This window comes from Capricornis sumatraensis, chromosome 13 (genome assembly GCF_032405125.1).
Source record: "Capricornis sumatraensis isolate serow.1 chromosome 13, serow.2, whole genome shotgun sequence".
NCBI classification, from domain to species: Eukaryota; Metazoa; Chordata; class Mammalia; order Artiodactyla; family Bovidae; genus Capricornis; species Capricornis sumatraensis.
Genome location: NC_091081.1, coordinates 45,455,451 through 45,527,539, shown reverse-complemented (window position 1 = coordinate 45,527,539; position 72,089 = coordinate 45,455,451).

The window sequence follows — 72,089 nt, the reverse complement described above, 5'->3', positions numbered from 1 at the left end:
GATTCTTTACCACTAAGTCATGTGGAAGGTAAAAGTGCTTAATTTGCCAAAAATCTCTCGATGAAAATACAAGAAAATAAAGGCAATCAACCAAATGAGAGAGATAGACAGAAAGAGACCTGCTTGAAAAACAGAGTGAAACACCTTTTTCTCATCTTAGTAACTTCTGTCTAGGGCTAAATCCCTTATAAATTGCAGTTGTACTATAATTGATTTCATTCTTAACAAAACATCAAATCCTCTTGGGAAAAAACAAAGGAAAGTGAGATTAGCTAAGGAAACAGAAAAAAAAAAAAAAAGACTACTTCAATGATTAAAATTTATGCCTCAGGAATTAAGCAGGCTTGATGCTTTCCTGGATTTACAGCATTTCATTTGTTACTGCCATTAGCTTTAACTGCTTTGGGAAAATTTAACAACAGAGCCATAGCATGGCTTACAATCATCATGAGCTTCAAAGATTCAAGAGCATGCGACACGTTTTCCTTGCAAACACTGCTTTAATAGGATTACATGGATAACGTCTTTGAATATTTATTCTCTCTACAAATCAGGTAGAATGCATTTTAATGACATATTTAACGTTGTCATCTTACAATTGAAGACAATGACACCTAGAAATGTATACATTTCTAAAAGCAGTGAATCACAAGCTTCAAAATTTTTTTTGAAAATAAGAAGCTAATTTCAGGATGCATGGTGTCATCTTCATTGAACAAATTGAAAAGCAGAATTTATGAAATAGTAGTACTGCCTATCAGGTAGGCAGTGAATTGGGAAAAATGATATTAAACACAATCATAGAAACATAAAACTAAAATGGGACCCTTAATCTTTCGCTATATTTGCTACTGGACATTTTTTGCTTCTGAAAGGACAATTATGATATGCAGTTGGATCAGTATCTCTCTCTCAGTTCTCATGCATAAAAAATAAACTGCCAATACATAATTAATGCAAATAATGAAACTGGAAACAAAATCTGAGGCCTTGTTCAGATAATGCCAGTTGCTTGACTTGCACACATCCCTGTCATTTATATTAAATTTTGACTAGATTTCCTTAATATCTTCCTGTTTAAATATTTTTTAAACCAAAAACTATGATATATTTTGAATTTAGGTATGCTGCATTTCTGTGTATGATTTTAATATCAGAAAACTTGCCTGAATCGTCTACAATCAGCCTAGAGGTGACTTGAATAAAGTTGTTAACTAATGAACAAAGTCATTTTTAATATTAATCTGCATGTGCTCATCATTCTCCTGAAGGACATTTATTCAACTTTGAGTTGCAAAGCTAATTGGAAGTCATGGTAGGTTGATAAATATTGGAAATAAGGCTAATATTGTCATAACATTTATTCATATTTCATTAATTTTGTAATGAAGAAATATCTGAATGCTTTCTCTCTGTAAATAGTACATTTCTCATTACATGACTGAACCACAATATTTATAGAAATTGGCCACTATTTGAACAGCATCCCTCTTTCTTTATAATTAAAATTCTTCTCATAATTAGAAATGGAAGAACCATTCTTCAGAAGTTATAAAGTAAAGAAAGAATTATTAGGACTGCATAGAATAAATAAAATATTTAAAAAAAACAATAGTTAATAATATGTTATGTTTTTCTTTTTCCTATTATTAAATCATACTTTTAAAAGAAGTATCTACTCATTTATTTAACCATTACTTGAATCTACACTTGTATTAGTTAGCTTTGTTTCCAAAGAATCAACCCATATTATTTTACGAGATTAGTCCTTACCGCTTAAGCAATGGAGATTGCAGGTTATCTATGACTTCTGTGACTCAACTTCATTTAGCATGACTCTTCTCAAGAAATCTCCTGTAAGATCAAGGCTGAAAGAAAGGACACTATTTACAGCATACCCGTTCTTTTGACAGGGAATTAGCAAGAGACTAAGACAAGCCCCAGAACTTCCCTGGGTGGCTCAGTGGTAGAGAATCCATGTGTCAATGCAGGAAATGTAGGTTCAGTCCTTGGGTCAGGAAGATACCTTGGAGAAGGAAATGGAAACCTGCTCCAGTATTCATCCCTGGGAAATCCCACAGACAGAGGAACCTGGCAGGCTACAGTCCATGGGGTTGCAAAGAGTTGGACATGACTTAGTGACTAAATAAGAGTAACAAGACAAACTTACAATCATATCTAAACTTCTACCTAGTTATAGTGTATTTCAAATCCACTTATATTGTGTTAATCAAAACATGTCACTAATTAGCTTACTATTAATGGGATAGAAGGTGGACACCAAGGGTGAAGTGGACAAAGGTATGGGAATGAATATGTACCTACCACACCAGTAGGCTCTGTCACCTGGCTATTACAATCAGGAGGATTTCACTATAGAATAAGTAGTTTGCAAATAAAGCAGATTTGTATTATTTAATACCTTTCTCTATGTTCATCCTATCACACTATTTGTATTCTGGACATGTTTCTTTAAGAAAAAATTAAGTCTTATTTCAATCTGGAATTTCATTTAAGTTATATACTATCAGTTCCTCATTGCAAACACTTTCTCTTGCTGATTTAGATTGCATTTTCATAAATTATTTTAATTCTATACATGGGAGACAGCCCAAATTTAGAGTCTCTACCAGAAAAAAATTAAAGTTGATTTATAAGTGAAGACTTGTATGTTGTCACAACAGTAGGAGGAAGCTGAGAGACATGAGATTACTTTTCATTCTGAGTCTCTTTCTTGCTGCTTCTGGTTGAAATATTTTACTGCCTCCAGGCTAGATACAACTTTCTACCTCATCTACATCAGCTAGAATCAATGACCAATGACCAGTAGTCAGTACCGTGCACCTTCCCAGGTTTCTTTTTGGGACTAGTAGTGGTTAAATTAATTAATTGGTATGTGTGTTGGCATCTAGGTGAAATGATAAATAATAGTATTTTGTCTAAGTCCATTTTTTAAAAGTTTTATGTATATGTGTGTGTTCAGTTGGGTCCAACTCTTTGCAATCCCATGGACTGTAGCCTGCCAGGCTCCTCCCCATGGAATTTTCCAGACAAGAATACTGGAGAGTGTTGCCATTTCCTCCTCCAAGAGATCTTCCTGACCCAGGGATTGAACCCAACTCTCTTGTGTCTCCTGCATTGGCAAGGGGATTCTCTACCACTGAGCCACCTGGGAAGCTCTTCTGTAATGTTTACTGATGGCTTTATAATGCAATAAGCCATTCCCTATTCCTTAGAGGCTACTACTGCTATTTTCCACTTGGAAATGAGAAACTAGAAATTCACAAGAGCTTCCATATCCAATATGGGTCCAAATCTAGTGCTATCCAACTACAGCATATATGCTCTGCTTTGGTCTTCCTTGATGAGTTAATGCCTCTGCACTGATAAAGAAAATTTTTATTTTCTTTATTCTATTCAAATTATCAAGATTGCACTCATGTTTCTTGCTTTATTTATGTCAAATAAATTAGCAAAATTGTAAATGTAATTGCAAGAAATATAGTCTATAAAATCTGATAAGCATCAATTGAATAATAAAAAGAATATTTTAACCCTGTTATCTGGCTCACAAACCTTAACCAACAACAACCATCCTTTATTTTGTTTTGTGTAAAGGACTTGATAGTGGTCACTCACTCACTGATGTAAGGGATTCTCCCACTACCTTTTTAGAGTTGGTAGGGCTGGTCCTCACACACCAGGAGTGAGTGATGGAAGGGTTGTTCACTGAGTTCTACATGCAGAAGTTCTAATGATGCCAAATAGACTTGCCAGAGTCTCACAGATTACCAAAAACCTCAGAGCTACCAAGGTACTGATGGTCATTCCTTCAAATTCATTTTATTATTTTTTAAATTATGCTTCTTTTGCCTTATAGATTGTAAGACAAAAATATTTTGGCATAACCTGTCTCTCTCCCTTTCTGTACATTATAAACATATTTGCACATTTATACACACTTCACTTTTCACAATGTAGAATTGGTCACCAGGTTTTATGGATACAATTTAATCTCATGATATTGACTTTTTTATTTAGTAAGAATAAAAGGTCATATTCAGGAATTTATTTGCAAATGTTTCATTTTGTTTTCATTTTTTATATGATGTCTTCATAAAGAGTTTAAATGATTTTATAAAATTGTTTAATACTTGGGCAAAAATCTTAAAAATAAAAGGAAAATATAAAAGCCTCAATAGATTTTCTAGATAGAAGAATTAACTTTAAATGCATTTCTTCTATTTAATTATCAAAGAAAAGCCAATTCAAACAATCAAGCGATTAATTTTGCCTACCAATTGATAAAGTATATAAGTACTTGGTGTTAATGATGACACTATAAAATGTGCATTACTGGTCCGTTATATGATTTTAATACCATCTTTCCTAAAAGCAATTTGGCCACACATATTTAAAGTTTGAAAATGCTTCTACATTTTGTCCAAGTAAATCTCCTTTGATATACTAAAGCAAGTAAATTATTTATGCACATCTACTTGACTATAGAGGGAATTTTAAATTAACAAAGAAAGATCCAAAAATATGGATTTATAAGTAGATGTGAGTTTCTCTATGAAACTAGAGATCACATCATTATTTGTGTATTCAAAATTAAACTCATCCAGCTGACTAGACGAAAAGTCTGAGATCAGAATTTTTTGAGTTCCTTCTCCTTGCCTTGCATCAGATCATTTAGAAATATGTTAAAACATTAAACATTCTTACTATATTAAAAGGAAATTAAAGTTACTGTTTCAAAAATTATTTTAGTTCTATGAAATTCAAAAGGGAAACATTGAAGGCAAAAGCAAATTTTAAAATGTATGCAATTTGAGATAATTTTCATGAACACATAAAGCTAGCATTCAGGACAATACTGATTTTAATACTCCAAGCTATATAAATCATACATTAGATGATACAAATTTGTATCATAGATGATACAAATATTCAGTTTTTGTTTTACTATATTTTATTTTTCACTCTTTATTTCTTTCTCTTGCTCTTTAGAATCAGGTTTTAGAAACATGGAAGGAAATAACTAACAGTAAAAGACAAATTGAATTTTCATAGAATTCACTAAATGAGTTGTACAATCTTATAACTAATGTGTCAGATTTACTTTAATAAAAGTAGAGTGTTCCATTGATGGGAAAACAGATAAAGAATCAAAGACTAATTCTCTACTCCTAAGTAGAGACAGCATTGAACCCCTGAAGCAGAAGCTTAGTTAGTTTTCTGTAATCATTTATAAATTGAAAATAGATAAATTTCAGGAAATTATAAGATCAAATATTTCTCCCTGAAGGATAGACAGGTTTATAGAAACCTGGCATGCCCAGAATTGTTTCCAGGAATGGAAGTATAGTCAGTCAGCACTCTAGACACTAAAACATGGTACAATCTAGAAATACAAAGTAAATTTAAGAAAAGTGGTTAAATGAGTGTCCAAAGTTGAATAATGAGAATGTCAAGTCAGGAAGGACCAAAGAAGAAACTACTAAAGGGATGTGAGAAGAGAGAAACAGATAACTTATTTCAAACGAATGTGGGTTTATCCTAACTATGCATAATTTATGAAGGGGATGTTATGATTGAACCTAATTATTATTAAATGAACTAATATATAGATTTCTAAAGTTTTAGAAATGGACTTGAGGTTCTTCTTCCAATAACGTCTTTCTTACATAGTAAAAGTTACTGATACTGTGACTATCTCCTGTCACTTGGCATTGAGAAGAAACTTTTTGTCAGTGCCATGGACTTACAGCCACTTCATCAACTCTGTAACAAAAAAATGATCAAAAGTTTGTTTATTATGGAGGTGGTATTCATTCAAGATCGTCTCTGAATTTTCTTTACCTTGAATCTCATTTGTAATTCCCCAATGTTATAAATGGAGAACATTCATCACTTTTTTTAAAAAAAATTGTAAATCTCTTCTGTCATAGGAAAATGAAATATACAGTATAGGGCTTTAGCACATTGGTCCAGGATCAGTTTAGTTTCATTGTTGATTCCTTTTGGATTATTTATTATCTGACTCCCTAGACAAAACTCATATTTTAATCAACAGGTTGAAATCATGTCCTTTAAGCCTGAGCCATTATGTTGGTACCAGGATAGGTATTTTGCCCTGAAAAACCAGCACATATTATTGTGTTTTCTTCTTCCAAAACTCCTAAATATTGTGCTCCAGATGCTTTATGTAAATTCTACTAAATGTTTATTGTTGGAACTTTCTGTCCATATTTCTCATCTAACTGGACCTTTCATATTATTCATTTTACTATCCCTTATCCTGCCTCTGCCGATTTATCTGGACTTCATGTGTCATTCCTTCTGTTCTGATGTAATAGAGACTCAGTTACACATGGAGTGCATCATGGGTATCACAGTGCATCACGGTTTTCTCTGTTCATTCCCTGTCCCCTCCCCAAATTCTATACGAATTTTGGATTCAGGATAGTGATAATGGTTGGAGCAGGTTCACATTGGCTATTAACAGAAACTTAAAAGAAGTACATTGGGCTTCCCTGGTGGCTCAGTTGTAAAGAATCCACCTGCCAATGCAGGAGACATGGGATTGATCCCTGGTCTGGGAAGATCCCACAAGCTGTGGAGCAACTAAGCATGTGAACCACAACTATTGAGCCCGTGCTCCAGAGCCTGGGAGCTGTGACTACTGAGCCTTTCCACTGCAACTACTGAAGCCTGCACACCCTAGGGCCCATGTTCAGCAACAAGAGAAGGCACCTCAATGAGAAGCCACAACTAGAGGGTAGCCCCCACTCACTGCAACTAGAAAAAAGCCCACTCAGCAATGAAGACACAGGACAGCCAATAAAAAAATAAAATAAATAAAATTATTTTAAAAAAGAAGTAGATTTACTAGAGAATATTCTGATCAAGCTCCTTTTAATACCAACAGGTTTCAGAGGTAAAAGTTGGCATAAAGGTTTGAAATAATCTCAGGATGACAAGTGAAAGATGGGGATCTGATGGCATTATACTAAAGTACCCTCCTTGAATTCCAACAATATAATCCCATAGTTCTAACACTGAGTAAAATCCTGAAGTTGGCAGAGTTGTAGTTGGCTTGTTCCTACTGCTCCTTCACCAGTTCTCAGACTTCAAGATACCTGGTGCTCATGAAACACTTATTCTTTGTCTCATTTCTTGACCATAAGACTGTTAAATGCAGGGAATACGAATATTGGTTAAGTAGCATTCTATCACGGAGAAGGCAATGGCACCCCACTCCAGTACTCTTGCCTGGAAAATCCCATGGGCAGAGGAGCCTGGCAAGCTGCAGTCCATGGGGTCTCTAAGAGTCAGACAGGACTGAGCGACTTCACTTTCACTTTTCACTTTCATGCATTGGAGAAGGAAATGGCACCCACTCCAGTGTTCTTGCCTGGAGAATCCCAGGGACTGGAGGGCCTGGTGGGCTGCCGTCTATGGGGTCGCACAGAGTTGGACATGACTGAAGCGACTTAGCAGCAGCAGCAGCAGCAGCAGCAGCAGCAGCCGCAGCATTCTACCATGGCATCATGAGCGGCACCAGAGTGAAGCATGGAGAAACAGTCAAGCCTAATGGGTTAGCTGGCATCCTATACTTCCCCATTGCTCACTCTACCTGTTCTATTGATTGCATCTCTGATGAATGGTCTGTGACAGCAGAATCTGTGTCTATTTTGTTCACTACATTATCACCAGTTCCTTGCATGGCATATGACCTACAGTCTGATATATAAAGAAACGCCATGTCCAAGAAGTCCTTTAGTCCTAGTTGAAGAAATTACATGAAAAAAAAAAAATGATTCCCATAAAGGTGGAGCTTGAGATTTGGGGGGAAAAGAAAAAAAAATATTTAAAAATTCAGCAGCAGTTAGATGTGAGGGGATACAAAAACACATTATTTGATAAAGTGAGTCTTAGCTTCATTGTCAGATGAAATATTTTATTTCAGAGTCACAAACATAGAGAATCTAGAAAATTCCTTATGCATTTAGAAAACAGTTAGAGAATTAGAACATTACTGAACTCTGCAGAATACCAAATGATAACCCTGAGGATATAACTAAATGTGAGTAAACAGTACCTCAGAAAACTTTTACCAGAAAGCAGGAAGCTGTATATTTAATGTGTTTTTAAGAAGCAAATGCATAAATGTGATATGGGTAATTAAAACCAATGTATGTTTGTATGCCACTGTTTAGCAAATTGATAGAATAAATGTAGTGGGAACCTAAGGTAGGGTCTTGTGTGACAACAGAAAATAAAAAATTAGAATGAGATTATGTTTGGAAAACATAAAGTTTTGTTATTGAGGCCCACTCTGAAGTTTATGGGCTGAAGAGATAATATCATCAGATGGATTTGAAACTGTTTGACTCAAGAGACAAATAAAGACCTTAAATTGTTTGTTGTGCTTGGTACTGCCTATGGCTTTGGGAAAGACAGATCAATAAAAGAAGCAAACAACCAGGGAAAGAATCAGTGGGGTTGTTAAGGACTCTAAGTAGAAAGTTAGTGACAGATAAAGTTTATAACACTGTGTAAAAGCAAATAAAATTTCCCCTTCTACATTGACTAAATTCATGAGTGTGTAGGTCTTGCAAATGATGTGGTGCATCATGTGTGCAGTAAATCCAATCTCCTTTCAGGAGAAAATTGATTATAAATGATATGGTAGTAAAAAAAAAAGAAATGTCTTAACTATGATGACTGTAAATCCTGGAAGAAAGAATATCATGCTGGTTCACTAGCATCAAAATCCTTAAAGGAATAATAAACTCAAGATCTCTTCTCCAACTGGCTTCAGCTCTCTCAATGAAACACTGTTCTTGTTACAGCTGGTGGCTGATTGCAAAAGTTTCCCACAAGGAAACTGGTGTACTGTGCCCTGATGGGTTCCCAGAAATGGTGTGTGCCAAGAACATTTTGATTCTATGGAGAGAAGGGAAGGCAAATGGATTGTAAAATATTCTACTATGGTGAACAAAGTCGAATGACTCACCAAATACTCTCACAAACTGTTAATCCAAACCATCCAAATAACCAGGGTCCAAGTAGAGATATGACCATTCTCAGAAGCATGATCAAGAAATATTAAGAAGTAAACTTCTTACCTAGATTCAAGGGAATTTAAACTCTTTTCTGTTTTATTGAAACTAAAAATTGTTTTAGCTTTATGGTGGCCATACACATCATTTCCATGCTTCTACTCGTATTCATTTTGTTCTCAGTGTTACACACACACAAACTGTTGCTACCTAGGTTTTCTCCATGTTACTCCAGAAGCAATTTTAAGTTCTTTTTTTTTTTTTTTTTGGCATAACAGCAGCTGATCACTGACTTTTCAGTTTCATCTTTTTAGCATGTACTTGGGACTGAACACCACAATTTCTTGGTCATCTTCCTTAGCCAGTCACCCTCAAACTCCTTTACTGGCTCAACTCTCTGACTTCAAATGTTAAAGGGCTCCAGAGCTTAGTCTTTGATAAATCATGTCTATGCACATACCTGAGATTATTCCATACAGTAAAATTGTTATCTTTAGATCTCTTCTGTGAACTGCAGGCTTGTATAACCAATTGCTTAATACATATTATGGAGCTTTGCTGGTAGCTCAGTGGTAAAGAATCTGCCTGCCAATCTAGGAGACACGTGTTCAAGTCCTGAGTCAGGAAGATCCCCTAGAGAAAGAAAGAGCAGCATCTTCCAATATTCTTGCATGGGAAATCCCATGGACAGAGGAGCCTAAAGGGCTACAATCCATAGCATTGCAAAGAGTAGGACACGACTTAGTGACTGTACAACAACCCATGCTATGTCTCAAATTGGACACATCTAAATCCGAACCTGAATCCTAATTGCCATGGACTGAAGGTCTGTGTCCTCTCAAAATTCATATGCTGAAGCCAAATTCTCATTATGATTGTATTTGTAGGTGGGGCCTTTGGGAGGTGATTATAGCACATGAATGGAATTGGTGCTCTTATAAAATAATAAGGCCTCAGAGAACACTTTACTCCTTTCGCCATGTGAGAACACAACAAAAAGCAGCTATTTATAAAGCACAAAGAGGGCTTTCACCAGACACTAAATTGTTTGCACCCTGATCTTATACTGCCATCCTCCAAAACTATGAGAAATAAACTTAAAAGTCACACAGCAGATACCAGCCCAAAAGATTAACACACAGTTCCACATACAGTTTTCCCTATTAGTATATTTTTTCATTTTTTAATTGCTAAGTCGTGGTTGACTCTTTTGCTACACCCATGGACTATAGCCTGCTGGGATCCTCTGTCCATGGGATTTCCTAGGGAATAATATCAGAGTGGGTGGCCACTCCCTTCTCCAGGGAATCTTCCTAAACCAGGGATTGAACTCACATCTCCTGCACTGACAGGCAGATTCTTTATGACTGAGCTACCAGGGACGCCCTGTCAGTACATAGCTCCATCTTATCATTGCTCAGGTTACAAACCTTGATGTCATTCTTGATTCCTCTTTTCCTCTCACAACTTATATCCAATTCATCAGGAAAAACCACAAAATGTGCCCAGAATCTGACCACACCTCACCACCTCTATTGTGATAAACTGGTCTGTGTCCCCATCCTTGTTATCTCTGCCTGGTTTACTACAGTAGTCTTCTAACAGGTCTTCTCCCTAACTCTGTCCTTATCTTCCCACAGTTGATTCCCAACACAGTGGTCAGAACGACTTTATTTTTAAACGTTCCATTATGATATCATTTTGATCAAAACCTTCAAGGTTTCTAATTCAGAGGACAATCTGAAGTCCTTATGGTAGAGTTTGGCCTCATATTGTATAGCTCTGTCCTTTGACTTCTCTGTTCTTGAGTCACATAAGCCACCTTATTAATCCCTAAATACTTTCAAGTCAGGACATGCACATCAGCTTGTTTATCTGCCTAAAATAATTTTCCCAAGATCTCTCCATGATCGGGATTCCCTTGTTTCTCAGGCCTTAGTTTATTGAGGTCTTCCCTGATGTTCACATATAAAGTGACACTTCCACTATACTTATGAATGTCTTAGAGATCACAGGGCAATATACACATTTTTTACTATCTCCCTCACTAGAATTAAACTATGAGATGACAAAGGTTTTTCATTTTATTTGTTTGTTTGCTTGTTTTTGTTTCCCTGTTTTGTTCAAATCAAGGACAGTATCTAGCATCTAACATCTAAATGAATGTTTACTTAAAAAAATCTTCTACTAATGCATTCTAAAATTAAAAATTAATATATGATGATATTAATTACTTCTTAAATATGAAGCAAAGAATATATAATGAACAATAAATCAAATACCATTTTGTCTTCTACTCAAATATGTAAAGTATATAATCTCTTTCTGTAAAGTAACTTGCATCTCTCAGATGAATTACATTTTCCTCGCTATACCTGGAATAACTACTATTGTGACTTTGGGCTTATAATTCCTTTGTTTTTCTTTATAATTTAACACATGGATGAGTTGCTAAACAACATATTATCGTTTTCATTTCCCTTTTTTATGTAAATTGAATTATGTGATACACATTTTCTTCAACTTGCTTTATTTCACTTAATCTCCTTTAAAGATTTGTCCAGTTAGCCATTCATTAAATATCTTGTGAGCATCTTCTATATGGCACTAACCATTCTATACCCTGAGGGTATATCAATCACCAAAGCAGACAAAGGTTCTATCAACATGGGGACCACATCATAGCAAAGAAAATTAAATAGTAATAGATGTAAGCAAGTGAAATAAGTTCAATGTGTTTCACATTAAAGGAGAAACATATAGAATAGAGGAAAAATACAGAAAAATACAAAATATATGTAATATGTTGTTTAGCAATTCATCTGTATATGTTAAACTATGACGAAAAAAAAGGAATCATAATCACAGAAGCCAAAATAGTAGTTATGCTGGGTATAGGCAGGAAAACCTAATTCAGGCAAGGGATGCAAGCTACTTCAAAGAGGGAATTTATTTTTTTCTTTTGATTTATTTTTTTATTGAAGGATAATTGCTTTACAGAATTTTGTTGCTTCTGTCAAAACTCAACATGAATCAGCCATGCTGCTAAGTTGCTTCAGTCGTGTCTGACTCTGTCTGATCCCAGAGACGACAGCCCACCAGGCTCTGCTGTCCCCGGGATTCTCCAGGCAAGAACACTGGAGTGGGTTCCATTTCCTTCTCCAATGCATGAAAGTGAAAAGTGAAAATGAAGTCGCTCAGTCATGTCCGACTCTTCCGACCCCATGGACTTCTCCGCCCATGGGATTTTCCAGGCAGGAGTACTGGAGTGGGGTGCCATTGCCTTCTCCGTGAATCAGCCATATGTATACATATATCCCCTCCCTTTTGAACCTCCTTCCCATCTCCCTCTCCATCCCACCCCTCTAGGTTGATACACAGCCCCTGTCTGAGTTTCCTGATCCATACAGCAAATTCCTGTTGACTATCTATTTTACATACGGTAATGTAAGTTTCCATGTTACTCTTTCCATACATCTCACCTTCTCCACATGTACATAAGTCTATTCTCTATGTCTGTTTCTCCATTGCTGCCCTGTAAATAAATGTGTCAGTACCATTTTTCTAGATTCCGTATATATGTATTAGAATACAATATTTATCTTTCACTTTCTGACTCACTTCACTCTGTATAATAGGTTCTACGTTCATCCACCTCATCAGAACTGACTCAAATGTGTTTCTATTTATGGCTGAGTAATATTCCATTGTGTATATGTACCATAACGTATTTATCCACTCATCTGTTGATGGACATCTAGTTTGCTTCCATATTTTAGCTATTGTAAATAGTGTTGCAATGAATAACGGGATACATGTGTCTTTTTCAATTTAGTTTCCTCAGGGTAAATGCCTAGGAGTGGGATTTCTGGGTCATATGGTGGTTTTATTCCTATTTCTTAAAAGAATCTCCATACTATCTTCCATAGTGGCTGTATCAGTTTACATTCCCAACAACAGTGCAACAGCATTCCATTTTTTCCACATCCACTCCAGCATTTATTGTTTGTAGACTTTTTGCTGATGGCCATTCCAACCGGTGTGACGTGACATCTTATTGTGGTTTTGATTAACATTTATTTAATAATGAGCAATGTTGAACATCTTTTCATGTGTTAGTCATCTGAATGTCTTCATTGCAGAAATGTCTGTTTAGGTCTTTTCCCATTTTTTGATTGGGTTGTTTGTTATTCTGGTACAGAGTTGTATGAGCTGCTTGTATATTTTGGAAATTAATCCTTTGTCAGTCGTTTTCATTTGCTATTATTTTCTCCCATTCCAAGGGTTGTCTTTTCTCCTTGCTTATAGTTTCCTTTGCTTTGCAAAAGCTTTTAAGTTTAATCAGGTCTCACTTGTTTCAGTTCAATTCAGTCACTCAGTCATGTCCGACTCTTTGCAACCCCATGAATCGCAGCACGCCAGCCCTCCCTGTCCATCACCAACTCCTGGAGTTCACTCAGACTCACGTTCATCGAGTCCGTGATACCATCCAGCCATCTCATCCTCGGTCGTCCCCTTCTCCTCCTGCCCCCAATCCCTCCCAGCATCACAGTCTTTTCCATTGAGTCAACTCTTCGCATGAGGTGGCCAAAGTACTGGAGTTTCAGCTTTAGCATCATTCCTTCCAAAGACATCCTAGGGCTGATCTCCTTCAGAATGGACTGGTTGGATCTCCCTGCAGTCCAAGGGACTCTCAAGAGTCTTCTCCAACACCACACTTCAAAAGCATCAATTCTTCAGCGCTCAGCCTTCTTCACAGTCCAACTCTCACATTCATACATGACCACAGGAAAAACCATAGCCTTGACTAGATGGACCTTAGTCGGCAAAGTAATGTCTCTGCTTTTGAATTTGCTGTCAAGTTTGGTCATAACTTTTCTTCTAAGAAGTAAGCGTCTTTTAATTTCATGGCTGCAATCACCATCTGCAGTGATTTTGGAGCCCCCCAAATAAAGTCTGACCCTGTTTCCACTGTTTCCCCATCTATTTCCCATGAAGTGATGGGACCAGATGCCATGATCTTCGTTTTCTGAATGTTGAGCTTTAAGCCAACTTTTTCACTCTCCACTTTCACTTTCATCAAGAGGCTTTTTAGTGGGTTATAGAGGATCTTGCTTTGATTTATGTCATCGAGTGTTCTGCCTATGTTTTACTCTAAGAGTTTTACAGTTTCTGATCTTACATTTAGGTGTTTAATCCATTTTGAGTTTATCTTTGTGTATCATCAGAGCACGGGCTGCTGCAATGGCACACGCAGCCAAGAGGAGCTACCCCACATCAGAGATCAGGGGCGGTAGCTGGGAGGAGATACGCCATGTTCAAGGTCAGGGGCGACAGTCAAGAGGAGTTACCCTGCGTCCGAGGTCAGGGGCTGTGCCTGAGAGTGCCAGGCTGGGACAGTGCAGGAGCAGCCGAGAGGAGCTACCCCCACCCGAGGCCAGGGGCTGTGGCCTGGAGGAGCAACCCCATGTCCAATGGGCGATGCTGCATGGGTGCCAGAGGGCCTAGAGGAGCTATTCCATATTCAAGGTCGGGAGGGGTGGCAGTGAGGAGATATCCCTCATCCAAGGTAAGGAGCTGCGGCTGTGCTTTGCTGGAACAGCTGTGAAGAGATACCCCACATCCAAGGTAAGAGAAATCCAAGTAAGATGGTAGGTGTGGCAAGAGGGCATCAGAGGGCAGACACACTGAAATCATAATCACAGAAAACTAGTCAATCTAATCACACTACGACCAGAGCTTTGTCTAACTCAATGAAACTAAGCCATGCCCTATGGGGCCACCCAAGATAGGTGGGCATGGTGGAGAGGTCTGACAGAATGTGGTCCACTGGACAAGGGAATGGCACATCACTTCAGTATTCTTGCCTTGAGAACCCCATGAACAGTATGAAAAGGCAAAAGGATAGGATACTGAAAGAGGAAATCCCCAGGTCAGTAGGTGCCCAATATGCTACTGGAGATCAGTGGAGAAATAACTCCAGAAAGAATGAAGGGATGGAGCCAAAGCAAAAACAATACCCAGCTGTGGATGTGACTGGTGATAGAAGCAAGGTCCGATGCTGTAAAAAGCAATACTGCATAGGAACCTGAAATGTCAGGTCCATGAATCAAGGCAAAATGGAAGTGGTCAAACAGGAGATGTCAAGAGTGAATGAATGTCGACTTTCTAGGAATCAGTGAACTAAAATGGAATGGAACGGGTGAATTTAACTCAGATGACCATTATATCTACTGGGGGCAGGAATTCCCTAGAAGAAATGGAGTAGCCATCATGGTCAACAAAAGAGTCTGAAATGCAGTACTTTGATGCAGTCTCAAAAACGACAGAATGATCTCTGTTCGTTTTCAAGGCAAACCATTCATTATCACAGTAATCCAAGTCTATGCCTTAACTGGTAACACTGAAGAAGCTGAAGATGAACGGTTCTATGAAGACCTACAAGACCTTTGAGAACTAACACCCAGAAAAGATGTCCTTTTCATTATAGGGGACTGGAATGCAAAAGTAGGAAGTCAAGAAATACCTGGAGTAACAGGAAAATTTGGCCTTGGAATGCCGAATGAAGCAGGGCAAAGTAATAGTTTTGCCAAGAAAATGCACTGGTCATAGCAAACACCCTCTTCCAACAACACAAGAGAAGACTCTACACATGGACATCACCAGATGGTCAACACCGAAATCAGATTGATTATATTCTTTGCAGCCAAAGATGGAAAAGCTCTATACAGTCAGCCAAAACAAAACCAGGAGTTGACTGTGGCTCAGATCATGAACTCCTTATTGCCAAATTCAGACTTAAATTGAAGAAAGTAGGGAAAAACACTAGACCATTCAGGTATGATCTAAATCAATCCCTTATGATTATACAGTGAAAGTGAGAAATAGATTTAAGGGACTAGATCTGATAGATAGTGTGCCTGATGAGCTATGGACAGAGGTTTGTGACATTATACAGGAGACAGGGATCAAGTCCATCCCCATGGAAAATAAATGCAAAAAAGCAAAATGGCTGTCTGGGGAGGCCTTACAAATAGCTGTGAAAAAGCAAAGGAGGAAAGGAAAGATATAAGCATCTGAATGCAGAGTCCCAAATAGCAAGAAGAGATAAGAAAGCCTTCCTCGGTGATCAATGCAAAGAAATAGAGGAAAACAACAGAATAGGGAAGACTAGAGATCTCTTTAAGAAAATTAGAGATACCAAGGGAACATTTCATGCAAAGATTGGCTCCATAAAGGACAGAAAAGGTATGGACATAACAGAAGCAGAAGATATTAAGAAGAGGTGGCAAGAACACACAGAATAACTGTACAAAAAGATCTTCATGATCCAGATAATCTAAATGGTGTGATCAGTCACCTAGAGCCAGACATTCTGGCATGTGAAGTCAATGGGCCTTAGTAAGCATCACTACAAACAAAGTTAGTGGAGGTGATGGAATTTCAGTTGAGCTATTTCAAATCCTGGAAGATGATGCTGTGAAAGTGCTGCATTCAATATGCCAGCAATTTTGGAAAACTCAGCCATGGCCATAGGACTAGAAAAGATCAGTTTTCCTTCCAATCCCAAAGAAAGGCAATGCCAAAGAATCCTCAAACTACCACACAATTGCACTCATCTCACATGCTAGTAAAGTAATGCTCAAAATTCTCCAAGCCAGGCTTCAGCAATACATGAACTGTGAATTTCCAGATGTTCCAGCTGGTTTTAGAAAAGGCAGAGGAACCAGAGATCACATTGTCAACATCCGCTGGATCATGGAAAAAGGAAGAGAGTTCCAGAAAAACGTCTATTTCTCCTTTATTGAAAATGCCAAAGCCTTTGACTGTGTGGATCACAATAAACTGTGGGAAATTCTGAAAGAGATGGGACCAGACCACCTGACCTGCCTCTTGAGAAATCTGTATGCAGGTCAGAAAGCAACAATTAGAACTGGACATGGAACAACAGACTGGTTCCAAATAGGAGAAGGAGTACGTCAAGGCTGTATATTGTCACCCTGCTTATTTAACTTATATGCAGAGTACATCATGAGAGACGCTGGGCTAGAAGAAACACAAGCTGCAATCAAGATTGCTGGGAGAAATATCAATAACCTCAGATATGCAGATGACACTACCCTTATGGCAGAAAGTGAAGAGGAACTAAAAAGCCTCTTAATGAAAGTGAAAGTAGAGAGTGAAAAAGGTGGCTTAAAGCTCAACATTCAGAAAACGAAGATCATGGCATACGGTCCAATCACTTCATGGGAAATAGATGGGGAAACAGTGGAAACAGTGTCAGACTTTATTTTTTTGGGCTCCAAAATCACTGCAGATGGTGACTGCAGCCATGAAATTAAGAGACGCTTAATCCTTGGAAGGAAAGTTATTACCAACCTAGATAGCATATTCAAAAGCAGAGACATTACTTTGCCGACTAAGGTCCATCTAGTTAAGGCTATGGTTTTTCCAGTGGTCATGTATGGATGTGAGAGTTGGACTGTGAAGAAGGCTGAGTGCTGAATTGATGCTTTTGAACTGTGGTGTTGGAGAATACTCTTGAGAGTCCCTTGGACTGCAGGGAGATCCAACCAGTCCATTGTGAAGGAGATCAGCCCTGGGATGTCTTTGGAAGGAATGATGCTAAAGCTGAAACTCCAGTACTTTGGCCACCTCATGCGAAGAGTAGACTCAATGGAAAAGACTGTGATGCTGGGAGGGATTGGGCGCAGGAGGAAAAGGGGACAACTGAGGATGAGATGGCTGGATGGTATCATGGACTTGATGGACTTGAGTCTGAGTGAACTCCGGGATTTGGTGATGGACAGGGAGGATGGACTGAGCAACTGAACTGAACTCAACTTGTGTATCATGTTAGGAAGGGTTCTAATTTCATTCTTTTACAACACAGCTTTCCAGTTTTCCCAGCTTGAAGAGGTTGTCTTTGACCCATTGTATATTTTTGTCTCCTTTGTCAAAAATACAGTACTCATAGGTGCATGGGTTTATTTCTGGGCTTACTATCTTCTTCCATTGGTCTATATTTCTATTTTTTGTGCCAGTATCATACTTTCATGATGACACTAGCTTTGTAGTATAATCTGAAGTCAGGAAGGTTGATTCCCCCCAGCTCCATTCTTCTTTCTGAAGACTGCTTTGGCTATTTGTGGTCTTTTGTCTTTTCATATGAATTGTGAAATTTTTTGTTCTAGTTCTGTGAAAAATGCCATTGGTAATTTGATAGGGATCACATTGAAACTATAGGTTGCATTTGCTAGCATAGTCATTTTCACATTATTGATTCTTACTACCCAGAAACATGGAATATCTCTCCATCTGTTTATGTTATCTTTGATTTCTTTTATCAGAGTCTTATTTTTTTTTTTCTTTAAGTCAGGAACAAGACAAGGGTGCCCACTTTCACTGCTACTATTCAACATAGTTCTGGAAGTTTTGGCCACAGCAATCAGAGCAGAAAAAGAAATAAAAGGAATCCAAATTGGAAAAGAAGAAGTAAAACTCTCACTGTTTGCAGATGACGTGATCCTCTACATAGAAAACCCTAAAGACTCCACCAGAAAATTACTAGAGCTCATCAATGAATATAGTAAAGTTGCAGGATATAAAATCAACACCCAGAAATCCCTTGCATTCCTATACACTAATAATGAGAAAGTAGAAAAAGAAATTAAGGAAACAATTCCACTCACCATTGCAACGAAAAGAATAAAATACTTAGGAATATATCTACCTAAAGAAACTAAAGACCTATATATAGAAAACTATAAAACACTCATGAAAGAAATCAAAGAGGACATGAATAGATGGAGAAATATACCATGTTCATGGATCGGAAGAATCAATATAGTGAACATGAGTATACTACCCAAAGCAATTTACAAATTCAATGCAATCCCTATCAAGCTACCAGCCATATTTTTCACAGAACTAGAACAAATAATTTCAAGATTTGTATGGAAATACAAAAAACCTCGAATAGCCAAAGCAATCTTGAGAAAGAAGAATGGAACTGAAGGAATCAACCTGCCTGACTTCAGGCTCTACTACAAAGCCACAGTCATCAAGACAGTATGGTACTGGCAGAAAGACAGAAATATAGATCAATGGAACAAAATAGAAAGCCCAGAGATAAATCCACACACAAATGGACACCTTATCTTTGACAAAGGAGGCAAGAATATGCAATGGAGTAAAGACAATCTCTTTAACAAGTGGTGCTGGAAAAACTGGTCAACCACTTGTAAAAGAATGAAACTAGATCACTTTCTAACACCGCACACAAAAATAAACTCAAAATGGATTAAAGATCTAAATGTAAGACCAGAAACTATAAAACTCCTGGAGGAGAACATAGGCAAAACACTCTCAGACATAAATCACAGCAGGATCCTCTATGATCCACCTCCCAGAATTCTGGAAATAAAAGCAAAAATAAACAAATGGGATCTAATTAAAATTAAAAGCTTCTGCACAACAAAGGAAACTATAAGCAAGGTAAAAAGACAGCCTTCTGAATGGAAGAAAATAATAGCAAATGAAACAACTGACAAACAACTAATCTCAAATATATACAAGCAACTTATGCAGCTCAATTCCAGAAAAGTAAACGACCCAATCAAAAAATGAGCCAAAGAACTAAATAGACATTTCTCCAAAGAAGATATACGGATGGCTTACAAACACATGAAAAGATGCTCAACATCACTCATTATTAGAGAAATGCAAATCAAAACCACAATGAGGTACCACTTCACACCAGTCAGAATGTCTGCAATCCAAAAGTCTGCAAGCAATAAATGCTGGAGAGGGTGTGGAGAAAAGGGAACCCTCCTACACTGTTGGTGGGAATGCAAACTAGTACAGCCACTTTGGAGAACAGTGTGGTGATTCCTTAAAAAAATTGCAAATAGAACTACCTTATGACCCAGCAATCCCACTGCTGGGCATACACACCGAGGAAACCAGATTTGAAAGAGACACATGTACCCCAGTGTTCATTGCAGCACTGTTTATAATAGCCAGGCCATGGAAACAACCTAGATGTCCATCAGCAGATGAATGGATAAGAAAGCAGTGGTACATATACACAATGGAGTATTACTCAGCCATTAAAAATAATACATTTGAATCAGTTCTGATGAGATGGATGAAACTGGAGCCGATTATACAGAGTGAAGTAAGCCAGAAAGAAAAACACCAATACAGTATACTAACACATATTTATGGAATTTAGAAAGATAGCAATGACGACCCCGTATGCAAGACAGCAAAAATGACACAGATGTGTATAACGAACTTTTGGACTCAGAGGGAGAGGGAGAGGGTGGGATGATTTGGGAGAATGGCTTTGTAACATGTATACTAACATGTAAGAATTGAATCGCCAGTCTATGTCCGATGTAGGATACAGCATGCTTGGGGCTGGTGCACGGTGATGACCCAGAGAGATGTTATGGGGAGGGAGGTGGGGGGGGGGGTTCATGTTTGAGAACGCATGTACACCTGTGGCGGATTCATGTCAATGTATGGCAAAACCAATACAGTATTGTAAAGTAAAATAAAGTAAAAAAAAAAAATAAAATTAAATAAAAAAATAAAATATCAGAGTCTTATAATTTTCTGTATAGAGGTCTTTTCTCTCCTTAGGTAAATTTATTCCTAGATATTTCATTCTTTTTGTTGTGATGGTGAATTGGATTGATTCCTTAATTTCTCATTCTGATTTTTCATTGTTATTATATACACATGCAAGTGATTACTGTGTATTGATTTTGTATCCTAAAACTTTGTTAAATTCACTGATTAGCTCTGGAAATTTTCTGATACTATCTTTAGTGTTTTCTATGTACAGAATCATGTCATTTGCAAACAGTGAGAACTTTACTTCATTTCTGATCTGGATTCCTTTCATTTTTTTTTTTTTTTTTCCTTCTCTGATTTGTGTAGCTAGGACATCCAGAACTATGTCGAATCATCGTGGTGAAAGTGGACACCCTTGTCTTGTTCCTGATCTTAGGGGGAATGGTTTCAGTCTTTCACTATTGAGAATAATGTTTGCCATAGGCTTATCATATATGGCCTTTACTATGTTGAGGTAGGTACCTTCTATGCCTATTCTTTCAAGAGTTTTAATCATAAATGGGTGCTGAATTTTGTCAAAGACTTTTTCTACATCTATTGAGATTCAGTTCAGTTCAGTGCAGTTCAGTCACTCAGTCGTGTCTGACTCTTTGTGACCCCATGAATCGCAGCATGCCAGGCCTCCCTGCCCATCACCAACTCCTAGAGTTCACTCAGACTCATGTCCATCGAGTCTGTGATGCCATCCAACCATCTCATCCTCTGTCGTCCCTTTTTCCTCCTGCCCCCAATCCCTCCCAGCATCAGAGTCTTTTCCAATGAATCAACTCTTCGCATGAGGTGGCCAAAATACTGGAGCTTCAGCTTTAGCATCATTCCTTTCAAAGAAATCCCAGGGTTGATCTCTTTCAGAATGGACTAGATTATTATATGTTTTTTATCTTTCAACTTGTTAATATAGTGTATCACTTTGATTGATTAGTGTATATTGAAGAATCCTTGCATCTCTGGAATAAACCCAGCTTGATCATGGTGTATGAACTTTTTGATGTGTTGCTTAATTCTGTTTGCTAAAATTTTGTTGAAGATTTTTGCATCTATGTTTATCAATGATATTGGCCTGTAGTTTTCTTTTTTTGTATTGTCTGTCTGGTTTTGGTATTAGGGTGATTGTGGCATTGTAGAATGAGTTAGGAAGTGTTCCTTCCTCTGCAATTTTTTGGAAGAGTTTGAGAAGGATAGGCATTAGCTTTTCTCTAAATGTTTAATACAATTCTCCTGTGAAGCCATCTGTTCTTGGGCTTTTGCTTTTTTGGGAGATTTTTGATCACAGCTTCAATTTCAGTGCTTGTAATTGGGTTGTTCATAATTTCTATTTCTTTCTGCTTCAGTCTTGGAAGATTGAGCTTATCTAAGAATCTGTCCATTTCTCTAGGTTACCTATTTTACTTCCATATAGTTGTTCACAGTAGTCTCTTATAATCCTTTGTATTTCTGCATTGTCTGTTGCAACCTCTCATTTTTTATTTCTAATTTTGTTGCTCTTTTTTTCTTGCTGAGTCTGGCTAAAGGTTTGTCAATTTTGTTTATCTTCTCAAAGAACCAGCTTTTAGTTTTATTAATCTTTACTGTTATTTCTTTCATTTCTTTTTCATTTATTTCTGCTCAGATCTTTATGATTTCTTTAATTCTACTGATTTGGGGGGGTTTGTTCTTCTTTTTTCAGTTGTTTTAGGTGTAAAGTTAGTTGTCTATTTGATGTTTTTCTTGTTTCTTGTGGGAGGATTCTATTTCTATGAACTTCCCTCTTAGAACTGTCTTTGCTATATCCCATAGGTTTTGAGTTGTGGTGTTTTCATTGTCATTTGTTTCTAGAAATTTTTTTATTTCCTTTCTGATTTCTTCAGTAACCTGTTGGTTATTTAGAATGTGTTGTTTAATCTCCATGTGTTTGTGTTTCTTACAGTTTTTTTCTTGAAATATCTTGATATCTAGTCTCATAGCATTGTGGTCAGAGAAGATGCTTGATACAATTTCAATTTTCTTAAATTTACTGAGGTTTGTTTTGTGATTCAAGATGAGTTCTATCCTGGAGAATGTTCTATGTGCACTTTAGAAAAGATGTATTCTTCTGCATTTGGATGGAATGTCCTGAAGATATCAATGAGATTCATCTCACCTAATGTATCATTTAAGACCTGTGTTTCCTTATTAATTTTCTGTTTTGATGATCCATCCATTGGTGCGATTGGAGTGTTAAAGTCTCCTACTATTATTGCGTTACTGTCAATTTTTCCGTTTATGCGTGTTAGTGTTTATCTTATGTATTGAGGTGCTCCTATGTTGGGTGCATAGATATTTACAATTGTTATGTCTTCCTCTTGGATTGATCCCCTTGATCATTACATAGTGTCCTTCCTTATCTCTTGTAATCTTTTTTATTTTAAGGTCTATATTGTCTTATATGAGGATTGCTACTCCAGCTTTCTTTTGCTTCCCATTTGCATGAAATATATTTTTCCATCCTCTCACTTTCAGTCTATATGTGTCTTGAGATCTGAAGTGGGTTTCTTGTAGACAGCAGATATATGGGTCTTGTTTTTGTATCTATTTAGCCAGTCTGTGTCTTTTGGTTGGAGCATTACTCCATTTACATTTAAAGTAATAATTGATATATATGTTCCTATTGCCATTTTCTTAATTGTTTGGGGTTGATTTTGTATCTCTTTTTTCTTCTCTTGTATTTCTTGACTATATAAGTCCCTTTAATTGTAAAGGTGGTTTGGTGGTATTGAATTCTCTTACCTTTTGCTTGTCTGAAAAGCTTTTATTTCTACATCAATTTTGAATGAGATCCTTGCCAGGTACAGTAATCTTAGTTGTAGATTTTTCTCTTTCAATACTTTAAATATATCCTGCCATTCCCTTCTGGCCTGCAGAATTTCTGCTGAAAGATCAGCGGTTGAGCATACAGGGTTTCTATTGTATGTTACTTGTTGCTTCTCCCTTGCTGCTTTTAATATTCTTTGTGTTTAGTCTTTGTTAGTTTGCTTATTATGTGTCTTGGTGTGTTTCTTTTTGGGTTTATCCTGTACAGGACTCTTTGTGCTTCTTGGACTTGATTGACTATTTCCTTTTCTATGTTGGGGAAATTTTTAGCTATAATCTCTTCAAAATTTTTCCCATACCCTTTCTTTTTATCTTCTTCTTCTGGGACCCCTATAATTCAAATGTTGGTGTGTTTGATACTGTCCCAGAGGTCCCTGAGACTATCCTTAGTTCTTTTCATTCTTTTTATTTTACTCTGCTATTCAGAAGTTATTTCCATCATTTTATCTTCCAGTTTACTGATTTATTCTTCTGCTTCAGATATTCTGCTATTGATTCCTTCTAGACTATTTTTAATTTCAGTAGTTATGTTGTTTGTATGTTTACTCTTTAATTCTTCTAGGTCTTTGTTAATTGATTCTTTATTTTCTCCATTTTGTTTTCAAGGTTTTCAATCATCTTTACTATCATTAGTCTGAATTTTTTTTCAGGTAGTTTTCCTATTTCCTCTTCATTTATTGGACTTCTGTGTTTCTAGTTTGCTCTTTCATTTGTGTAGTATTTCTCTGCCTTTTCATTATTATTATTTTTTTTAAACTAATTGTGTTTGAGGTCTCCTTTTCCCAGGCTTCAAGGTTGAATTCTTTCTTCCTTTCAGTTTCTGACCTCCTAAGGTTGGTCCAGTGGTTTGCATAAACTGCCTGTAGGGTGAGATTTGTGCTGAGGTTTTTTGTTTGTTTGTTTTTCCTCTGATGGCCAAGGCTGAGTGAGGTGGTAATCTTGTCTGCTGATGATTGGATTTGTATTTTCTGTTTTGTTTGCTGTTTAGCTAGATGAAGTGTCCTGCACAGGGTGCTACTGGTGGTTGGGTGATGCCAGGTCTTGTTTTCAAGTGGTTTTTTGTGTGTGTGACTTCTCACTGTCTGATAATCCCTAGGGTTAGTTCTCAGGTAGTCTAGGTTCTTGGAGTCAGTTTTCCCACTCCAAAGGCTCAGACCTTGACCTCTGTTCAGGAATAAAGATTACACAAGTGATCTCTTATGGCATTATGTGAGATTAAAACAAATAGCCAAAAATGAGAAACCAAAGATGGACCCCAGACAAATGGCAGTTACAAAATCAGCCAAATACTAATTAAAATAATGGAATAAAAGCATATACATATACACCCATGAGCAAAGTCAAAACAGTCTAACAAAAATAAAGTACAATAGATTGACCTGGCAATAAAGGGAAACTAAAAATTATATTTATCAGTTAAGAACAAAACTAACTAAAGCACAAACTGGAAAACAAAACTAAAGCAAGGTACCAAGTGGGAAATTAAGCAATGAAAACAAAACTAACAAATATGTTGAGAGAAAAGGAAAGAAGTAAAAGAAAGAAAGAATAGATATGCAAAATTAAATAGAGGTAGATGAAGGAGGTTTATATATATTAAAGATTAACTGCAAGGGGAAAAGAACTGTAGAAAAGGCAAGCACAAGAATAAATCTAGAAAAAATATAATAAGTTTAAAAAAACTAAAAATTAAAATTACAAAAAAAGAAAAATAGGAAAAAAATGGAAGAAGAAAAGAAGAGGAAAAAAAGAAAAATTCCACAGAACTGCAGAAGCCCAACATAGAGGCAGAGGTTTATAACAACAATAAAAATTATGACTGAATATACATATATACATTTAGCCTCATAACCAAAATCAAAACAGTCCAACAAAATAAAATACAATAGATTGACCCAGTGAACAAAGGAAACCAAAAATTATACCTACCAGAACAAAACTGACTAAAACACAAACTAGAAAACAAAACTGAAGCAAGGTGCCAATTGTGGAATAAAGCAATGAAAATAAAACTAACAAATATGTTGAGAGGAAAGGAAGGAAAGAAAAGAAAGAAAGAATAGATATGCAAGGTTAAATAGAGGTAGATAAAGATTTATATATATTAAAGATTAACTGCAAGGGGAAAAGGACAGTAGGAAAAACAAAGGAATAAATGTAGAAAAATAATAATAGGTTTTAAAAAAATTAAAAATTAAAATTAGAAAAAAAGAGAGAGAGAGAGAACAAGGAAAACTCCCCAGAACTGCAAAAGCTCAACATAGAGGCAGGGGTTTATAACAACAATAAAAAATGTGACTGAGGAAAAAAAAAAAGCTCAAAAGCTTAATTAGATTCCATAGTGCCAGTAAAACTGACAACTACAACAGAGGAGGAAAAAAAGGAAAATTAAAAAAAATCCAAAAGAATCTACAGTACAAGTCATAAATAAGAATCATAAATGTTTTTCTTGAGTTACTGCTGTCAGAGTCCTTCACCTCGCTGGAAGTCACAGTCCACCTCACCTCTCTAGGATGCCCTCCAACACTGTGCTGATCTCTGGACCTCCTGTGGGGGCAGCTCAGATTCTAATCTGGTCCAGCTCATCTGTGTTCTTGCCTCGAATGTCCACAGCTGTCAGAACTCTACATTTTCATTTTGGGGCATTCTCAATGACGTTTTATATATTCCATAGACATAGAGTCTGCTTAGTTGATTGTGTGAATTTAATCTGCAGCTTGTACAGCTGGTGGGAAGGTTTTGAGTCTTCTTCCTTAGCCACACTGCCCCTGGGTTTCAATTCTGGTTTTATTTCCACCTCTGCATGTGGGTCGTCCACTGGGGTTTGCTCCTGAAGCTGCTCTGGAGGACTTGGGTTTGCTCCTGTGAAGACCAGATGTGGAGGTGGTGCAGCTGCTTGTGTTGCAGGGGTTCTGGCACCACCAGGTACTCTGGGGAGTTGGCAGCTAGGGCAGCAGGAAATACAGTGCTCTAGAAGGCAACCAGTATTGGCCAATACACTCCAGTATTCTTACCTGCAGACCCCCTCTCCCTGACAGAAAAGCCTGGCAGGCAAGTCTTTAAAGAGTCAGACATGACCGAAGCGACTCTGCACACATAGACACAAGACTCTTTTTGCCTGCGGCAGCTCTGTCCCAGTGAGAGTTGAGTGTGAAGCTGGTGCAGGTGCTTGGCTTTGGGGACCCTGGCAGCACCAGGTGTGCAGGGACACAGACTGCCTCCACTGCAGGACATATGGCTCTATTAGTGTCTTTATTTGAACCTCTTGTAGCTGCGATCAGAAGGCCTCTTTGGCCAGTCTTCTGCATAGCTCCATCCATTCGGGAACTTAGAGAGCTCCCTTGCCTGGGGTCCTTCTCTGTTGTTTGGTGTGTCAGGCACATAGAGGAGCCCCCCTGGCTGGGGTCCTACTGTGTAGATTGGCAGGTCAGGCACTTAAAAGGGCACCCTAGGTTGGGTCCTACTGTGTGTAGTTCAGTCCATCAGGCATTTGATCGGCCAGCCTCTCTATTGTTCAGCTGGCAGTGCTTGTGTGTCGGGGGAGAGAGGCTAGGGTGATGGCTCCACCCCTTACACATGACACAGTAGTATCAACTTGCTGCCCCGCTTTCTTTCACAGGCATTTCCCACTACAATCTCCTCCCTCACATTCCCTTAATCTGTCTCTCTGCAGTCAACAGCAGCCATCGCCCTGGGATTGCTCCACAATCCCTAAACTCCAGCTCCCAGCCACTGCACCTTCCAAAGGATCTATGTCCCTGTCCTGGGTATGTATGGCTGTGGCAAGGACTGTCTGATTCTCATCCCATTTAGGCTGCCACAGATCAGCTGTTTCATTCTCAGCCTTAAAAGTTTCTCCTCTGAATCAGACAATTGCCTTGATGTGGGGATTGGACCCCTACTTCAGTTCCCCCTCCAGCGGAGGGCAGGTCCAGTCCTACTAACACTCCTGTCCCCCTACCCCCAGTTCCTTCATCCTACTGAGTTTTGCATGGGTCTATATATTCTTTTCCTCTGGTAGGTACTCCTGTCCACTCTCAACTGGTGTTCTGCATGCACTTCTGTGTCTGAAGGTGTATTCCTGATGTATCCATGGACAGAAATGTACTCCACATCCAACTACTCCTCTTCCATTTTGTTCTCTCTTTGGGAGTTGATGTTTTAACACATATTTAAGCAGAGGGAAAAATGGCATTTGACTTATTATTCTATAAAATATAAATTTATATTTATATAAATATAAAGCAGGAATCTGTGAATGAGCAAGACTAGGAAAGCAATGAGGAAGGAAGCAAGTTTGCTGTATTAAATAGGGGAGCCAGAGGAGGCCTCATTGAGTGAATAATTTTGAGCAAAGATTTAAAGAAAGTAAAAAGCTAGAAAAGAGAAGGAAATGACAACTCACTCCAGTATTCTTGCCTGGAGAATCCCATGGACAGAAGGGCCTGGCAGGTGACAGTCTATGGGGTCGCAAAGAATTGAACATGACGAAGTGATTTAGCACACACACATGCACAAACGGCTGGAAATCTGTATTTATGGGGGAAGAACATTTCACATACCAGAAGTAACTAGAAAATAAGAAGTTAAGGCAAAAGTGTGACTGGTATGTTTGAGATACAGCAAGGAGGACACTGTGGTTGGAGTTGAGTGAATAAAGAGCACAGGAGATGAACTCAGAGATTGAATGAGGACCCAGAACCCAAAGAGTGTTTCCAGCCACAGAAAGGATGTCATTCTTTTTTTGTGAATGAAGTGAAGAAACACAGCAGCATTTTGAGCAGAAGAATGACATGATCTGCCTTATATTTTACAAGTATTTCTTGTTGCTATACTGAAAATCAATGGTAGAGGACAAAGATGAAAATAAGAGAGCAGTTTGGAGGCTATCACAGTCATCTAAGCCAATAGAATTTCCTAACAAATTGGATGTGCATGTGAGAGGATAGAAGTGAAGAATGATTCCATAGTTTTTGCCCTAAGAATTGGAAAGATGCAATATCCATCCACTAAGGTGATTATTCCATTGCAGTCCCATTTAACTGTGCCCTATGTAGAAAACTGATGGATCACTGAGAATGACAGTGTGCTATCCATAAGCTCAATCAGAGACATCTCCAATTATATTTTCTCCTTAATGGAAATAGTGAATATAATCCATGACACGTGCAAACTTAACTATCAAGCTGATCAATGCATTTTTTCCTCAGTACCAATAAACAAAGAATACCAGAAGCCACTTACTTTCAACTGGCAGGTAAAACTGCACTGTTTTGCCACAAAGGCTGCATCAATTCCTGGACTTGGCCTTATCATTTAGCTCAGTGGGACCTTAATTATCTTGTTTCCTATAGGAAATCATGCTGGTCTATCACAATGATTGTCTATGTTGATAGGGTATATTGATTGGTAAGTAGCAAGTATCCAAAATACTTTGAAAGATATATGCATACTAGACAATGGAAAATAAAAGACTCTTAGGTACTTGCCACTGAAATGTTTTTGGCTGTTGAGGTATCTAGGATATGTTGGAATGCCTCTTGCAAAGTCTCAGATAACTTGCACCTTGCATCCCCTTACTAGGAAAAAAGAACAATGCCTGTTGGATCACTTGGATTTGTAGATGCCATATGCCAAAATTTAGTGTGTTGCTCAATTGATATACATATTTGGAAATGCTGCTCTATCTATTTACTTAGTAATCCAGAATACTGAGAGCTTTTCATGGGGCTCAGAACAGTGTATGTCCTCCAGTTGATCCAGGCTGTAAAGAGTGCTGCCACTTCTGACTATGCTCTCTATGATCTGTCGGAATCAAAAGTGTTCAAGGTGCCTGTTGTCAGACAGCAACATTCTCTGGAAATCATGTCAAGTGCTGATGGGGAATTGCAGTGTAGAACAAGGGTATTTGGGAGGAAATTCAAGTTCTCTGAGGAAAAATCCTGATAAGCTCCTTGTGAACTGCATATATTACCTCATCTACCAAGCCATCAAGTTGGGTATGCCCTGATTATATGAATGAATCATATAGAAGAGTCCTAAGGAGTAAAAATACTTGTTTCCAATATAAACACTTAGTGTGCCTGAGGAGACACTCAAAAATCAGGTGTTAAAATATATATATATCCTCTCAATATCACTCTCTTTCACTATGAGCCTGGGTACTTGATCACTGAACTTTTTAAGGAAGCCAAAAGAGATGTTTTCATTAACTTTTCAACAAGTAACCCATCCTTGCCCAGTCCTCACTGCACCCCTTCTCCATCTCATCTGTGATCTGGCTATAGCCAGTGCTGAGTGCCCTACCTTCCACGGCAGAGAATAATATCTAGTCACCTCGTGATAAGTCGATTCTGTTAGACCTCTTTTATCTTAGAGAAGATAGCAGACAGAATACATTCTCTAGTGCAGTAGATCCTTGCACTAGATATGGATTTGGTTTTCCTGTCTACCACTGCCAGTAGCAACTCTTAAGGAATTAGAAAGCTTTATTTATTGTTAGAAAGTTCTACACAATATTGCTTTGAACTAAAGAATTCAGCATTTGGCAAGAGAAGAAAGGGAGTGGGCTGATGCCATGATATTTAATGATCATTCCCAATAGGGTACGGCAACACCCAGAAGCAACAAACCAAAGAGAAATATGAAACGGAATTTTAAAAACTCACTCATAGCTCTGGTTGGGAGGGTAATACCTTGTCACGTTGAACTAATATACAAGAGGATGCAGGTCCCACTCTGTGTGTGTGTGTGTGTGTATGTATGTGTATATGTGTGTGTGTTTCTCCATAGCCAAAATAGAAGGAAAGCAAAAAGTGAAACAGGGAGCAAAAATGTTGGGCTTCCCTGGTAGCTCAGACAGTAAAGTATTTGCCTGCAATGCAAGAGACTCAGGTTCGATCCCTGGGTCAGGAAGATCCCTTGGAGAAGGGAATGGCTTCCTATTCCAGTTTTATTGCCTGGAGAATTGGACAGAGGAGTCTGTTGGGCTACAGTCCATGGGGTCATAAAGCATCAGACATGACTGAGTGACTGAGCACATAGATGACTGTTTGACTTAATGACCCACCAATGCAACTGAGTAAGTTTTCACTTCAGTTCAGTTCAGTCGCTCAGTCGTGTCCGAATCTTTGCGACCCCATGAACTGAAGCACACCAGGCCTCCCTGTCCATCACCAACTCCCAGAGTCCACCCAAACCCATGTCCATTGAGTTGGTGATGCCATCCTACCATCTTATCCTCTGTCGTCCCCTTCTCCTCCTGCCCTCAATCTTTCCCAACAGCAGGGTCTTTTCAAATGAGTCAGCTGTCCGCATCAGGTGGCCAAAGTATTGGAGTTTCAGCTTAAACATCAGTCCTACCAATGAACACCCAGGACTGATCTCCTTTAGGATGGACTGGGTGGATCTCCTCGCAGTCCAAGGGACTCTCAAGAGTCTTCTCTAGCACCACCGTTCAAAAGCACCAATTCTTCAGTGCTTAGCTTTCTTTATAGTCCAACTCTCACATCCACACATGACTACTGGAAAAACCATAGCCTTGACTAGACGGACCTTTGTTGGCAAAGTAATGTCTCTGCTTTTTAATATGCTGTCTAAGTTGGTCATAACTTTCCTTCCAAGGAGTAAACGTCTTTTAATTTTAGCTGGATATTTTTTAGCCTATTGAGAAAATCTTTTTTTTTTTTTTAACTTTAAACTGATAAACTGTAGCATTTAAATTGTTCACAATTTTAAGAATAAATTAAGTTTTTACTTCTATGGTGGTGGTGGTTTACTCACTACATCAAGTCTGACTTTTGTGATAAACCTTAATGTCATGTTTTTGCTAATATAATTTCTAGAATTTACCAGTAGTTGCCCAGTGGGAGCTTTAGTTCCCTGACCATGGATAGAGCCTACATCCCCTCCACAGGAAAGTGGATTCTTTACCGCTGGATCACCAGAAAAAATCCCTTAGTATTTCATCTGCTGCTACTACCCCATCATCTCCTACTCACTCTTCAGCCTGCTTTAGAATGTTTGCTGTCCTGTATTCTACTGACTCTGATTCTATAAAGCTCTTTAGTATGTATTATGTATATGAATGTATTAGATTATTCTATTATATATTGTTATTAATCTTTTTTTTTTCTACAAACATTTTAGTGATTTTTCTAATTATCCTTTAAAAAGACCCTTCAGGATCTCCTTTTTCTTTTCTTACCCCTTTATTTTAATTGTTCACCATTACTCTCTCCTTTTATCCATTTCCTTCCTACTTTAGCTTGCACCCCTTGGCCAATCTCATCCATTTCCTTTGTTTTAACTATTAACAAATATTCATGTCATTTAAATATTAATCTTTATTTCTGAAACTTCCTTCCATTTCTAGCTACTTACTTGGTTTCTCAACCAATATTAACCACAAAGTCTTCAAATACAAATTGTATACCAGAGAGCTGGGCTGTCATATTTCACTATATTGAAGTTTCATGAGTAATTTTATTACCATCACATCCTAACAGCCAAACTTGTACCATCTTGCCCCTGTATTCCTATCAGTTCAGTCCAATGCAGTCGCTCAGTCATGACCAACTCTTTGTGACCCCATGGACTGCAGCATGCCAGGCCTCTCTGTCCATCATGAACTCCCAGTGTTTACTCAAACTCATGTCCACTGAGTCAGTGATGCCAGCTAATGATCTCATCCTCTGTCATCCCCTTCTCCTCCCAAGTTAAATCTTTCCCAGAATCAGGGTCTTTTCAAATGATTCAGCTCTTGGCAACTGGTGGCCAAAGGACTGGAGCTTCAGGACTTACTTTCTTTAGGATGGACTGGTTTGATCTCCTTGCAGTCCAAGGGACTCTCAAGAGTCTCTTCCAACACCACAGTTCAAAAGCATCAATTCTTCAGTGCTCAGCTTTTTTAATAGTCCAACTCTCACATCTATACATAACTACTAGAAAAATCATAGCCTTGACTAGATGGACATTTGTTGGCAAAGTAACATCTCTGCTTTTTAATATGCTATCTAGTTTGGTCATAACTTTTCTCCCAAGGAGTAAGCATCTTTTAATTTCATGGCTGCAATCACCATCTGCAGTGATTTTGGAACAAAAAATAATAATAATAATAATAAATAAAGTGTTTCCACTGTTTCCAATCTATTTTCCATGAAGTGATGGGACTGGATGCCATGATCTTAGTTTTTTGAACGTTGAGCATTAAGCCAATTTTTTCACTCTTCTCTTTCACTTTCATCCAAGAGGCTCTTCAGTTCTTCACTTTCTGTCATAAGGGTGGTGTCATCTGCATATCTGAGGTTATTGATATTTGTCCCAGCAATCTTGATTCCAGCTTGTGCTTCATCCAGCCCAGTGTTTTTTATGATGTACTCTGCATATAAGTTAAATAAGCAGGGTGGCAATATACAGCCCTGACATACTCCTTTTCCTATTTGGAATCAGTCTGTTGTTCCATGTCCAGTTCTAAATGTTGCTTCCTGACCTGCATACAGATTTCTCAAGAGGGAGCTAAGGTGGTCTGGTATTCCCATATCTTTCAGAATTTTCCACAGTTTATTGTGATCCACACAGTCAAAGGCTTTGGCATAGTCAATAAAGCAGAAATAGACTTTTTTGGGGAACTCTCTTGCTTTTTCAATGATCCAGTGGATGTCATAAATTTGATCTCTGGTTCCTTTGCCATTTCTAAAACCAGCTTGAACATCTGGAAGTTCACGGTTCATGTATTGCTGAAGCCTGGCTTGGAGAATCTTGAGCATTACTTTACTAGCGTGTGAGATGAGTGCGATTGTGCAGTAGTTAGAGTGTTCTTTGGCATTGCCTTTCTTAGAGATTGGAATGAAAACTGACCTTTTCCAGTCCCATGTCCATGGTTGAGTTTTCCAATTTGCTGGCATATTGAGTGCAGCTCTTCCACAGCATCATCTTTCAGGATTTGAAATAGCTCAACTGGGATTCCGTCACCTCCGCTAGCTTTGTTCATAGTGATACTTTCTAAGGCCCACTTGACTTCACATTCCAGGATGTCTGGCTCTAGGTGAGTGATCACACCATCGTGATTATATGGGTCGTGAAGATCTTTTTTTGTATAGTTCTTCTGTGTATTGCCACCTCTTCTTAATATCTTCTGCTTCCATTCAGTCCATACCATTTCAGTCCTTTATTGTGCCCATCATCGCATGAAATATTCCCTTGGTACCTCTAGTTTTTGTGAAGAGATCTTTATTTTTTTCCATTCTATTGTTTTCCTTTGTGCACTGATCATTGAGGAAGGCTTTCTTATCTTTCCTTGCTATTCTTTGGAACTCTGCATTCATATGGGTATATCTTTTTTCCTCCTTTGCTTTTTGCTTTTCTTCTTTTCTCAGCTGTTTGTAAGACCTCCTCAGACAGCCATTTTGGTTTTTAGCATTTCTTTTTCTTGGCGACGATCTTGATCCCTCTCTCCTGTACAATGTCATGAACCTCTGTCCATAGTTTATGAGGCATTCTATCAGATCTAGTCCCCTAAATCTTCATCACTTCCACTGAATAATCATAAGAGATGATATATAATCATAATCAGACATCACATAATCATAAGTGAATATATATAATATTTTCTAAATTATATTGATATTAATAATCATATCAATAATCATATGATTTAGGTCATACCTAAATGGCCTAGTAGTTTTTCCTACTTTCTTACATTTTGTCTGAATTTGGCAATAAGAAGTTCATAATGTGAGCCGCAATCAGTTCCCAGTCTTGTTTTTGCTGACTGTATAGACCTTCTCCATCACTGTTTGTAAAGAATATAATCAATCTGATTTCAGTGTTGACCATCTGGCAATGTCCATGTGTAGAGTCTTCTCTTGTGTTGTTGAAAGAGGGTGTTTGAATGACCAGTGCATTCTCTTGGCAGAACTCTATTATCATTTGCCCTGCTTTATTCTGTACTCCAAGGCCAAATTTGCCTGTTACTCCAGGTGTTTCTTTACTTCCTACTTTTGCATTCCAGTCTGCTATAATGAAAAGGACATCTTTTTGGGGGTGTTAGTTCTAAAGGTCTTGTAGGCCTCCATTGAACCATTCAACTTCAGCTTCTTCAGCATTACTGGTCGGGGCATAGACTTGGATTACTTTGATGTTGAATGGTTTGCCTTAGACAGGAACAGAGATCATTCTGCCGTTTTTGAGACTGCATCCAAGAACTACATTTTGGACCCTTTTGTTGACTATGATGACTACTCCATTTCTTCTAAGGGATTCTTGTCCACCGTAGTAGATATAATGGTCATCTGAGTTAAATTCTCCCATTCCAGTCCATTTTCATTCACTGATTTCTAAAATGTCGACATTCACTCTTGCCATCTCCTGTATTAGCATCTTGTCCCTGTAGTCCTTTCACTTATTCTATATTGCTACTTATTCCACATTTAAAAAGAGACTTCAGTCTCTACTGGATGATTGTAATAGATATCATCACTAGTCTTCTTTTCTGCATCAGTAATTCACCAAAAAGACCTGTCAATACTTAGTTCAGCTACTCGATAGTGTCTGATTCTTTGTGACCCCATGGACTGCAGCACACCAGGCTTCCCTGTCCATCATCAACTCCCAGAGCTTTCTCAAACTCATGTCCATCGAGTTGGTGATGCCATCCAACCATCTCATCTTCTGTCATTCCCTTCTCCTACAGCCCTCAGTGTTTCTCAGCATCAGGGTCTTTTCAAATGAGTCAGCTCTTTGCATTAGGTGGCCAAAGTATTGGAGTTTCAGCTTCAGCATTAGTCCTTCCAATGAATATTCAGGACTGATTTCCTTTACGATGGGCTGGTTAAATCTACTTGCAGTCCAAGGGACTCTCAGAGTCTTCTCCAACCCCACAGTTCAAAAGCATCAGTTCTTTGGTATTCAGTTTTCTTTATGGTCCAACTCTCACATTCATACATCACTACTGGAAAAACCATAGCTTTTACCATGTGGACCTTTGTTGGCAAAGTAATGTCTTTGCTTTTTAATATGCTGTCTAGGTTGGTCATAACTTTTCTTCCAAGGAGCCTCTTTTTTTAAATTTCATGGCTTCAATCACCATCTACAGTGATTTTGGAGCCCTGAAAAACAAAGTCTGTGACTGTTTCCATTGTTTCTGCATCTATTTGCCATGAAGTAACAGGACGGGATGACATGATTTCAGTTTTTGAATGCTGAGTTTTAAGCCAGCTTTTTCACTCTCCCTTTTCACTTTCATCAAGAGGCTGTTTTGTTCCTCTTCAATTTCTGCCATAAGGATGGTGTCATCTGCATATCTGAGATTATTGATATTTCTCCTGGCAATCTAAATTCCAGTTTGTGATTCATCCAGCCCAGCATTTTGCATGATGTACTCTGCATATAATTTAAATAAGCAGGGTGACAATATACAGCCTTGAGGTACTCCTTTCCTGAATTGCAACCCATCTGTTGTTCTATGTCTGGTTCCAACTGTTGTTTCTTGACCTGCATACAGATTTCTCAGGAGGCAGGTAAGGTGGTCTCTTATTCCCATCTCTTGAAGAATTTTCCACCTAAGAATTTTCCAGTTTGTCGTGATCTACAAAGTCAATGGCTTTGGTATAATCAATAAAGCAGAAGTAAATGTTTTTCTGGAATTCTCTTGCTTTTTCTGTGATCTAACAGATGTTTTTTGGCAATTTGATTTGTCAATATCTCTACTCAAAAATTTTTGATTACAATTTACTGATTAAACAGGTGAAGCAGAACTCCTAATGAGAGGGGTCTTCCCTGGGGTTTCAGTGGCTAAGACTTTGAGCTCCCAATGCAGGGGATCCAGGTTTGATTCCTGTTTAGGGAAACAGATACCACACATCACAACTAACAACTAAGAGTTCACATGACATTACTAAATTCCTGCTTGCTGCAAAGAAGATCAAAGAGTCTGTGAGATATAACTAAGACCTGGTACAACTAAATAAATAAAATTTAAAAATAATTCTAATGGGGGCTTCCAGTTCCTTTATGTTCTCTTCTCACCCTGTATGGTGACATTCTTTTTTACCCTCATCTTTTTACCTTCACTCAAATGCATATACATGATTCTGTGTACTTATAATCATCTTGTAACCTCAGGTTTATTTATTTCAGCTCCTTATTATGCTTGAAATATATTTCTCTGCCTCCTGAACATCTTCCTTTTGAGACTCTGTAGATTAAATATCACACACTAAATTTTAAACACCATGAGTGTAGGATAATTTGTTTTATACATTTTTTAGATATTTGTTACATGACACCTAGCAATGTGTCTATTGTGTAGCATCACTGAATACCTGAGTTTAAATGGATGAAAATTGGTAAATGTTCTTTCCATGCTCACTTGTCATTTGTTTCCTCTCTTTGTTCTCAAAGCACTTTACGCTTCTTTCACATTTTTTGTGTAATATTCCTGACTTATGGTTAGTAGCTACATTCTGTCTTCCCCACTAGCCTCTGATTGTATCTGTGGACAAAGGTTGTGCTTTAGCAATCCTGACATCTACAGAATTTAGTATAAAACATCACACACAATGTTGAATGAATGAGCTTCCACTCCCTGTCCTGTGGTTCATCAATCCTTTCTTAGGTCATTCAGTAACTTGCCACCACATATTGTCAGTCACAATCTTTATGGTGACCTTCCTTTTGAAACACCAATAAGAAATTGTTTAAAGCAATGAAAAATGTATTAAAAAATTAAATGATAGAATTTCACAGAAAGTATCTTTGAGCAAATGTGAGAATCATTAATAGAATGTTATTTAGCAAAAAAAAAAAAAAATTCAATGTCAAAATCAAAAAGCATATCATGATAAAAATATGTGAAATAGCAACTTGTTTTAAGCAAAAGAGCAACATACCTAGGTTTATTTAACTATTAGTATTATTTCAAGGTATGAGAAAATATAAATCCCAAATCAAAATGATGTCTTTAGCATTATAAAATAAAGAATATCTTCTTACAAGCATTGATTAGATACAGTTCTAAAATATTAAGAATTGAAGTTATATACTTAATATTTGAAATGCCATTCAGTTTCTCCCTAATGTAGAATCAATTTAAAAAGTGTAAAAGTATGTACAATGAAAGAAATTTAGGCAGAATGGCTTTGTTTTAATCTCAGAGAAAGTGTGTTCTAATAGTGATCTCATTGGGAATATAATAACTGTATTTATATAATCATGAAAAGAAAGAAATGGGTTGATGGTCATAAAACTCCCTTGATAGTTGAGCATTGTTAATTTAAAAGTAGGAAGGCAGGGATTAAAGTTAATGAGGGGATGAGCCTTCATTCAATTTAGTTAAACTGTTTAACACAAAAGCTGGTAGAATATATGGAAAGAGTGTACCAGAGGGAGCAATAGAAGAAAAGATTGTAAATCAGTCTGTGAAAAAGAAAAGAGAAAAATAGAACACGCTTTTAGAGGAATGAGAATCCACAGTTTCATCATTTGGTAGATTAGATCAATCAAAAGGTTGGGATATTTCAAATTCAATCATTTGATTGATTGGAGAAATCAGTATAAAAGACATAAATAGGTAAATTTGCATTTCCCATGAGGACAATCAAAGTGGATTATTAGGTACTCCTATAGCTGTTAAATATTATGTTGATTTTAATTCTTCCCTGGGTGCCTGAGAATGTGTCTTTTCTGATCATAGAAAGAACAAAGTTACTTCTAGACTTTTATTTGCAGACTGCCTGGATGTCAAAATTATATTACTCTCTGTGAGAGAATAGCCATCTTCAGAGTTAGTAGTTGCTACAGCAGAGATAAAATTTTCGCTATCCACACAGTAAATTGAATGAAAGTTGGACAAGAACCCAGACAGCAGTAGTGAGATAATTTGCAAATATATATATATATATATATATATATATATATATATATATATATATTTCACTTAATTCCTTTTTCATCTATCTGTTCGTTTAATAAACATTTCATTCCTACTATGAAATTATTTTAGCCTTTATAACCCAATGGTTACATGTCAAAACTGACTGTGTCAGAGCTTGAATAACCTGTGATTTTTCAAGATTTTTTAACTGGCTTTTTCATTTATGTATAAATATCAGTGAAATATTCAAGTTATTTTTTACTGCATGTAAGATATATCTATTTAGCATCAAAAGATTTTTTTTCAGTCAATTCTAATTACATTTTATTTTAAATTAGTTGGTCTTATATTCTTCAGTGTAGTTTATACAGAAGGGGAAAAAGCATTTAAACAGTGAGATCACAGGTTCCTGTGACCACGGAAATGCTGGCAAATAGACCTTAGGAAATTTTGCAGAAGCAATGACATTCTATAAAGAAATCTTTTTAGAAGGTCATATTCAATATCATTGCTTCCCAGGTGGCTCAGTAGTAAGGGTTCTGCCTGTAATTGTGAGACACAGGAGATGTGGGTTTCAACCCTGAGTTGGAAAGATCCCCTAGAGGAAGAAATGGCAACCTGCTTTAATCAATGTTCTTGCCTGGAGGATCCCACGGACAAGAGACCCTGGCAGGCTGCAGTCCATAAGGTCAGGAAGATTCACACATGACTGAGCGACTAAGCATTCAATTTGAAAGCAGTTTTTTCCTGTCACAACGTGGGAAAACTATAAAACTGCAATGGTCACAGGGCAGAGCAGAGACCATGAAGACAAGGACTGTTAGGGTGCAGCTCAATGTGGAGGTGGAGGGGCATCAGAACCAGTGAGACAAGTGGTCCAATCATGTTCATATTCTGATTATGGAACAAGAAAAGTGACCTCTGGGTATACTTCCCTATACAAAAAACATGTGAACAAAAAATAGAAACCTTCCATCAGCTAAGTTCAGTTCAGTCTCTCAGTCATGTCCACCTCTTCATGAATCAAATAACTGCAGCACGCCAGGCTTCCCTGTCCATCATCAACTCTCAGAATTCACCCAAACTCATGTCCATCGAGTAGGTGATGCCATCCAGCCATCCTCAGTCGTCCCCTTCTCCTCCTGCCCACAATCCCTCCCAGCATCAGAGTCTTTTCCAATGAGTCAACTATTCACATGAGGTGGCCAAAGTATTGGAGTTTCAGCTTTAGCATCATTCCTTCCAAAGAACACCCAGGATGATCTCCTTTAGGATGGACTGGTTGGATCTCTTTGCAGTCCAAGGACTCTCGAGAGTCTTCTCCAACACCACAGTTTAAAAGCATAAGTTCTTCAGCACTCAGCTTTCTACACAATCAAACTCTCACATCCATACATGACCACAGGAAAAACCATAGCCTTGACTAGACAGACCTTTGTTGGCAAAGAAATGTCTCTGCTTTTGAATATATTATCTAGGTTGGTCATAACTTTTCTTCCAAGGAGTAAGCGTCTTTTTATTTCATGGCTGCAATCACCATCTGCAGTGACTTTGGAGCCAAAAAAATAAAGTCTGACACTGTTTCCACTGTTTCCCATGAAGTGATGGGACCAGATGCCATGATCTTAGTTTCTGAATGTTGAGCTTTAAGCCAACTTTTTCACTCTCCTCTTTCACTTTCATCAAAAGGCTTTTTAGTTCCTCTACACTTTCTGCCATAAGGGTGGTGTCATCTGCATATCTGAGGTTATTGTTATTTCTTCTGGCAATCTTGATTCCAGCTTGTGCTTCCTGCAGCCCAGCATTTCTCATGATGTACTCTGCATAGAAGTAAATAAGCAGAGTGACAATGTACAGCCTTGACATTCTCCTTTTCCTACTTGGAACCAGTCTGTTGTTCCATGTCCAGTTCTAACTGTTGCTTCCTGACCTGCATATAGGTTTCTCAAGAGTCAGGTCAGGTGGTCTGGTATTCCCATCTCCCTCAGAATTTTCCACAGTTTATTGTGATTCATACAGTCAAAGGCTTTGGCATAGTCAAGTAAGCAGAAATAGATGTTTTTCTGGAACTCTCTTCCTTTTTCCATGATCCAGTAGATGTGGGTAATTTGATCTCTGGTTCCTCTGCCTTTCCTAAAATCAGCTTGAACATCAGGAAGTTCATGGTTCATGTATTGCTGAAGCCTAGCTTGGAGAATTTTGAGCATTACTTTACTAGCGTGTGAGATGAGTGCAATTGTGTGGTAGTTTGAGCATTCTTTGGCATTGCCTTTCTTTGGGATTGGAATGAAAACGAACCTTTTCCAGTCCTGTGGCCACTGCTGAGTTTTCCAAATTTGCTGGCATGTTGTGTGCAGCACTTTCACAGCATCATCTTCCAGGATTTGAAATAGCTCAACTGGAATTCCATCACCTCCACTAGCTTTGCTCATCGTGATGCTTTCTAAAGCCCACTTGACTTTACATTCCAGATTGTCTGGCTCTAGATGAGTGATCACACCATCGTGGTTATCCGGGTCGTAAAGATCTTTCTTGTACAGTTCTTCTGTGTATTATTGCCACCTCTTCTTAATATCTTCTGCTTCTGTTAGGTCCATACAGTTTCTGTCCTTTATCAAGCCCATCTTTGCATGAAATGTTCCCTTGGCATCTCTTATTTTCTTGAAGAGATCTCTTCAGTTCAGTTCAGTTCAGCTGCTCAGTCGTGTCCGACTCTTTGCGACCCCATGAATTGCAGCACGCCAGGCCTCCCTGTCCATCACCAACTCCCGGAGTTCACTCAGACTCATGTCCATCGAGTCAGTGATGCCACCCAGCCATCTCATCCTCTGTTGTCCCCTTCTCCTCCTGCCCCCCATCCCTCCCAGCATCAGAGTGAGGTGGGCAAAGTACTGGAGTTTCAGCTTTAGCATCATTCCTTCCAAAGAAATCCCAGGGCTGATCTCCTTCAGAATGGACTGGTTGGATCTCCTTGCAGTCCAAGGGACTCTCAAGAGTCTTCTCCAATACCACAGTTCAAAAGCATCAATTCTTCAGCTCTCAGCCTTTTTCACAGTTCAACTCTCACATCCATACATGACCACAGGAAAAACCATAGCCTTGACTAGACAGACCTTAGTCGGCAAAGTAATGTCTCTGCTTTTGAATATCTAGTCTTTCCCATTCTATTGTTTTCCTCTATTTCTTTGCATTGATCACCGAAGTAGGCTTTCTTATCTCTCCTTGCTACTCTTTGGGACTCTGCATTCAGATGCTTATATCTTTCCTTTTCTCCTTTGCTTTTTGCTTCTCTTGTTTTCACAGCTATTTGTAAGGCCTCCCCAGACAGCCATTTTGCTTCGTTGCATTTCTTTTCCATGGGGATGGTCTTGATCCCTGTCTCCTGTACAATGTCACGAACCTCAGTCCATAGTCCATCAGGCACTCTATCTATCAGATCTAGGCCCTTAAATCTATTTCTCACTTCCTTGTATAGTCATAAGAGATTTGGTTTAGATCATACCTAAATGGTCTAGTGGTTTTCCCACTTTCTTCAATTTAAGTCTGAATTTGGCAATAAGGAGTTCATGATCTGAGCCACAGTCAACTCCTGGTTTCATTTTGGCTGACTGTATAGAGTTTCTCCATCTTTGGCTTCAAAGAATTTAATCAATCTGATTTCGTTGTTGACCATCTGGTGATGTACATGTGTAGAGTCTTCTCTTGTGTTGTTGGAAGAGGGTGTTTGGTATGACCAGTGTGTTCTCTTGGCAAAACTCTATTAGCCTTTGCCCTGCTTCATTCTCTATTCCTAGGCCAAATTCACCTGTTACCCTAGGTGTTTCTTGACTTACTACTTTTGCATTCCAGTCCCCTATAATGAAAAGGACATCTTTTTTGGGTGTTAGTTCTCAAAGGTATTATAGGTCTTTATAGAACTGTTCCACTTCAGCTTCTTAAGCGTTACTCACTGGGGCATAGACTTGAATTACTGTGATATTAAATGTTTTGCCTTGAAAACGAACAGAGATCATTCTGTCATTTTTGAGATTGCATCCAAGTACTGCATTTCAGACTCCCTTGTTGACCATGATGGCTATTCCATTTGTTCTAAGGGATTCCTGCCCACAATAGTAGCTATAATGGTCATCTGAGTTAAATTCACCCATTCTAGTCCATTTTAGTTTGCCAATTCCTAGAATGTTGATGTTCACTCTTGCCATCTCCTGTTTGACTACTTCCAATTTGCCTTGATTCATGGACCTGACATTCCAGGTTCCTATGCAGTATTGCTCTTTACAGCATTGGACCTTGCTTATATCACCAGTCACATCCTGATCTGGATATTGTTTTTGCTTTGGCTCCATCCCTTCATTCTTTCTGGAATTATTTCTCCACTGATCTCCAGAAGCATATTGGGCATCTACTGACCTGGAGAGTTCCTCTTTCAGTATCCTATCATTTTGCCTTTTCATACTGTTCATGAGGTTCTCAGGGCAAGAATACTGAATGGTTTGCTGTTGCCTTCTCCAATGGACCACGCTCTGTCATACCTCTCCATCATGGCCCGCCCATCTTGGGTGGCCCCATATGGCGTGGCTTAGTTTCACTGAGTTAGACAAGGCTGTGGTCTGTGATTAGATTGAGTAGTTTTCTGTGATTATGGTTTGTGTGTCTGCCCTCTGATGCCTCTCACAACACCTACCATCTTACTTGGGTTTCTCTTTCCTTGGACATGGGGGTATCTCTTCACGGCTGCTCCAGCAAAGCACGGCCACTGCTCCTTTTCTTGGATGAGGGGTATCTCCTCAAAGCCTTCCTTAGAATACAGTAAACTCTACTTTGAGTGTCAGCATTGTACAGATGCAGAGAGGGAGACCAAATTCTTGGCAGTGTTAGGGAAAACCTTGATAAGTAGAAACAACAATTCTTCTGCAGATTTACTTGAAAGAAAGAAAATAATCAGATTATCATGAATGTGCAAATAAAGACAAAACAAGAAGAAAATACTTATATCCACTATAAAGAATAAATGCTTTACCAGTATGTGTGAGGAAAAATTAAAACTCAATTTGTATACAATATTACCTCTGTCATAAGGTTAATGTTTAATAATTTCTCTATTGGTTTTTCTCTCTTACTATTGGAACCAAAAAATTGCATTCAATCCTGCATTTAAAAAATCTAGATCTTTAAATAAAATAACTATATTGATCCAGATAGATATCTTGGCAGTCATTTGATCTGACAACTGTTTCCAAGATTTTACTGCCCAGTCTTGTCAACTAGGTGAACAGCTCCTGACCAAACTTATAGCTTCTCAAAGCTATTTCTATCAGTATACACTTAATTTGGTTTTCAGTTCAGATCAGTTCAGTCCAGTTCAGTCACTCAGTTATGTCTGACTGTTTGTGACCCCATGAATCGCAGCACGTCAGGCCTGCCTGTTCATCACCATCTCCCAGAGTTCACTCAGACTTACGTCCATTGAGTCCGTGATGCCATCCAGCCATCTCATCCTCAGTCGTCCCCTTCTCCTCCTGCCCCCAATCCCTTGTATAAAGGTGGACAAGAATGAATTTTCTTACTCTACATGCCGTGGCATACCCATGAAAATAAACTCAGCCTATATGCTGTCTTTTGTGACTTGGATCTTTGTCATAACAACAGAATTAATTGTGTTCGCTTGTGTTTACCTGGCTCACATGGAAGACTTGTTCTTACTGCAGATATGAACAGCTCCACATTGAAAAAAAATTACAATAGTAAAAATAGCATATTGGAAAAGACTCTGATGCTGGGAGGGATTGGGGGCAGAAGGAGAAGGGGACGACCCAAGATGAGATGGCTGGATGGCATCACTGACTTGATGGACGTGAGTCTGAGTGAACTCCAGGGGTTGGTGATGGACAGGGAGGCCTGGCGTGCTGCGATTCATGGGGTCACAAAGAGTCAGACACGACTGAGCAACTGAACTGAACTGAATTGAATATAGGTTATTTATAAATACAGAAATATCCACAAATGTTATATCCATGTATATCTTTCAAGCTTTTCATTACTCATTAAAATATATATATTTACTTTACAAATAAAGAAAGCAAGACATAGAGAGGTTGAGTAACTGGTTGAAAGTCATACAATTAGTTAGTGGTGTAACTGGGAATTAAACCCAGTCAGTCTTAACAGAATCTATGTTTTAACTAACTATCCCATTCTTCTTGCCTTAACTTATATTTAAAATAAAAATATATATCAATATAAGAATATTATACTATTCTTAATGTTCTGTGACATAATCATTATGTTTACTATTTATGCAAATACATAAAATAATCTATTTTTTGTCCATTATTTGTGTGGTATTTCAAAGTAAGAATGCACTGTATTTAATTTCACCATATAAAAATGAATGGTCACATAGGCTTTTAAATGCTTGTTACTTTAAAAATATAATAAATATCTTCTTACACACATGTTTTTGTAAAGGGAAGTGACTCATCAAATTATGTGTATATTTTAATTGACTTCCTCAAGGACTTAGTGTACCAGAGCTGGTTTACCCAAATTTTATTTTTCCCCAACACAGGATATTATTGATCATTTCAAACATTTTTCAAAGGTAATGTGTAAAAAGTAGGATTGAATTTTTTTGTGATTTCTTGATAATACTAAAGGTTGACAATCTGCTCATTCCCCATGCTAATTACTTGAGTTCCTCCTTTTTTTGAACTACTTAAATGTATTTGTTTCCCACTTCACATTATTTCAGCAAATGTTTTCCTATTATTTAGAGAATCTTTATATTTTGTACACTAACCCCTTCATCTGTTGTATACACACACTAATAATTTTTCTGACTTAGTCTTTTTTTTCTTTGTTTTGGATATTATGCTTATGATTTGCCAATCATTCCTTTATGTTTGAGGTATAACTCTGACTGAGTAAGGGAAATATCACAAAGCCTTCATGGAGGTGATAATAGCACAAATGAATTTATATATATAAACAGGGTTTATTCACACCAAGTGATGTTGGAGACAGGTATACTGGAGAGAACTTAGTATATGAGTAAAGGAATAGTGATGAGCAGTTACATGGAGTGCTCATAGAAAATATAACCAGTTAGTGTGCTGGAGCTTAAAATGGTGAGATAGACAGTGGCGACACATGGGATTGAAAAAGGTAGATAGATACTAGAAAAGAATGAAGCTGTGTGCTACAATAAGAAACATGGAAATACGTGTTATGGCAATGAGAAGAAACATATGGGGAGGTGAAACGGTCATTCAGTTAGGTTCAGTCTCTCAGTCATGTCTGACTGTTTGCGACCCCATGAACCACAGCACGCCAGGCCTCCCTGTCCATCACCAACTCCCAGAGTCCACCCAAACCCATGTCCATTGAGTCAGTGATACCATCCAACCATCGTATCCTCTGTCATCCCCTTCTCCTCCTGCCCTCAACCTTTCCCAGCATCAGGGTCTTTTCAAATGAGTCAGCTCTTCGCATCAGGTGGCCAAAGTACTGGAGTTTCAGCTTCAACATCAGTCCTACCAATGAACACCCAGGACTGATCTCCTTTAGGATGGACTGGTTGGATCTCCTTGCAGTCCAAGGGACTCTCAAGAGTCTTCTCTAACACCACAGTTCAAATTTGCATTTTATTAGAAGATTCTACCAACTATAGGAAAGATGGATTTGAGATAAGGTGGTGACCAAATGAGACATAGTACTATAACAGATAATACCCCAAACTAAGGTGCTGGTAATTGAGGAGAAAAATGGATTCCTCTGTTCATAACATTGAAAGGTACTAAATTAAAAAAAAAAAAATCAAACAAATAGCTTTCTTTTTCAGTATAGTCTACCTAAAATTTTACTTCCTAAAGGTCCTTAGTTCCTGTTGATTTTTATAGTTATATACTCAGGCTTATACAAGAAGAATGTTGACATGTTCAACAATGTGCCACATAAATTTCAAATCACTATCAGAGGGCTTTCTATTGAGTGTCTAGAAATCTCATGCTACCTCTATGTGTAATATTTTGCAAAATTTCATACATAATACTTAAATGTAATTTATGAATAAAAGTAAAAATTCATGATTAATTTTTCTAACCTAGTCATTAATACAAAGAAAACTAGGGTTTTCTGAATTCCTACTACTTTCTATGTTACTTTTACTATAAAGACACAATTATATGATAGGTGTTTTAACAATTTGACGTATAGAAAATGAAGTCTCAGGAAAGTGAGTAAATTTCTCATGGAAGACAGTAGATTTTGTACTTTAATCCAGATCTTTTATTTTAAATTACATTCTATGGCCTAATTAATGATATATATTACCTAGAATTTAAAAATTAAGCATGACCACTCTAAAATAATAATGGCATAGTAATAATAATAATGATGGCATAATAATTGCAATAGAAGTGAAAAATTTTTGAATTGCTTAAAATGTTTATTTTTAGTTTCATAAATCCTAATAGGAGAAATTTACTTTCAAAGATAAATTCTATATTTTCTAGCATGTTGGTCTTTTGAGCATGTAAATAATATTAGCATAATAATGGCTCAAAATTTTCTAATATGTTAGGTTAAAACCTCCCAATCTCATCATTTATCTCCAAGTCATAAACAAACAAAAATTTAAAATTTTTAAAAATCGAGTCATAGCATCACTTATATCAAAGTATTTGACTTGGAAATTAATTATATATGAACATAAAGGGCATATGTGGTGAATTTTCTAATTTATTTTAATTGAGTTTTATATAATTATTCATGTCCTCTGAAACATAATAAAACAAATACAAGTAGAATATTAAGTGGTCATTTTTACTAACACATTTTAATGGGTTAATTCTTTTAGAGGAAAATATCAAGTATAGGATTAATATCTTAGATTTCAAAGTGTTATCAATACATTATTTAAATTAATTTCATGACTTATAGCAGTAGCAAACTTTGTATAAGTGCATAATATCATTACTGACATTTTCCCCTGCTGACTCTTCTCTGCTGTGTTTGGCAGTCTGTGTCAGACCCGAGTTTGATTGGTAGAGCAGCAGTTCACTCCTTGTCATGAGGTTTCTCTACTTTAATCAGTCTTCAAATTAAATAGATTTTATTGCACCTGGAAATAAATAACAGCATGCTGCTTTTTTTTTTCCTCTTAAAATAGATCAGACCAAAGCTGTGAACCAGAGGCATGCTTTAGAGCTTAACATCTTCCATTTTGATTGGTGAAATCTATCTGGTTTTGCATGAAATATGCATATATATATATATATATATATATATATATATATAACTGAGTTAACATTTTTTTAAATTAATTTTTAGCTCTGTATAAATGATATTCAGAGAAGGTGATATTGGTGGATCATTGCTATAGCTTTTAGGTTTTTTTTTATTTATGCAAAACATTTTTCTACATTAATGGAATTAGAATTTTACTGCATTTTATATATAAGGAATCAAAAAAATAAAATACACTGTATAGTATTTCAGATTCTATTTTAATGTGCATTTTTTCTTGGTGTATTTTTAATTAATTGCTAATGAAAATCTTATAAGAAAATGAATTGAATCAATGAGAAATTAAAAGTAAAATTAATTTTTAGACTAACAGACATTCATCTTTTAAATGCTGCCAGCAGTCCCTTTAATTTGTTGCTCTTCTTCTGACCTACTTATTTTACATGCTTTAGATGCTTACATCATATGGTATTTGGTAAGTATTTAATCATGTAAATAACGATATAAAGTACAGCAAGGCAAAGTAATCACTTATTTTAACTGGTCAATGAACAATGACTATCACCTAGACCCTTTCCTTCCTGTGTTCACTTGCGTCATGACACAGAATGTATTGCAGGAGAGCATCAGTTGGTGTCATTCTCTTACTCTAGTGCCAAACTGGGTGGTTGATTTGTCTGCTGAAAACAACTTGAACATTCATCTTAGCATTTCAGTTGAAAAGGGGTCAGAATATTTACTGAAACCTGGTCTTGGCAGTCAGCAAATGGAATTGCTAATGGCCTTAGCAAAGCAATTTTAATGACTTGGAAGACATGTTACCAGATTGCTCCCAGTCAAGGGGAGGAAGAAAGGGGAGAAAGCATTGGATAATAACACACAGATGGGGCCTCAATAGTTGCAAAGACATTTAAGTTTTATGTTTAGCTAGAGGGAGACAGGGGCTTTCCAGGTGGCACTGGTGGCAAAGAACCCACCTGCCAGTGCAGGAGACATAAGAGATATGGGTTAAATCCTTGTGTTGAGAAAATCCCCTGGAAGAGAGACTGTCAACCCACTCTGGTATTCTTGCCTGGAGAATCCTATGGACAGAGGAGCCTGGTGGGCTATGGTTCATAGAGTCTCAAAGAGTCAGACACAACTGAAGCAAATTAGCCTGCATGCAGAAAGAGACAGAATCAAGAGAATTACTTTTTAATATTAAATTGAGCACATTCATAAGAAGAAGTAACCAGTGATGACCAAAATGTTATAGATAATGCAGAGAAAAGAATTATTAGCTAGAGCAAAGTCTCTGAACATGTGAATTGGAGTGGGAGGCTGAGCACTGGGAGATGAATTAGCTTTCAGTTACATGGAGGGCAATGCCTCTTTCCATTTAGAACAAAGGAATTCATAAGTCATTTGTTTTCACATCTCTGTATCTGGAGACAAAAACAGTCTGGTAAGAGGAAAGTCAAGATGATAGGACCTGCCACCAAACAGAGAGAATTTTAAAAATAAATATTATTTTTATTCTTTAAGAGGAGATTAATTATGTCATAACTGAACTATGCAACCAGAACTCAAAGAGCAAAATCTCCAAATATTTTATAGTTTAAGTTTATGACCTCTTCACACTTCCAATGAACACTTTATATTTTCTTTTGACTGAGTCCAAATGTTATCGAATCAGAATGGGAAAATGAGTTATTTGCTGACACGTGAAGTGGAAAGAAGTTGTGCTTTTATTTTTTCAGAAGTATTTTCCTAAAATGTGTTATAAAATTTTATTTCTTGATGCTTTCCTTTTTAATTAAAATTTCCTTGAGATGAATGACCTTATTTTTTTTAATCTTTTTTTTTTTTTCTTCTTTTTGTGACTAGGAAAGCAGCCCAATCTTCCCCAGATCAATTATGGTTTCAGTTGTTAATAGAATCTCTGTATATGTGGTCTACATCTTCAGGTTTTAAAAGCACTTAACAGTAATTTGCTTAAGTTTGTTACATATTTTCAGATATTATCTGTAAGTGTTTAAGCATGTTTAGTCCTACTAATTGCTTGAAGAGAGTTAGTAAAAAGCAACATTTTTAGAACCGATTTAGTATGTTTTGTGAAATGTGGGAATATATAGCTCAGACCATTTTTTTTTAATTTATTTTGGAGGCAATAAGAGACATCATAAGAAAATTTTTCTAAGAAAAATTTATTTCACCTAGTTGGGTTGCTTACTAAAACTGTCTGATAAGAATGATTTCATAAATGGAATAAATAATATTCACAGTAAACTCTCTATGCAGTCTAATTAGAGTCTATTATTGACACTGTGTACACACTCACTCCTTCTTCTCCCCTTGGATAAATAGATGAGAGGATGACACAAAAGCTATGACTATATAATGATAAAACATCTGGTCACTTCAATATACTTTCAGAAATCAAATGATCAACACAAAGCTTGTGGGCTGCTTGAATTTTTTTAATGAAATAAAGCTATCCAGACAAACAATTTTTTTTTTTTTCATCTTAAAGACATTCAGAACAAAATGAAGGTGGGAATGATTATCAACTTGGATTTTATGATTGAAATTCAAATGATTTTTGCAGATATAGAGTGCAGAGTGTTCTTTACAACATTAAGTAAAAAAATGAGAGAATTATAAGAATAATGATCAAATTTTAAATGTAAAAGATGATAGTTTAATAGTAAACATCAATATTAGCACATTCCTCTGTAAAGTGAAAAGGCTCAAATCAAACTATAGATAATATAGTTTAATTAAAGTTAATTTAGAATTAATGGAAAGCAAAGGCTTTCAAAAAATATAACCACCCACCACAAGCAACAATAGCAACAGGATAAGAAAGGAAGTGTTAAGTCTGGGCTATGGCAGTGTTCATCAGCAGGCTATGAACTGAGACTGTAAAATCAGGTAGACTTCAAATCTAAGCTGAGATCTTTAGTCCTGTAGCTGTATTTCTGAACCACCTTTGAAAAATGAAGATAATATACTTTATAATCTGAGCTTCTGTGAAAAGGCTAAGTGAAAATATATATTAAAGTTTTTATTATAAAAGAGTATCTGGAACAAAACAGTCATTTTTATACCTGATATCCTTCTTACCCTTCTACTCTTCTCTAAGTGTTGTTGTGTTGATGCTTCTTGACTCTATTTGCCAGTAAATAAAAATGTTGTTTAAGGGAGTGTGATCATCCTGACGGATTTTCAGAGAAGACAGAGGCTCCTCACCAAATCTAGGTGTAGGAACTCTGGGAAGTGTGAACCAAGAATATACTGAGTTTCAGTCTAAGGCCCTATTTTCATCTATCACTTAATGATTACAAAAAAAAAAAAAAATAGGTTTAATTTGTCCTCATAAATTGAGTCCCAAAGATTTTTGCATGGCTGCATATTGAAGGCTCAGCTCAATGTCAGGCTTTCTAGTTCATACTATCCGGGATTGTAACCTTCACACCTATTGCACTACACATCATAACTTTCTGTCTCATTTTATTCATGGCAACTGTCACCATTTAAAATTATCTTATTATTTTATTTATTATTTCAGTGTTTGTCTTCCCCATCTAGAGGGAGAGGCAGTGATATTACCAGTCTTTTAATTGATTTTAAAAATCTATTTTGTGGTGACTTAATATGGTTGAATAAATTAACAAACTATTCATAATGAGTTTTCAGAAGCAGATAACCAATGCTAATACTTCTTGTGCACTTCTTACAAGCCAAGGGTTACTTTAAGCATTGTATATGTTTTAACTTATTTATTCCTCACAATTACACTCATCAGGTAGGTACTATTATTATCCACATTTTATCAAAGATCAAACAAATGTAAAGAAAGAATAATTAATTTGCCAAATGCCCCACAACTGGTAATTGTGGACAGAAACTTGGAGCCCAGCTGGCTCTAGGGTACATAGGTTTAAGTGCTATACTGTGATAATTTTGCTTCTCCTGACACAGGGATGTTTTCTGTGTTGCTATGGATATCTGCCTATATGATGGTGCTTATCCAAGATTGCTGTGTACTCTAACACATAAGTAATAACATCTTATTTCCAGAAATGTTCACTATTAAAACCATGGGGAAAATGTCTTTCTGTAGTAAAGCTTGCTAAGAAATAGCATTTGATAAAGTAAGTTGTATGTTACTGTACAAAACTTCTTTAAACTTAATAGATTCTATAATCTCTGAGATCAATTTCTAGTATTACAACACCAAGATGGAATAAGATATCATTCAATGAAACTTTTAGAATCTCACTGGAAAAAGATGTATTTTGAGAACAAATATAGATTTTAATTCCAGCTCTGACATTTATAAGACTTATTAGATTTATATGAGTCACTTAATCTTTTTGAGCATCTGAGACTCATTTTCCTGATCTTTAAAATGGTTATAATGATGTTTGACTTATGAAGATCAAATGAGAAACATACAAAAGGCTCAGCAAAATGCCAAAAGCATAATGGAAGTTAAATGAAGGTTAGATGCCATGGCTTCCCTTAGATTCTGTACATTAGGAAAAAGTAAATTAGGCTAAAACCCTTTACTATGCACAGCTTATCATATATGCATTTTTGACTCTTTTAGTTTATTCATTCAATCAATTATCAAACTGTACCAGGAATCAGACACAATAATATGTCCCAGGAAATTGTGTGGGCAGTATGGAACAAAAGAGGGTATCTGTCTTCTATGAGAACAAATGCCCTGTCTTATCCTCCCTTCCATTCTGGAAGGGAAGGAAAATATTTAACAACTAATCATGAAAATAAATATATCATTATGGATTGTGATAATTTTTTTTTAAAAAATTGGTAGCTAAATTAGCAAAGAATGAGCTAAAGAAATAGAATATTATACTTATGGTATAGCATGAGCTTAGTGATTCAGTTAATCAAAAATATTAATGTGTCAGAGTGATTGTATTTGAATTGAAGACCTAGTATTGAGGCCAGATTGCACAGATCTGGCCCTATTGTCCAGGTAAAGGATTTAAACCCTATTTAGAAGGAAATACAGCCTTGATGTACCTGTTTTCCTATTTGGAACTAGTCTGTTGTTCCATGTCCAGTTCTAACTGCTGCTTCTTGACCTGCATCTAGGTTTCTCAAGAGGCAGGTGAGGTGGTCTGGTATTCCCATCTCTTTCAGAAGTTTCCACAGTTTATTGTGATCCACATAGTCCAAGGCTTTGGCATAGTCAATAAAGCAGAAATAGATGTTTTTCTGGTACTTTCTTGCTTTTTCGATGATCCAGCGGATGTTGGCAATTTGATGTCTGGTTCCTCTGCCTTTTCTAAAACCAGCTTGAACATCTGGAAGTTCATGGTTCATGTATCACTGAAGCCTGGATTGGAAAATTTTGAGCATTACTTTACTAGCGTGTGAGATGAGTGCAATTGTGAGGTAGTTTGAAGATTCTTTGGTATCACCTTTCGTTGGAATTGGAATAAAAACTGCCCTTTTCCAGTTCTGTGGCCATGGCTGAGTTTTCCAAATTTGCTGGCATGTTGAGTGCAGCACTTTCACAGCATCATCTTTCAACTGGAATTCTATCACCTCCACTAGCTTTGATCATAGTGATGTTTTCTAAGGCCGACTTAACTTCACATTCCAGAATGTCTGGCTCTAGGTGAGTGATCACACCATTGTGATTATCTTGGTCATGAAGATCTTTTTAGTACAGTTCTTCTGTGTATTCTTGCCACCTCTTCTTAATATCTTCTGCTTCTGTTAGGTCCATACCATTTCTGTCCTTTATCGAGCCCATCTTTCCATGAAATGTTCCCTTGGTATCTCTAATTTTCTTGAAGAGATCTCTAGTCTTCCCCATTCTGTTGTTTTCCTCTATATCTTTGCACTGATAGCAGAGGAAGGCTTTCTTATCTCTTCTTGTTATTCTTTGGAACTGCCCTGGGTGTTCTTTGGAAGGAATGATGCTAAAGCTGAAACTCCATTACTTTGGCCACCTCATGCGAAGAGTTGACTCATTGGAAAAGACTCTGATGCTGGGAGGGATTGGGGGCAGGAGGAGAAGGAGACAACAGAGCATGAGATGGCTGGGTGGCATCACCGACTCGATGGACGTGAGTCTGAGTGAACTCCGGGAGTTGGTGATGGACAGGAAAGCGTGCTTCGATTCATGGGGTCGCAAAGAGTCGGACACGACTGAGCGACTGAACTGAACTAGAAGGAAATAGGTAGCCAATGAAGACTTACCAGCAGAGTAGTACAAAACATAACTTATTTTTTTAGATAATCACTTTGCCTGCTTTTTGGGGAACAGATTGGAAGAGGGCAAAACTAGAAGACAGAAGCTTGGTTGGAGGATATTATAGAGATTTCTGTGATGTGGGCCAAGTTGACAGCAGTCACAAGGGAGCAATGACCTGTTATTATTATTATTTAAATTTACTTATTTATTGTTGGCCACATGGCATGTGAGATCTCAGTTAGGATTGAACCCATGCCCTCTGCATTGGAAGCACCTAGTCTTAACCAATGAAACACTGGGGAAGTCCCATGATGATCTATAGAAATACACTTTGGAGGTAGTTTCTGGGGCATGGTAACAGATGAGCTGTGTTGGTGAGAGAAAAGGAAATGCTAAGAATGCCTCTTCCTAAGATTTTACATAAATAACTGGGTTGATTGGGAAGCCATTTACTGATAAAGAAGAGGAAGAACATATAAAGTAAAAAATGAACATGTTAATTTTGTGATGTTTGAGACAAATTCTGATGGATCGCAAATACTATTTGTTTTGTAAGCCTAAAAGTTAGAAGGAATGGTCCAAGCTGGATATACAATTTTGGAAAATATGAATTTATCTAGAGGAGTTTGCCAAAACCAGGAAAGTGAAGAGATTCTCAAGGGCATAGACTGAGGAGACTTCCCTATGGTACAGTGGTTAAGACTCTGTGCATCAGATGCAAGTGTCACGGGTTCAATTCCTGGTGGGGGAACTAAGGTCCCACTTGCCATGTGATACAGCCAAGAAAAGTATTTTGAAAAAAGAAAAACAGACTGAAAAGTGAAATAGGCACACCTTTGAGCCTTGTGTTTGGTTTCTTCTGGAAACTGACTTTGAGGTAAGAATTCTAGTGCAAGTGATGTATTTGAAAAGTGTTAGGAACACTGACAAATGAGTAAGGAAATGACCTAAGGAGGATGAATCAGGGAACACAAGACGCCTTATTCAAGTCAGCTACTACACTTGAGCTTAATCCCGTCGTGCAACTCTTGGAAATGAAGTCAGTCACACACTTCAGAATTAACCTATGGAAGGGCACAGGACCCGAAATATTTATTCACCAAAACCTTTTTGTCATTGGAGATGGCTACTTCCAGAAAGTGTTAATTATCTGGCACTCTCAGGCTGATCCAGGTGAGTGAAGGGGTCTTCTCAGTTTCTAAGAAAGTGGGATTAGCAACAAAATATTATTTATGAGTTGTCAGATTAAATACATGCAATATTTGGAATGTGTTTATACTAAAAATGATTTATTATTTATCTATTTAAGTTTAACTACTTGTACTTTTTTATTTGTTTTGTCTTGCAACCCTTGGTTGAATAAGTTGAAGGGTGAATGGTAAACAAAAAATTAGTGACCCAGGAGGTGGTGATATTGACTATGTGTGGAAACAGAGAGCTGGAAAGGAAAAAGACTCAGATTGTGCTTTGGATGGTCATCCTATGGCATATATGAAGGCTGAGAGGAGGGGGCAGTTAAGAATGAGAAGTAGAAAGAGAGACAGCAGGGAGCAGAGTAGATTAAGGTAGTACTCCCCTACTGTGTCTTTGTTTCCTGTGATTCTTCTTTACTACTCACACAGAATATGTCCCTCCTGACACTTCTGGTCACCAAATGTGTGGTTATTGTGTGTTGTTTTCTCCACACAACAAGCAATTTTATGCAGTGCCACATGGGTGTCCTGCAAACAATTTAACTCAACTGTTACACTATCTACCTAGAGATAGTGTCAAATTGCATAGGTTAAGGGCTCAATCCCATGATAATGCCCCTCAATGCAGACACACACACACACACTTTAGACCCAGGTTGTAACCTGTGCTTCTGACCAAACAGCCATAGATCAGAGGTGTAAACAATCCTCTCCTTGGATTTTATTAGTTCACTACAGCAGCTCAAAGAACTCAGGGAAACACTTACCTTTACTAGTTTACTAAAGGATGTGATAAAGGATACAGATGAAGAGTTGGATGTAGACATACAGACAGTGAGGTCTGGGAGGGGCCAGCACAGGAGCTTCTGTTCTCATGGAGATGGGTGCATCACCCTCCCCTTGTGGACACATTCATACTGTTCTGTTAGGATTTTATGGAGCCTTCCCATGTTGTTGTTGTTTAGTTGCTAAGTCATGTCCAACTCTTTTGTGACCCCATGGACTGTAGCCCACCAGGCTCCTCTCTCCATGGGGTTTCCCAGGCAAGAATACTAGAGTGGATTACCATTTTCTTTTCCAGGGATCTTCCTGACCAAGGAATCGAATCCAGGTCTCCAGTATTGGCAGGTGGATACTTTACCACTGAGTGACCAGTGAAGCCCTTTCCTCATATAGATAGCATGATCAATTATCAACTCTGTTTGTAAAGCCACTCCCTTCTCTGGAAGAGGAGTGGTGGTGGTGAAAAAATACCAAGCTTCTAATTATGGCTCGATATTCCTAGCGACCAGCCCCATCCAAGAGCCACTCTGAATCACCTCCTTAGAATAAGATGCTCCTCGTGTTTTTATTGTTTAGGAATTTATAAAGGTTTTAGGAGTTCTGTGCCAGGAACTATATCTCAGAGTTATGTAAAATTGGAAGGCATTTGATCCAATGAATGAAGATGGATTGACTTCTGATTGGAAATGAGACACCTGCATCATACCATGAAGCATGAGAGAGGGAAGAACATTCTTAAAGAAATGGGGGAACATATCAAGGATTTTGATAAATAAGGAATCAGATTTTCAAAAAACATATTGGAAAAGTTTTGGAGACAGGGCAGGAGGAATGTCTGCACTAGGGGAGGATGTGGGGCAGTGGGTTATGTCTGATTATCAGAAGAGCTTATAGTGTGGGAGGCAAGGAGTGCAAATAAGAATGGAGAAGGGATGGATTCAGACTGCAAGGAGACTGAAGAATTGAGCCTAGTCTATTAAACATATTTATTAGTAGACTAAAGACAAAAGTCATTTAAGATAATTAAAACTAGCAGCTCTTCTTAAAAAACATTTTCAATCGTGTATAGCCACATATGTTCATATATATATATGGATGGAACATTTAGGTATAATTGAAATGCTTTAGGTTTTTCAGTGGTCAATTTCTTTTTCAAGTTTAATATTATTTAAAAGATTGGTAAATGGAATCCTATCAAATACCTCAAAAACAAATTAAAGTCTTTATAAAAGATTTTAGGCTACTGAATATTTTACCAATTTTATTTCTGTGTAGTCTTCTAATACACATGTAATCATAGTCAAATTAACTATTGGTTTTGAAATACAGAACAATAGTTAACAGAAGGTAAGTTAATGGATAAAGTTGTATAATGACCAGTTGAGTAAACCTCCTAGGACATAAAAGATAACAGACCTTACTTATTACCTTGAAACAACAGAGGTATAACCATAGTTCTGTGCTTTGGGGTATGATTAATGAGCTCTGTCTTCAGTTATATTAAGAACTGAGTGAAAGTTTAACTACCAAAGAGCATATATATCACTCCAAAAAGAAGCTGCACTGTGTACAATTCCCTTGGAGATAGAGAATCTTAAGAAAAATAAGCACTGAAAATTCAATAGTTGGATGTCTTCTAGGGAAGGTAGTCAACTAAAGGTGTAATGAATCACTGCAAATTGAAAACTAGAAGAAAATTATAGATTTGGGGTTTCAGGCAAAAAAAATAATACTCTATTAACCAAATAATGCACCCTGACCTGATCTGAATGCATAAATGAAAAAACAAAAAGACAGTTCAATAAAAATCCACCAGAAATTATTCAGAATTTATGTTTAACAAATCTATTTATAAGCTAATTAAAAATAATATCAATTTAAGTACTATAAACTAGAGGAATATATCAAGATATATCCTTCATTATATACATGTATTTTTTATTTAGAAATATCCTTGTATATTAAAATATATAATATTTTAATGACAGATATTAGCCAAAATAGAATACCAAGAACAAAAAATAAAAATTTAATCTAGACAAATATAAATAAATTTCACTTACCCTCATATTTAGTCAGAATATTTTTTCTCCAGTAAATAGAGTAGTTCTGTTTTGAATGATTGATTTTTACTGATTCTACCAGATATAACAGCAATAAAAGCAATTCAACTTTAATTTTAGTGAAGCAGCTCTCTGAAACCATTCTAATTCAGAAAATATATAGTTATATCAGTTTTTTTAAATCTCTATTGTCTATATACACCATAAAGTTGTCAGGAGTCTGAAAGTGTTATTGATACAGCCTCTCAAGATGCTTTCATAAGAAGGTGGCACACAAATTTGTCTTTCAATACACTTTACCTTTCACATGCTCTTAATCCTTTAAAGCAAATAGAAACCAGAAATAATAAAGGTAGTCAAAACATACTATGTGTATGATAAATCAATCACATAATTACATGGCATTTAAGCAAAGCTAAGCCATTGATTCACTAAACACATACAACCAAACACTAACCCAATTGTTGATTCAATAGTGAAGCCTTGATGAAATTTCCAGTGATAATGTTCATTTTACTGCACACTTGCTAAGTGGAAATTCACATGCCAGTTCAACCCTACTTAAGACAGGAGTGGGCAATCATAAAGTTAAAATTGAAATACTCTCCATGACTCATTTGCTTTTCTAACTAAGAGCTATTCATTAATGATTATTTCCTTGAAGTAACTACATGATTTTACTACGGTTATTTTTTCATTTTAACTGTTATGGTAATGTCAGTCTGGTAAATCAGAGGGGTGAGAATATCAACACACTTAATTGTGGTAACACATTGCCTATTTATTCACTTGCTTCTATAATTTAATTCATAATGCATTTGTTTCCTCTATCCTATACTGTTCTTTGGTCCCTATTCAACTTATACACTATATTATTATATTTTAACATGCTTATTTAAAAAAACAGATTTGATTGATGATTGGATCATATGAAGGATAAACATTTAAATGAGCTTGTTTCATGTAATCTACTATTAACTGGATTTAAAACTTATTATAAATTCAGAGACTGGGATTGACACATATACACTGTTGATACTATGTGTAAAATAGATATGGCTTTCCTGGTGGCTCAGTGATAAAAAAAAAATCCACCTGCCAATGCAGGAGACACAGATTGATTTCTAGGTCTAGAAGATTCCCTGGAGAAGGAAATGGCAACTCACTCCAGTATTCTTGCCTGGGATATCCCATGGACAGAGGAACCTAGCAGGCTATAGTCCATGGGGTCACAAAACAGTTGAATACAACTTAGCCACTAAACAATAGCAACATAAAACAAGATCATACTGTTTAGGTTAAGGAACTCTACTTAACGATCTGTGGTGATCTGAATGGAAAGGAAGTCCGAAAGTTATAGGATAATATGCAGATGTATGACTGATTCATTTTTTGCTATGCAGTAGAAACTAACACAACATTATAAAGCAACCATACTCCAATAAAAGTTAATTTAAAAATAAATAATTAATTATTAAATTAAATTATTAAAATAATTTAAAAATAAATAAAATTGATTACAAGATATGAATGTATAGGTAAGGTAGGTTGTTAATATGAAAACTGTAAAGAAATTAAATAAATGAGAAAACCTTTGCTTTAACATTCTCAAAGAGGTATTTGGCTCAGTTGTGAAAACCTGAGGTTAGGCACCTTTTCTGGTTTAGAGGACCTCCATTATTGGTGGAGAGCTTTCAGTCCTTCTGTGGTGGGTACCCTGATATACACTCAGCCCCGATGACACGTGACCATGAGCACACACACACACACAAAAAATAGCTCCTGCAATTTATGTTTACCGTAAGTGTTATTCTTTGCTCAGCTTCTTTCCCACAATGGAGTCCATTCCTGTGCATAACCTGGGAACTGTTCTCATTTTAAATCTCCTCAGGTAAGGTTTTTATCATCTTTATTCTTACTTACAATATAATCCACAACGTGGTTAGCTTCAAGCTTTTAGATGCTCACTCAACAAATATTTTACATCATGGGCTTTAGACTCTTAGTGCCACGAATGCATCTAAAGCTTTCAGGAGCATGGAAAAGGTTCTCGACCTACTACAATCCAGTTTTGTGCATACACTTCAACAGGAGGAAAGATGCCACAGAGCTCAACATTGCTAAGAGAAGTTCTTAGGGCTAGATCCAGGCACAAAGTATACAGTGTGCTAAACAAAGAACCGCCTACACAATGAAGTGGTCATGCAGGTAGGGATTTTTCTTTACTGACAGTCCTTCTTTTTGGTTGAGGGGAGAGCTTTTTATTCTGAGGCTCTGATTATGGCTTCCCGGAACTTCATTCTAAGAAAAACCACCTGGGCTAACTAAATTGGTCTCATACTGGTGGCCAGTTGTAGCCCAAAGCCAGGGTTTACTTGTTTCACAGTGCTTGCCAGCGTGATGCTGTAAATTTCAAATTGTTTCTGGCATTCAAAGAATTTGGAGATTTCTCGTAACCATCAAAATTTTTATCTTCCATTGAGAAACCAGTAGCACAGCTACATTAAGACCAATTTTAAAATTAAAAACATCAGTGGGAACTGAATAGAGCTGATTGTTCAGAAGGAGCCTCTAACACTCCTTGGGGGTTGTGATACACTGAGGCTGTCTGGCCTACCTCTCTCTTTTACATTTTGATCACCACTAGCAATCATTGTGACCCCTATTGCTCTTAAGTAAGTCTATCTAGACCGTCTTCAAGTTAGAGGGCTGTAGTAAGGGATTTACTTCAAGGTCCCCTTCATCCTCCCAGGCCAAAATAACCTTGTTTGTTTGTTTGCTTTGTCTTTAGGGAGTTGCATATGCCATTGATTATCCTTTTCTTCTCTGGGGCCATTTTTTGTACAAGTATTTTTGCGTTATCTAAGGTCAGGAGTAGCTTCTCCCAGCCGCCGCCCCGACCTTGGATTTGGGGTAACTCCTTTCTGCCACTCATGCACTGTCACAGCCTGGCACTCTGGGCAGCTGCCCCTGACCTCTGACGTGAGGTAGCTCCTCTTGGCCACCGCTCCTGACATTGGGCGAGGGGTAGCTCCTCTCCACCATGCATCTGCATGGTCCATCGCAGCCAGTGCTCTGGAATGGGTGAATTTAATTCAGATGACCATTATATCTACTACTGTGGGCAGGAATCCCTTAAAAGAAGTGGAGTAGCCATCATGGTCAACATGACCATGACCAAAGAGTCTGAAATGCAGTACTTGATGCAGTCTCAAAAAACAGAATGATCTCTGTTCGTTTCCAAGGCAAACCATTTAATATCACAGTAATCCAAGTCCATGCCCCAACCAGTATTGCTAAAGAAGCTGAAGTTGAATGGTTCTATGAAGACCTACAAAACCTTTAAGAACTATCACACAAAAATAGATGTCCTTTTTATTATAGGGGACTGGAATGCACAAGTAGGAAGTCAAGAAACACCTGGAGTGAAAGTCAAATTTGGCCTTGGAATATGGAATGAAGCAGGACAAAGGCTAATAGAGTTTTGCCAAGAGAACACACTGGTCATACCAAACACCCTCTTCCAACAACACAAGAGAAGGCTCTACACATGGACATCACCAGATGGTCAACACCGAAATCAGATTGATTATATTTTTTCAGCCAAAGATGGAGAAGCTCTATACAGTCAACAAAAACAAGACCAGGAGTTGACTGTGGCTCAGATCATGAACTCCTTATTGCCAAATTCAGGCTTAAATTGAAGAAAGTAGGGAAGACCACTAGGCCATACAGGAATGACCTAAATCAAATCCCATATGATTATACAGTGGAAGTGAGAAATAGATTTAAAGGACTAGATCTGATAGACAGAGTGCCTGATGAACTATGGACTGAGGTTCATGACATTGTACAGGAGACAGGGATCAAGACCATCTGCATGGAAAAGAAATGGAAAAAAGCAAAATGGCGGTCTGGGGAGGCCTTACAAATAGCTGTGAAAAGAAGAGAAGCAAAAGCAAAGGAGAAAAGTAAAGATATAAGCATCTGAAAGCAAAGTTCCAAAGAAGAGCAAGAAGAGATAAGAGAGCCTTCTTCAGCAGTCAATGCAAAGAAATAGAGGAAAACAACAGAATGGGAAAGACTAGAGAGCTCTTCAAGAAAATTAGAGATACCAAGGGAACATTCATGCAAAGATGGGCTCTATAAAGGACAGAAATGGTATGGACCTAACGGAAGCAGAAGATTACGAAGACGCAGCAAGAATACAAAGAAGTGGGCTTTATCCCAGGGATGCAAGGATTCTTCAATATCCACAAATCAATCAATGTAATTCACCACATTAACAAATTGAAAAATAAAAACCATATGATTATCTCAATAGATGCAGAGAAGGCCTTTGACAAAATTCAACATCCATTTATGATAAAAACTCTCCAGAAAGCAGGAATAGAAGGAACATACCTCAACATAATAAAAGCTATATATGACAAACCCACAGCAAACATTATCCTTAATGGTGAAAAATTGAAAGCATTTCCCCTAAAGTCAGGAACAAGACAAGGGTGTCCACTTTCACCGCTACTATTCAACATAGTTCTGGAAGTTTTGGCCACAGCAATCAGAGCAGAAAAAGAAATAAAAGGAATCCAAATTGGAAAAGAAGAAGTAAAACTCTCACTGTTTGCAGATGACATGATCCTCTACATGGAAAACCCTAAAGACTCCACCAGAAAATTACTAGAGCTCATCAATGAATATAGTAAAGTTGCAGGATATAAAATCAACACACAGAAATCCCTTGCATTCCTATACACTAATAATGAGAAAGTAGAAAAAGAAATTAAGGAAACAATTCCATTCACCATTGCAACAAAAAGAATAAAATACTTAGGAATATATCTACCCAAAGAAACTAAAGACCTATATATAGAAAACTATAAAACACTGATGAAAGAAATCAAAGAGGACACTAATAGATGGAGAAATATACCATGTTCATGGATTGGAAGAATCAATATAGTGAAAATGAGTATACTACGCAAAGCAATTTACAAACTCAACGCAATCCCTATCAAGCTACCAGCCATATTTTTCACAGAACTAGAACAAATAATTTCAAGATTTGTATGGAAATACAAAAAACCTCGAATAGCCAAAGCAATCTTGAGAAAGAAGAATGGAACTGGAGGAATCAACTTGCCTGACTTCAGGCTCTACTACAAAGCCACAGTCATCAAAACAGTATGGTACTGGCACAAAGACAGACATATAGATCAATGGAACAAAATAGAAAGCCCAGAGATAAATCCACACACATATGGACACCTTATCTTTGACAAAGGAGGCAAGAATATACAATGGAGTAAAGACAATCTCTTTAACAAGTGGTGCTGGGAAAACTGGTCAACCACTTGTAAAAGAATGAAACTAGATCACTTTCTAACACCGCACACAAAAATAAACTCAAAATGGATTAAAGATCTAAATGTAAGACCAGAAACTATAAAACTCCTAGAGGAGAATATAGGCAAAACACTCTCAGACATAAATCACAGCAGGATCCTCTATGATCCACCTCCCAGAATTCTGGAAATAAAAGCAAAAATAAACAAATGGGATCTAATTAAAATTAAAAGCTTCTGCACAACAAAGGAAAATATACGCAAGGTGAAAAGACAGCCTTCTGAATGGGAGAAAATAATAGCAAATGAAGCAACTGACAAACAACTAATCTCAAAAATATACAAGCAACTTATGCAGCTCAATTCCAGAAAAATAAACGACCCAATCAAAAAATGGGCCAAAGAACTAAATAGACATTTCTCCAAAGAAGACATACGGATGGCTAACAAACACATGAAAAGATGCTCAACATCACTCATTATCAGAGAAATGCAAATCAAAACCACAATGAGGTACCACTTCACACCAGTCAGAATGGCTGCGATCCAAAAATCTGCAAGCAATAAATGCTGGAGAGGGTGTGGAGAAAAGGGAACCCTCCTACACTGTTGGTGGGAATGCAAACTAGTACAGCCACTATGGAGAACAGTGTGGAGATTCCTTAAAAAATTGCAAATAGAACTACCTTATGACCCAGCAATCCCACTGCTGGGTATACACACCGAGGAAACCAGAATTGAAAGAGACACATGTACCCCAATGTTCATCGCAGCACTGTTTATAATAGCCAGGACATGGAAACAACCTAGATGTCCATCAGCAGATGAATGGATAAGAAAGCTTTGGTACATGTACACAATGGAGTATTACTCAGCCATTAAAAAGAATTCATTTGAATCAGTTCTGATGAGATGGATGAAACTGGAGCCGATTATACAGAGTGAAGTAAGCCAGAAAGAAAAACACCAATACAGTATACTAACACATATATATGGAATTTAGAAAGATGGCAATGACGACCCTGTATGCAAGACAGGAAAAAAGACACAGCTGTGTATAACGGACTTTTGGACTCAGAGAGAGAGGGAGAGGGCGGGATGATTTGGGAGAATGGCATTCTATCATGTATACTATCATGTAAGAATTGAATCGCCAGTCTATGTCTGACGCAGGATACAGAATGCTTGGGGCTGGTGCATGGGGATCACCCACAGGGATGTTATGGGGAGGGAGGTGGGAGGGGGTTTCATGTTTGGGAACACATGTAAGAATTAAAGATTTTTAAATTTAATAAAAAAAATAAAAAAAAAAAGAATACAAAGAAGAACTGTATAAAAAAGATCTTCATGACCAAGATAAATACGATGGTGTGATCACTCACCTAGAGCCAGACGTCCTGGAATGTGAGGTACAGTGGGCCTTAGAAAGCATCACTATGAACAAAGCTAGTGGAGGTGATGGAATTGCAGTTGAGCTATTTCAAATCCTGAAAGATGATGGTGTGAAAACGCTGAACTCAATATGCCGGCAAATTTGGAAAACTCAGCAGTGGCCATAGGACTGGAGAAGTCAGTTTTCATTCCAATCCCAAAGAAAGGCAATGCCAAAGAATGCTCAAGCTACTGCACAATTGAACTCATCTCACACACTAGTAGAGTAATGCTCAAAATTCTGCAAGCCAGGCTTCAGCAGTACATGAACCGTGAACTTTCAGATGTTCAAGCTGGTTTTAGAAAAGGCAGAGGAACCAGACATCAAATTGCCAACATCCGCTGGATCATCAAAAAAGCAAGAAAGTACCAGAAAAACATCTATTTCTGCTTTATTGACTATGCCAAAGCCTTGGACTGCATGGATCACCATAAACTGTGGAAAATTCTGAAAGAGATGTGAATACCAGATCACCTGACCTGCCTCTTGAAAAACCTATATGCAGGTCAGGAAGCAACCTAGATAGTATATTCAAAAGCAGAGACATTACTTTGCCAACTAAAGTCCGTCTAGTCAAGGCTATGGTTTTTCCTGTGGTCATGTATGGATGTGAGAGTTGGACTGTGAAGAAGGCTGAGCACCGAAGAATTGATGCTTTTCAACTGTGGTGTTGGAGAAGACTCTTGAGGGTCCCTTGGACTGCAAAGAGATCCAACCAGTTCATTCTGAAGGAGATCAACCCTGGGATTTCTTTGGAAGGAACTGAACGGTTTTATGAAAACCTACAAGATCCTTTAGAACTAACACCCCCAAAAAAATATCCTTTTCATTATAGGGGACTGAAATGCACAAGTAGAAAGTCAAGAAACACCTGGAGTAACAGGCAAATTTGGCCAGGGAATGCAAAATGAAGCAGGGCAAAGACTAATAGAATTTTGCGAAGAAAATGCACTGGCCATAGCAAACACCCTCTTCCAACAACGCAAGAGAAGACTTTACACATGGACATCACCAGATGGTCAACACCGAAATCAGATTGATTATATTTTTTGCAGCCAAAGATGGAGAAGCTCTATACAGTCAACAAAAACAAGACCGGGAACTGACTGTGGCTCAAATCATGAACTCCTTATTGCCAAATTCAGACTTAAAAATTGAAGAAAACCGGGAAAACCGCTAGACCATTCAGTTATGACCTAAATCAAATCCCTTATGATTATACAGTGGAAGTTAGAAATAGATTTAAGGGTCTAGATCTGATAGATAGAGTGCCTGATGAACTATGGAATGAGGTTCGTGACATTGTACAGGAGACAGGAATCAAGACCATCCCCATGGAAAAGAAATGCAAAAAAGCAAAATGACTGTCTGGGGAGGCTTACAAATAGCTGTGAAAAGAAGAGAGGAGAAAAGGAAATATATAAGCATCTGAATGCAGAGTTCCAAAGAATAGCAAGAAGAGATAAGAGAGCCTTCTTCAACAATCAATGCAAAAAAATAGAGGAAAACAACAGATTGGGAAAGACTAGAGATCTCGTCAAGAAAATTAGAGATACAAAGGGAATATTTCATGCAAAGATGGGCTCGATAAAGGACAGAAATTGTCTGGACCTAACATAAGCAGAAGATATTAAGAAGAGGTGGCAAGAATACATGGAAGAACTGTACCAAAAAGATCTTCATGACCCAGATAATCATGATGTGATCACTAATCTAAGGCCAGACATCCTGGAATGTGAAGTCAAGTGGGCCTTAGAAAGCATCACTACGAACAAAGCTAGTGGAGGTGATGGAATTCCAGTTGAGCTGTTTAAAATACTAAAAGATGATGCTGTGAAAGTGTTGCACTCAATATGCAACAAGTTTGGAAAACTCAGCAGTGGCCACAGAACAGGAAAATGTCAGTTTCATTCCAATCCCAAAGAAAGGCAATGCCAAAGAATGCTCAAACTACCACACAATTGCACTCATCTCACATGCTAGTAAAGTAATTCTCAGAATTCTCCAAGCCAGACTTCAGCAATATGTGAACCGTAAACTCCCTGATCTTCAAGCTGGTTTTAGAAAAGGCAGATGAACCAGAGATCAAATTGCCAACATCTGCTGAATCATGGAAAAAGCAAGAGAGTTCCAAAAAAACATCTATTTCTGCTTTATTGACTATGCCAAAGCCTTTGACTGTGTGGATCACAATAAACTGTGGAAAATTCTGAAAGAGATGGAAATACCAGACCACCTAACCTGCCTCTTGAGAAATCTGTATGCAGGCCAGAAAGCAACAGTTAGAACTGGACATGGAACAACAGACTGGTTCCAAATAGGAAAAGGAGTACATCAAGGCTGTATATTGTCACCCTGCTTATTTAACTTCTATGCAGAGTACATCATGAGAAATGCTGGACTGGAAGAAGTACAAGCTGGAATCAAGATTTCTGGGAGAAATATCCATAACCTCAGATATTCAGATGACTCCACCCTTATGGCAGAAAGTGAAGAGGAACTAAAAAGCCTCTTGATGAAAGTAAAAGAGGAGAGTGAAAAAGTTGGCTTAAAGCTCAACATTCAGAAAACGAAGATCATGGCATCTGGTCCCATCACCTCATGGGAAATATATGGGGAAACAGTAGAAACAGTGTCAGACTTTATTTTGGGGGGCTCCAGAGTCACTGCAGATGGTGACTGCAGCCATGAAATTAAAAGACGCTTACTCCTTGGAAGAAAAGTTATGACCAACTTAGTTAGCATATTCAAAGAGGAGACATTGCTTTGCCAACTAAAGTCCATCTAGTCAAGGCTATGGTTTTTCCTGTGGTCATGTATGGATGTGAGAGGTGGACTGTGAAGAAGGCTGAGCACCGAAGAATTGATGCTTTTGAACTGTAGTGTTGGAGAAGACTCTTGAGAGTCCCTTGGACTGCAAGGAGATCCAACCAGTCCATTCTGAAGGAGATCAGCCCTGGGATTTCTTTGGAAGGAATGATTTTAAAGCTGAAGCTCCAGTACTTTGGCCACCTCATGTGAATAGTTGACTCATTGGAAAAGACTCTGATGCTTGGAGGGATTGGGGGCAGGAGAAGAAGGAGACGACGGAGGATGATATGGCTGGATGGCATCACGGACTCGATGGACGTGATTCTGAGTGAATTCCGGGAGATGGTGAGGGTCATGGAGGCCTGGTGTGCTGCGATTCATGGGGTCACGAAGAGTCGGACACAACTGAGCGACTGAATTGAACCGAAGCAACAGTTAGAACTGGACATGGAACAACAGACTGGTTCCAAATATGAAAAGGAGTACATCAAGGCTATATATTGTCACCCTGCTTATTTAACTTCTATGCAGAGTACATCATGAGAAACGCTGAGTGGAAGAAGCACAAGCTGAAACCAAGATTTCTGAGAGAAATATCAATAACCTCAGATATGCATATGACACCACCCTTAGGGCAGAAAGTGAAGAAGAACTAAAGAGCCTCTTGATGAAATTGAAAGAGGAGAATGGAAAAGCTGGCTTAAAGCTCAACATTCAGAAAATGAAGATCATGGCATCTGGTCCCATTACTTGATGGCAAATAGATGGGGAAACAGTGGAAACACTGGCTAACTTTTTTTTCTTGGTTCCAAAATCACTGCAGATGGTGATTGCAGCCATGAAATTCAAAGACGCTTACCCCTTGGAAGGAAAGTTATGACCAACCTAGACAGCATATTAAAAAGCAGAGATATTACTTTGTCAACAAAGGTCCATCTAGTCAAGGCTATGGTTTTTCCAGTGGTCATGAATGGATGTGAGAGTTGGATTAAAAAGAAAGCTGAGTGTCAAAGAATTGATGTTTTTGAGCAGTGGTTTTTGAGAAGACTCTTGAGAGTCCCTTGGACTGCAAGGAGATTCAACCAGTCCATCCTAGAGGAGATCAGTCCTTGGTGTTCATTGGAAGGACTGATGTTGAAGCTGAAACTCCAGTACTTTGGCCACCTAATGCAAAGAGCTGAGTCATTTGAAAAGACTCTGAAGCTGGGAAAGATTGAGGGCAGTAGGAGAAGTGGATGTCATGAGATGGTTGGATGGCATCACCGACTCAATGGACATAGGTTTGGATGGACTCCAGGAGCTGGTGATGAACAAGGAGGCCTGGCGTGCTGTAGTTCATGGTTCGCGAAGAATCAGACATGACGGAGCGACTGAACTGAACTGAACTGAACGTCTTTCATGTAATACAGGGCAAATGAAACAAAGAGAGGTTAGTCTATGTTCTAAAGAAATAATAAGCTGAAAAAATTACAAGCTCTATTGCCACATGTCGAGATTAACATATTGGCTGAGATTCTGAGCACTAGAACTATATCTTCTGTGTCCATCATGTCTGATCTTTACTTCTGTCAAGATCTCACTTTTGTGGCATATCTCACAAACCATGCATTGAGAAGCATGTGTAGTATTAACCTCCTCTGCTCCCCATATTCTTCTATTTCTCTTTCAAATCTTCTCATAGTCTGCCTTAAAATATTGAATAAGAAAAAAAAAAACACACACAAAAGGAGTAATGCCACAAACATTACTTACTAAATATCTATCAATAACAAATATTGACATTCAGTTTTATTCTATATTAAAGAATCATTTGATCACTCTTTCAACTGACTTACCTCCCTCTCTCAGATGAATATCATGGTCATTAATTTGATATGTATGGTTTCAGTGTTAACCTTCACGTTTTAATTACAGAACACTATATCACACTGTTGATTTATGGATTTAAATAAATATAAATTTTATTTTGTCATATGTATGACTAAGCACAATGGTTTATCAAAGCCATGATACACTGTACTCAAATTTCATATAGATTCAATTCACATTTTTATATTCTTTACTATGTTTCATTATAGACATATTTCATATATACATACACATAAGTATATCCTACTGATAGACTTTTATTCCCAAATGTGACTATGGCAATTCCTCCTAGAAGATATTTTTCCATTCCTTTATTTCATTTGGCTTCAAATGTAAGTCTTGCAAATAACACAAAACTGAGTTATATTTTATTTTAATTAGATACAGTTTTCTTAATAGGCTATTTAAATGTCTTCATTTATTTGATTTATTTCTAACATACTAGTTTCTATCTTCTATTTATCTCATTTATTTTTTCTGTCTGCTCTTCCTCCTTCCATACCTTCTCTCTGATTGACCAAGTATGCTTTTATTCTTTTCTCCTATTAATTGCCTTATATGTCCTAATCTTTTTCAGTTGCCATAAATTGTTTAATGCTCATATTAAATCATGAGGTGTCAATACCATTATTCTCTTGAAGGCTGTGACTATCTTAGAGTGCTTTAACATGGAGCTCCCTAATTCTATCTTCCATATTATTGTTTCAAAAGTTTTACATTTTAGTTTCACAAATAAGTATTTTTATATTCAATATTTATTAGTTTTATGAAGGTGTTACTTCCTGGATTAATTTATGTGTCTACCATTGGCTCTCACATACAAAGACAATTTAAAAATAAGACTTTTGTGAAGAAACTACTAGCAAACTATGAAAGGAACTACTATGGTTTCGGGGGGAAACGCGAGGAAATAAAGCTTCAAGAAGGAAAGGTGAGCCAAGAAATCAGTTAATGTACATACAATTTTTAGCTTAACTTGTTATTAAAATTTTTATTTTATTGGGATCAGAGTGAATATATGATTGTGGCTTTTCTAGCTGATATCTTCTGTTTGTCTTCACAAATTCATTCTTAACCCCCTCTACTTTATGACACAGATGTGTGAACTATATGGAATTATATCACTGGACTCCTCAGTTTCCTGACCTTGAACTGGCTTTGACCCTCAAGAAGTCACAGCAGAGGAATGAACAAAGGTAGGGTGTTTATTATCCAATTATCCTTCTGGATGTATAACATCTCTCTTCTGTCCTCTGAGGCCTGCTGCTTCTGGCCTTGGGTTACTACAGAATTCCTTGTGGTTTCATAGACCCCACACCCATATTGTAAATAGTCATTTTGTAAATAAAAACTCTTTAAATTATTATAATTTGAGCATGGCATTTATTCCTATTGAGATAAATATCTTATAATCCTTTTGGCAATTTTTTTTTTTCAGGTTTTGCCTTGAAAAGAAATGTATTTGTGATAGAACACAGACATCAAAGATGTATACATAAAGTTCAACCTCATTAAATTATTCAAATCAGCTATATCTTTATTTTTATGAATTTAATCTATTATACTCAAAGACCCGTAGTTTTGTGTTTAAATCTCCCTATACATTTATGTATTTGTCCATTTCTCTTTGAATTTCCAGCTGTTTTAAAAATAGACTTTATTGCCATATATTTAGAGAGTCTTTATCCATAAATCCTTATTATAAACATTGGTGTTTGGCTTTTACTCACTTTATTATTTCCCTTTATTTCTCATGGGTGTGTAATTTTCTTAGATATTAATATTCATATCTTTTATTTTTTCTTATTTTGACTTACATGTATTTCCCCAGACTTTTAGCTGGACTTTTAACATCGTGTGTGTTTAAATTTGTCTCTTGTAAGTAATATATAATCTGATATTCTTTGTTTCTTTTAGCAAAAAATATTAGCAACAGCAAATACTTATAAGTTTTCTATGTACTGGCACTTTCCTAAGAGCTTTTCTTATTGAAACTAATTGAATCATCCTCATAACCCTATGGGAGACTCTGTTATAATCCTCCTTTTATTGCTGAAGAAACTAAAGCCCAGAGTTTTTAAACAATGTCAGACACTAGCAAGCATTAGATCAGGTCTCTACACTCAGGCTTTCTACTCCAGATCCTGTTCTTAGCCACTATTCTACAATCCTGCTCACAATAGTAAATTTAAATCATTGAATGACATATCTGATGTTTGTGATCTTATGTTAGTTGTATTGGTTTAGATTCTCCTTTTGTTGAATAAAAATGAAAAAGCGTTAATATTTCTCTTCTTCCCATTTAAGATGAGATATTTGGTGTGTTCTCACTTTTTTCTCTCATTTGGAAACTATGTTAATTTTGTGTGAGTCTATAATAGGAAGGATAGTTTCTCCTGTGTTTTTTGTGTGCCTGTGTGATTTTTTGTTCACAGGTATTTTTGTTCCCAGCTTGCAGTGCATAGGATATTAGTTCCCTGACCAGGGATCAAACCTGTGCCTCCTGTATTGGGAGTGCAGAGTCTTAAAGATCATCACAGAAGTCCCAACCATAGTTATTTTTAATAATACAATATTGTTAAATGCAATAATGCTTAAATAAGTCTCTTTCAAAAATTCATTTTTATTTTATTGTACTCAATTTCTCCACATTTTATTATTACCTATTCCAGAAGATCTATATCTATGTATTTTGTTGCTTATCTCTTATGT